General features: G+C 45.5%; 2 protein-coding genes and 1 long non-coding RNA gene across 5 annotated transcripts; 1 reads left to right on the forward strand and 2 right to left on the reverse strand.

Annotated features, from left to right (window-relative positions):
• Positions 1–16,196: 16,196 nt before the first annotated feature.
• On the forward strand, positions 16,197–17,330 carry LOC123094478 (uncharacterized). Of its 2 annotated transcripts, XR_006445848.1 has the most exons (3): positions 16,232–16,500; positions 16,616–16,846; positions 16,950–17,330. It is a non-coding gene; the product is annotated as an uncharacterized lncRNA (long non-coding RNA). The 2 variants fall into 2 exon arrangements; XR_006445847.1 differs by having other exon boundaries at positions 16,197–16,500; positions 16,616–17,330.
• Positions 16,912–17,873, reverse strand: LOC123094477 (uncharacterized). Of its 2 annotated transcripts, XM_044516473.1 has the most exons (3): positions 17,730–17,873; positions 17,420–17,621; positions 16,912–17,251 (listed from the first exon to the last, which is right to left on the reverse strand). In XM_044516473.1, exons 1-3 carry the CDS (start codon positions 17,801–17,803, stop codon positions 17,225–17,227), a joined length of 303 nt encoding a protein of 100 aa, XP_044372408.1. In that variant the 5' UTR covers positions 17,804–17,873; the 3' UTR covers positions 16,912–17,224. The 2 variants fall into 2 exon arrangements, with proteins under 2 accessions (XP_044372408.1, XP_044372407.1); XM_044516472.1 differs by having other exon boundaries at positions 16,912–17,621.
• A 13,450-nt stretch (positions 17,874–31,323) lies between these two features.
• Positions 31,324–32,962, reverse strand: LOC123094479 (vignain). The gene is made up of 4 exons (XM_044516474.1): positions 32,471–32,962; positions 32,130–32,362; positions 31,894–32,034; positions 31,324–31,785 (listed from the first exon to the last, which is right to left on the reverse strand). The coding sequence occupies exons 1-4, from the start codon at positions 32,925–32,927 to the stop codon at positions 31,522–31,524; spliced, it is 1,095 nt and encodes a 364-aa protein (XP_044372409.1). The 5' UTR covers positions 32,928–32,962; the 3' UTR covers positions 31,324–31,521.
• Between the last annotated feature and the right edge of the window lie 39,127 nt (positions 32,963–72,089).

Raw genomic sequence — 72,089 nt, forward strand, 5'->3', positions numbered from 1 at the left:
GTCGGACCGTGAAGACATACGACTACATCAACCGCGTTGTTATAACGCTTCCGCTATCGGTCTACGAGGGTACGTGGACAACACTCTCCCCTCTCGTTGCTATGCATCACCATGATCTTGCGTGTACGTAGGAATTTTTTTGAAATTACTACATTCTCCAAGAGTGGCATCCGAGCCTAGTTTTATGCGTAGATGTTATATGCACGAGCAGAACACAAGTGAGTTGTGGGCAATATAAGTCATACTGCTTACCAGCATGTCATACTTTGGTTCGGCGGTATTGCTGGATGAAGTGGCCCGGACCGACATTACGCGTACGCTTACGCGAGACTGGTTTTACCGCCGTGCTTTGCACACAGGTGACTAGCGGGTGTCTGTTTCTCCAACTTTAGTTGAACCGAGTGTGGCTACGCCCGGTCCTTGCGAAGGTTAAAACAGCACCAACTTGACAAACTATCTTTGTGGTTTTGATGCGTAGGTAAGAACGGTTCTTTCTCAGCCCGTAGCAGCCACGTAAAATTTGCAACAACAAAGTAGAGGACGTCTAACTTGTTTTTGCAGGGCATGTTGTGATGTGATATGGTCAAGACGTGATGCTATATTTTATTGTATGAGATGATCATGTTTTGTAACCGAAGTTATCGGCAACTGGCAGGAGCCATATGGTTGTCGCTTTATTGTATGAAATGCAAATGCCCTGTAATTGCTTTACTTTATCACTAAGCGGTAGCGATAGTCGTAGAAGCAATAGATGGCGTAACGACAACGATGCTACGATGGAGATCAAGGTGTCACGCCGGTGACGATGGTGATCACGACAGTGCTTCGGAGATGGAGATCACAAGCACAAGATGATGATGGCCATATCATATCACTTATATTGATTGCATGTGATGTTTATCCTTTATGCATCTTATCTTGCTTTGATTGACGGTAGCATTTTAAGATGATCTCTCACTAAATTATCAAGAAGTGTTCTCCCTGAGTATGCACCATTGCGAAAGTTCTTCGTGCTGAGACACCACGTGATGATCGGGTGTGATAGGCTCTACGTTCAAATACAACGGGTGCAAAACAGTTGCACACGCGGAATACTCAGGTTAAACTTGACGAGCCTAGCATATAACAGATATGGCCTCGGAACACCGAGACCGAAAGGTCAAACGTGAATCATATAGTAGATATGATCAACATAGTGATGTTCACCATTGAAACTACTCCATCTCACGTGATGATCGGACATGGTTTAGTTGATTTGGATCACGTGATCACTTAGATGACTAGAGAGATGTCTGTCTAAGTGGGAGTTCTTAAGTAATATGATTAATTGAACTTGAATTTATCATGAACTTAGTCTTAGTAGTATTTTGCAAATTATGTTGTAGATCAATAGCTTGCGTTGTTGCTTTCATATGTTTATTTTTGATATGTTCCTAGAGAAAATTGTGTTGAAAGATGTTAGTAGCAATGATGCGGATTGGATCCGTGATCTGAGGTTTATCCTCATTGCTGCACAGAAGAATTATGTCCTTAATGCACCGCTAGGTGACAGACCTATTGCAGGAGCAGATGCAGACGTTATGAATGTTTGGCTAGCTCAATATGATGACTACTTGATAGTTTAGTGCACCATGCTTAACGGCTTAGAATCGGGACTTCAAAGACGTTTTGAACGTCATGGACCATATGAGATGTTCCAGGAGTTGAAGTTAATATTTCAAGCAAATACCCGAGTTGAGAGATATGAAGTCTCCAACAAGTTCTATGGCTAAAAGATGGAGGAGAATCGCTCAACTAGTGAGCATGTGCTCAGATTGTCTGGGTACTACAATCGCTTGAATCAAGTGGGAGTTAATCTTCCAGATAAGATAGTGATTGACAGAATTCTCTAGTCACCATCACCAAGTTAGTAGAACTTTGTGATGAACTATAGTATGCAAGGGATAACGAAAATGATTCCCAAGCTCTTCATGATGTTAAAATTGACGAAGGTAGAAATCAAGCAAGAGCATCAAGTGTTGATGGTTGACAAGATCACTAGTTTCAAGAAAAAGGCAAAGGGAAAGAAAGGGAACTTCAACTAGAATGACAAGCAAGTTGTCACTCCCACGAAGAAGCCCAAAGCTGAACCAAAGCCTGAAACTGTGTGCTTACACTGCAAAGGAAATGGTCACTGGAAACGGAAATACCCTAAATATTTGGTGGAGAAGAAGGATGGCAAACTGAACAAGGGTATATTTGATATACAGGTTATTGATGTGTACCTTACTAGTGGTTATAGTAACCCTTGAGTATTTGATACTTGTTCGGTTGCTAAGATTAGTAACTCGAAACAGGAGTTACAGAATAAACAGAAACTAGTTGAGGATGAAGTGACGATATGTGTTGGAAGTGGTTCCAAGATTGATATGATCATCATCGCACACTCCCTATACTTTCGGGATTAGTGTTAAAACCTAAATAAATGGTATTTGGCATTTGCGTTGAACATGAATATGATTTGATCATGTTTATTGCGATACGGTTATTCATTTAAAGTCAAAGAATAATTATTGTTCTGTTTACATGAATAAAACCTTCGATGGTCATACGCCCAATGAAAATAGTTTGTTGGATCTCAATCGTAGTGATACACATATTCATAATATTGATGCCAAAAGATGCAAAGTTAATAATGATAGTGCAACTTATTTGTGGCACTGCCGTTCGGGTCATATCGGTGTAAAGCGCATGAAGAAACTCCATAAAGATGGATTTTTGGAATCACTTGGTTATGAATCATTTGATGCTTGCGAACCGTGCCTTTTGGGCAAGATGACTAAAACTCCGTTCTCCGGAACAATGGAACGAGCTACTGACTTGATGGAAATAATACATACCGATGTATACGGTCCAATGAATGTTGATGCTCGTGGTGGGTATCGTTATTTTCTGACCTTCACAAGATGAATTGAGCAGATATGAGTATATCTACTTAATGAAGCACAAGTCTGAAACATTTGGAAAGTTCAAAGAATTTCAGAGTGAAGTGGAGAATGATCGTAACAAGAAAATAAAGTTTCTGCAATTTGATCGCGGAGACAAATATTTGAGTTACAAGTTTGGTCTTCAATTAAAACAATGTGAAATAGTTTCGCAACTCACGCCATCTGGGACACCACAATGTAATGGTGTGTCCAAACGTCGTAATCATACTTTACTAGATATGGTGTGATCTATGATGTCTCTTATCGGTTTACCACTATCATTTTGGGGTTATGCATTAGAGACAGCTGCATTCACGTTTAATAGGGCAACATCTAAATCCGTTGAGACGACACCGTATGAACTATGGTTTAGCAGTAAACCTAAGCTGTCGTTTCTTAGAGCTTGGAGTTATGATGCTTATATGAAAAAGGTTTTCAACCTGATAAGCTCGAACCCAAATCGGATAAGTGCGTCTTCATAGAATACCCAAAGGAAACTATTGGGTACACCTTCTATCACAGATCCGAAGGCAAGTTATTCGTTGCTAAGATGGATCCTTTCTAGAGAAGAAGTTTCTCTCGAAATAAGTGAGTGGGAGGAAAGTAGACTTGATGAGGTAATTGTACCTTCTCCCTTATTGGAAAGTAGTTCATCACAGAAATCAGTTCCAGTGATTCCTACACCAATTAGTGAGGAAGTTAATGATGATGATCATGAAACTTCATATCAAGTTGCTACCAAACCTCATAGGTCTTCCAGAGTAAGATCCGCACCAGAGTGGTACGGTAATCATGTTTTGGAAGTCATGTTACTAGACCATGATGAACCTACGAACTATGAGGAAGCGATGATGAGCCCAGATTCCACGAAATGGCTTGAGGCCATAAAATCTGAGATATGATCCATGTATGAGAACAAAGTATGGACTTTGATTGACTTGCTCGATGATCAGCAAGCCATGTTAAATAAATGGATCTTCAAGAGGAAGACGGACACTGATAGTAGTGTTACTATCTACTAAGCTCGACTTTTTGCGAAAGGTTTTCGACAAGTTCAAGGTGTTGAATACGATGAGATTTTCTCACTCGTATCGATGCTTAAGTCTGTCTAAATCATGTTAGCAATTGCCACATTTTATGAAATCTGGCAAATGGATGTCAAAACTGTATTCCTCAATGGATTCTTTAAAGAAGAGTTGTATATGATGCAACCAGAAGGTTTTGTCAATCCTAAAGGTGCTAACAAAATGTGCAAGCTCCAGCGATCCATCAATGGACTGGTGCAAGCATCTCGGAGTTGGAATATACACTTTGATGAGTTGATCAAAGCATATGGTTTTATACAGACTTTTGGAAAGGCCTGTATTTACAATAAAGTGAGTGGGAGCTCTGTAGCATTTCTGATAAGTATATGTGAATGACATATTATTGATCGGAAATGATGTAGAATTTTCTGGAAAGCATAAAGGAATGTTTGAAAGGAGTTTTTCAAAGAAAGACCTCAATAAACTACTTACGTATTGAGCATCAAGATATATTGAGATAGATCAAGACGCTTAATAAGTTTTTCAATAAGTACATACCTTGTCAAGATTTTGAAATAGTTCAAAATGGAACAGTCAAAGAAAGAGTTCTTACCTGTGTTGCAAAGGTGTGAAATTGAGTAAGACTCAAGTCCCGACCACGGCAGAAAATAGAAAAGAGAATGAAAGTCATTCCCTATGCCTCAGTCATAGGTTCTATAAAGTATGCTATGTACCAGACCTATTGTATACCTTGCTCTGAATTTGGCAAGGGAATACAATAGTGATCTAGAAGTAGATCACTGGACATTGGTCAAAATTATCCTTAGAGAAATAAGGAGATGTTTCTCGATTATGGAGGTGATAAAAGAGCCCGTCGTAAAAAGTTACAATGATGCAAGCTTTTACACCACTCCAGATGACTCTAAGTCTCAATCTGGATACATATTGAAAGTGGGAGCAATTAACTAGAGTAGCTCCGTGCAGAGCATTGTAGACATAGAATATTTGCAAAATACATACGGCTCTTAATGTGACAGACCCGTTGACTAAGCTTCTCTCACGAGCAAAACATGATCACACCTTAGTACTCTTTGGGTGTTAATCACATAACGATGTGAACTAGATTATTGACTCTAGTAAACCCTTTGGGTGTTGGTCACATGACGATGTGAACTATGGGTGTTAATCACATATAGATGTGAATATTGGTATTGAATCACATGGCGATGTGAACTAGATTATTGACTCTAGTGCAAGTGGGAGACTGAAGGAAATATGCCCTAGAGGCAATAATAAAGTTATTATTTATTTCCTTATTTCATGATAAATGTTTATTATTCATGCTAGAATTGTATTAACCGGAAACATAATACATGTGTGAATATATAGACAAACATAGTGTCACTAGTATGCCTCTACTTGACTAGCTCGTTAATCAAAGATGGTTAAGTTTCCTGACATGAGTTGTCATTTGATTAACGAGATCACATCATTAGAAGAATGATGTGATTGACTTGACCCATTCCGTTAGCCTAGCACTTGATCATTTAGTATGTTGCTATTGCTTTCTTCATGACTTATACATGTTCCTGTAACTATGAGATTATGCAACTCCCGTTTACCGGAGGAACACTTTGGGTGCTACCAAACATCACAACGTAACTTAGTGATTATAAAGGAGCTCTACAGGTGTCTCCGAAGGTACATGTTGGGTTGGCGTATTTCGAGATTAGGTTTTGTCACTTCGATTGTCGGAGAGGTATCTCTAGGCCCTCTCGGTAATGCACATCACTATAAGCCTTGCAAGCAATGTAGCTAATGAGTTAGTTACGGAATGATGCATTACGTAACGAGTAAAGATACTTGCCAGTAACGAGATTGAACTAGGTATTGGATACCGACGATCGAATCTCGGGCAAGTAACATACCGATGACAAAGGGAACAACGTATGTTGTTATGTGGTTTGACCGATAAAGATCTTCGTAGAATATGTGGGAGCCAATATGAGCATCCAGGTTCCGCTATTGGTTATTGACCGGAGACGTGTCTCGGTCATGTCTACATAGTTCTCGAACCCGTAGGGTCCGCACGCTTAAGGTTTCGATGACAGTTATATTATGAGTTTATGAGTTTTGATGTAACTAAGCAGTTCGGAGTCCCGGATGAGATCAGGGACATGACGAGGAGTCTCGAAATGGTCGAGACGTGAAGATCGATATATTGGACGACTATATTCGGAGTTCGGAAAGGTTCCGAGTGATTCGGGTATTTTTCGGAGTACCGGATGGTTACGGGAATTCGCCGGGGAGTATATGGGTCTTATTGGGCTTTAGGGGAAAGAGAGAGGAGATGTTGGGCGCCCCCCCCCCCCAAGGCCTAGTCTGAATTGGACTAGGGGGAGGGGCTGTGCCCCCTCCTTCCTTCTCTTCTCTTCCCCCTTTCCTTGACTCCTACTCCTACTACTTGGAAGGGGGGGAATCCTACTCCCGGTGGGAGTAGGACTCCTCCTTGGCGCGCCCTCCTTGGCCGGCCGCCCCCTCCCCCTTGGCTCCTTTATATACGGGGGCAGGGGGCACCTCTAGACGCACAAGTTGACCTTCGTGATCGTTCCTTAGCCGTGTGCGGTGCCCCCCTCCACCATATTCCACCTCGGTCATATCATTGCGGTGCTTAGGCGAAGCCCTCCGTCGGTAGAATATCATCATCGTCACCATGCCATCGTGCTGACAGAACTCATCCCCGATACCCTGTTGGATCGGAGTCCGGGGATCGTCATTGAGCTGAACGTGTGCTGAACTCGGAGGTGCCGTATGTTCGGTACTTGGATCGGTCGGACCATGAAGACGTACGACTACATCAACCACGTTGTTATAACGCTTCCGCTATTGGTCTACGAGGGTACATGGACAACACTCTCCCCTCTCGTTGCTATGCATCACCATGATCTCGCGTGTGCGTAGGAATTTTTTTGAAATTACTATGTTCTCCAACAAATGGTAGAACACAGCTCACGGGAGAGGTGAGCCGGCGGCAGTAGCTACAACTCAGATAGGCAACCCACGGCAGCTCAATGGATGCAAACCAGAGGTGCAGGGCCGCTCTCTACGGTGAGGTGGAGCCAAGGCGGCTCAACGGCGATGGTCGAGGGGGCGGTTCATTGGCGGCGGCTTTAGGTGAGCTCGCGCTGCAGTAGTGGCCGGGCGGCTTGAGGCCGACCACACCGCGGCAACGATTCAGGCGATCAAAGCCTCTCAAGGCGAAGCCGTGGCTCTAGGCAAGGCAAAGACAAAAAACGGCACGTGAGGCGTCCGGGCGGCTCAACGGCGGCTCACGGAGGTTGTGCAATGCGGCCGAGGCAAGACCGCTCGGTCAGCGACGTAGCTCCGGCAAGGGGCGAAACGAGCTAACGCACTCGAACCGCGGCTTGTCAGGGGCAGAACGAGCTAACACACTCGGGTGGCCGCGGAGATATCTCAGGAAGGCTCAACGGCAGAGGGGCGCCGGGTGGAACTGTGTGGGGCCGCGCACGAGGCAGCCACGAGCAGTGATCTGGTCCGGGCGGTTTCACAGACAGCGGCTCAGGACGACGACTCAGCAGGGCCGCGGCTCAAAGCGGCCATGGCAGAAACAGGGCCGGCGACTCAGGAAGGCCGCAAGGGCAGCAAAGCGACCCGACGGAGGTGCGCTGTGGTAGCGAGGCAAACCGGGAGGAAAGGCAGATTCACTGACAAGGGCGGCTTGATGGAGGCAGCCAAACAGAGCCGTGCCGGTCACGGCGAGCCACAGCAGAGGCGCACCAGCGGCCACCACCGGCAGCTCGATGCGAGTTCTGCGCGCGGGCGGCTCGGAAACGAGGCCACGGCGGCGGAGACCGGATCCAACTCCCCTCCATGTCCTTGTCCTGGTCGTTCTTGGTTTGACCATCCACATTGTGTCTTCCACTCTCTTTTTTTGTCTTGATGTCATGAAGAGCCGGCAATAGCTTTCGATCCCCACATAGGTAGTACTAGTACTACTATGCAATCATATTGGCAACAACATCGTTTTGCTTTTGGGTTGTGGTCGATGTTTGACCAATCCATGTCCGGATCGTGGTTGATCTTACAACTTTGCGTTTGACTGCGTGCGGTGAGGTGAGCAGCGTAGAGGCCGGGCACGGTCTTGGGAGTAGTACTGACTGCAGGTGCATAGCGTTTTGGCAGATCACCTCGTCGACGCGCCGGAGTAGAAATCAGCGTCGACTGGCCTGACTTGATGCATTGTGTGAGGACACATGTGTAGATGCAGATTGAATCCGTTTCATGGTGGTGTGCGAGATTATCCACAAAAATCCTTCCAAGTTTGATCTTTAGACGAGACCAACACTGGTTTTGATAGAAAAGTAAATTCACCGGCAACTGACTAGATTAGTTCGGAATTGATCTGACCAACAAACTCGCCGATGATGTAAATCCTTTCGCAACAACTCTTTTTCATCCGGAGAATTGTGAACTCCTCGATCCCTGGAAGAGATCCCTCCAAGAACTCGTTACCACCATGCGCGAGCCCCACGGTGGGCGCCAACTGTCGTGAAATAGTCACGACAGATGTCCTAGTGTGAGGACTTAGTCGTGAGGCCAACGCATCTATGTGATAGCTTGAGAGGGGTTGATCGGGACGAGAGACGCGAAGCGTATCAACACACAAGACGAGGATTTAGACAACTTCCGGCCCCGGGAAACATCATCCCGTAATAGCCCTACATGATGTTTGTGGCTAGGTCTCATTATGCTCATGAGGGAGGCGTCGAATCTCCGGCTCTCCTCTAGTTGTGTCTAGCCTTAACGATTATTTTCCTCCCCTCTCTTGGGGTGCCCCATCCCTCCTTATATAAGTTGAAGGTGAGGGTTACATGTAGAGTCAAACTCGGATTAGGACTTAACCTATCTTGACGTCTTACCATGGGCTTCTCACCATGGGCTTCTTAATGTCTTGGGCTTCTTAACGTAAGCCGGCTTACAATCCGGCTTATAATTTGACTTACAATCTAGCTTAACTGTGTGGCTTAACTGTCTGGCTTAACCGTCTGGCTTAACTGTCTGGCTTAACTGTCTGCCAACTTAACCTATTTAACTATCTGCCGACTTAACTTGTTTAACTGTCTGCCGGCTTAACCGCCTGCCGACTTAACCTGTTTGACTTTCTGCCGGCTTAACTTGTTTAACTGTCTGCCGGCTTAACCTGTTTAACTGTTTGTCGGCTTAACCTGTTTAACTGTCCACCGGCTTACAATGCTTAACTGTCTGCCGGCTTATAATCTGCCGGGTCACCAATGAAACATCAAGTCCCAGCAGGGTCATATCTCCGGTCGAGTCATACCGCGGGGTATATCCCCGACACCATCCATAGGGCGTAGCTGTTGTAGTGATCCTTAGCAATTTGAAGGCTGTCAAACCTCATGCCAACATAGGGTTCCATAGGTTTAGAACCAGCATCATCCTCTCCTTCTTCTCCTTGCACAACACCGTCAACAGCCCGAGCTCCTAGTTCAGTCCTGGTTGGACCAGGAACATTTGTCGTGGTTCCTGTGTCATGAGAGTATGGCTCTCTGACTGCAAGGACACCACTACAGGGGAACCAAGGGTTGATGACTGTCCTACGCATTGTCATGTCCCATAGGATTAGGACCACGACTTGTCTGCGTGTAGTAAACAGATCGCCCATTTTCTATCTAATTTCCTTGTGGTATGTTGGGTTGCTGCTGATCCATATCATGAGAAAGCTCAATTAGATCAGGAGGCAACTCATTGAGATCAAGCATTTTTTTTCCTTTTTTTTATGTTGCCACACACTCCTTACACATAAAAAAAGAAGAAAGTGATGTCATCAGTTGTTAAACACAAAAGTGTGTTTCAAACAACCTAAAAACTTAGTAAATAGGCAGTTGCACAGCATTATGACAATCTTAGTTGCAGAAGTTACAAGACTACAGCAGAATCTTTATTATAACAGTTATGCATTTTTTTTGTTTGCACAGAGTTGTTATGTTAGTTGCACAGTTTGCAGTAAATAGCTGGCAAGAACATGACTTCATTTTACTACAGTGTTTTCTGACTTTTTTCCTATGTTTGTTGCAATGGTCCGCGGGTTTTTTGTTTGGCAATGAGTTGATTTAGATTTTTCTGCACATAACTTGGACATAATTTGATGCTACATTTGAGATGGAAAATCCATGTGAAAGAAGAAAGAAGAATTGGATGACAAATTATAGTTATATGTTTTCATCGCCGTTTCTGTTTTTACTTCTAGTATATTGAACATATTTTTACACTATAGCTTTTCAATAAGTGTGGGACTTGAATATATGTATGGGACAAGATTATATGCGTGACTTTTTTAATATGGTTTGTGGCTTCATTAGATATGGACAAAAGTTCTTGTGTTTTTGCTGTCGTACTACAGATTTCTGATTTGGCTAGCATAGATGTCTCAGTTGCCAGGATGCATTTTTTTCAGTTGGCCAGCATGCATGTTCAGTTGGACAGTCAATGTGTTCAGTTGGCTAGAATAGATGTCTCAGTTGGGCAGGATACATTTTTCAATTTGGCCAACATACATGTTCAGTTGGACAGTCAATGTGTTCAGTTGGCTAGAATAGATGTTTCAATTGGCCAGGATAATTTTTTTAGTTTGGCTAACATGCATGTTTAGTTGGCCAGAAAACATGTTTTCATTGCACATATACTTCAGGTTTTCTAAAGTGTTCACTCACAAACATCCAGTACATGTGGGGTACAATGCATGTTTTAGTTTGACTAGCATGCATGCTGAGTTGCCAGAATACAGGTTCAGTTGGCTGGGATGCATATTCAGTTGCACATTTATGCATTTTTCATTGCACATATCTTTTGGATAGTCAATAACTACAAGTTGGTAAAATGCATGTTTAGTTTTTGCTACAATGCTTGTTGAGTTGGCTTTAATTATGTTTTAATTGGCCGGAGAACTTGTTTTAGTTGGCTTGTTTAACACATCCAGGCGTCGGAAACTTGGTTGGCATGCATGTTGTAAAACATATTCAGTAAAGTTGGTCTCAACTCATGAGGGGAGGATGGTGTGATGTGTCAGATCTACCTCTTTTTGAAGCAGGTTCTCCATGGATTTGTGCTAGATCCATGGAGAAGGGGGTTTATATATGCCTACATATGCAGTAGAAGAGGGGGGGTGAAGAGGGGTAGAGGGGGATTACCTATTTGATGTTGTTGACTAGTATGGCTCTGACCACCCTGCCCTTAGATCTTCTTTCTTTTTTGAAGCAGCTTCTTCTTCTACTTTGGGGCTCCCATGACGGTTGTGTGGGAGGAGGAAGGAAGGCCTTGGATCCTCTTCTTTTGTGGAGAAGAAGAAGGCAGCGTGGGGCGTGGGAGGCGCTGGGTAGGTACGTGGGGCGAGGGGGCGCTGCGTACGTATGTTGGGGCGTGGGGACGAGTGGGCGTGGGAGGCGCTGGGAGCGTGAGGTGCGGGCCTATTGGGACTGGCCGCTCGATCGGGTTTGATGGCAGCCTATCCCCTTCCTTTTCTATACCGCGAGGACAGGGCTTACCTTTTTTGACCGGCCGCTCGATCGCACTAGTGGGCAATCGGCCACCCACTAGACGCGTCCAAGATTATAACGATTTATATTATAAACGAACATGCTCACGTGGTTGAAATGGGTCGCTGTTTGTGCGGGCCATGTTGCACTTGTTAGCTTTTTATTATCTTTATAGTTTTTGTAAAAAGTACATAAATTATGATGATAGTAATAAAAATAATGTTTAAACATTGGTGTGTTATAAATATTATTCATACAAAAATAACTTATTTAGCAAATTTTTCAAGTACTTTTAAAAGTATTGGCGCCTCATTTTAGAAAAATATCTTATAAATAAAATAGTATTTCTGATTATAAAAATGTTTGTATAATATATAATAATACAAAAAAATTCCAAATTACACTTAATAATTATTATTTTAATTCCACAAAGATTTGTATAACTATATACACATTTTTATATTTCATAAATTTGTCTTTAAAGAATTTTTCTAAGTTATATAGAAATTAAAAATATATGACACGAGTGAAAGTTATCACAAGTGAATATTAACAAAAAAGTTTGTATCCATAATTTTGTACAATTTAAATATAAGCCATGAGGTATAATAATTATACATTTACTAAATAATTAATAGTTTTGTACTCCCTCCGTTCCTTAATAGAAGACTTTTTAGCTATTTCAAAATATTAAGTACATACTGTATATACTAAAATGAGTGAACATCTTTCCCTAATAATAAGGTACGGATTGACTCCGTGGGTTCACCATCATAATACGCTTCTTCCCGTGAATTTACGCTTTTAGTTTTTTTCTTCAACACGTCTATATTTATTTTCTATATCTACTAATCTATCTATATTTCAAATCTCGCTAAATTATAACGTAAACTTCCCGCCTGGGCCATCGTCTCATTGGGCCTCTGCGTGCCGCCAATGTTCGTCTAACTCACCCGGGTTTTATATGTATTCACAATAATTCCACCTTGATTGCTTGCACAGAATCATACCAATTTATATATGTACGCAAATTGTCTTAATATCAACAACTAGCCTCCCGATTCAACAAACACTGAACGGGAACGAAAGAGAATTTGACAACGAGAATAGAAGGACGGAGCGAGGCAGGGTGAGTGCATGTGCTCCATGCGTCGGGAAGAGGTGGAGCGTGTTAGGAGGGCCCGAGATTGCCCGAGGAGCCAGGCAAGTCTGGCGCGGATGACAAAGGGCGCGGCTGCTCGCCGTCGAGATGACAGAGGAGTGGGAATCGGGGGTAGATTTATAGGGTGGCGGCAGACATGGTGGAGGAAATAGGCAGGTCGAATGGCAAAGGGCGGCGATGGCCATGGCGCTATTCGCTGGCAGGATGAAATAGAGGAGTGGGGATCGGGGGTAGGTTCAGAGGTCGGCGGGGGAGGACATGGACGGAGGAGGTAGGCGGGGTCGAATAATAAAGGGCGACGACGGCCATGGTGTCGGTCGCCGGCAGGATGAAACATAGGAGTGGGGATCGGGGGTTGGTTTAGAGGGCGGCGGCGGCGAAGATGGCCAGAGGAGGGAGGCGGGTCGAACGGCACAGGGCAGCGCCGGCCATGGCCCTACTGGTCGCCGGTGGGAGGAACAGGAGACAGAAGGAACAGGAGGAACAGGAGGCACGGCGCCCGGGGCTCCCGCTCCCCTGTGTGGTGGTGCCGGGGGTAGGGATGATGGGATCGAGGGAGTGGAGAGGAGTGGGGATCCGGGGTAGGTTTAGGTGTCGGCTGGGCCTTAGTGGGATGCTTGGCCCAGCTGATTGTCTCTCTCTTTCCCATTTTCTCTCTTTTACCATTTACAGGAATTAGGAAAAGAGACAATGACCCTAAAAAAAGGAAAAGAGACAATGATTACATAAAAAAAGACAATGATGGAGGCTAGGGCGCATGTACAAATATGAAAATGATCTATACTTAGCCCCACAGAACAAGTTTCAGCAAATTGGATAAGTTAAATTCAAACTCATTTGAATTTATGTCATATGTGTTTGAATTAGGTCTAGGCTTTAGGAGTGTTTTTGGTGGAGCTTGAGAAAGTGATAAAAAATGGACAAATTTTTGGGAGCAAACTTGAAGTAGAAAAGGCAAGGGTTTTCGGACAAGGTTGGAATGGAAATCGGAAAAGTAATTAAATAAAATATAATAAGGCTCAAATTATTTTATGAAATGTTCATAGATTTAATTTGGTGCGAAATATTTAATGGCATGATGAAATGCAAATGCACAAATGCAATAAACACATTATAATTGTGATTATGGAGAGATAAGAAGAAAAATTTCACACGAATTGAATAAGTTAAATTCAAACTCATACATGTCAATCTTAAACCCAACTCTGCATGTAGATCTTAAAAAGAAAACTTTGCATGTACATGTCACATGAAAGCCTACATGGTGGACTCAATTTTTGCACGATGATTACTTTCACACGGACCTAGCCGAACAAGTCAAGAGTGTAGGTGTGCATAGAGGAAAAAAATAAATCTTTCATGTGTATGCATATATACATACATAACCAAAACATATATACTCATACATCGTCTATGTATGTCGTAAAGCTTGTAAACTAACAAAGTCAAAACTAATACCCCACTGTTTGATAAATACCTTGTCTTTTACTGAATATCAGATACGCCAAAAATCCGTTGTTGTAAGCTAAAAATATCTACGTGGTTGTTGCCACATGTCGAGGTTGTGATAAATCAGACATTTCGCTCCACTACAGAAACAAATTTAATATGCCACTAAATAATTTTGAAAGAAAACTACTATCCATAAGAAATCATTTCCTGGCAGCTAAATTTGACATAAAATTTTATTTAACATATACAATTTAGAATAATATTTTCTCTCACTTTCTATTTTCACTTATGAAAGAAAGTCATAGATAAAGATCTTGTAGGGGAAGGGATGGGGAAGGGTGTTTGATATTTTGTTTTCTCCCGTTGCAACGCACGGGTCTATGTCCTAGTACATCATAAATTGTGACTAAATACATAGGAATGAAGAAAAAACTAAAAGGTCTTACATTGGAGAACAGAGAGAATATTAACTAAATGTTTTCAATATAATCCGCATGTAGATAAGTGAATATTTTTTAAACTTACATGAACATCTTTTAAAATAGTTATTTTATTTGTACATATAATATTTCTAACATGTTAATACTTGAAATTTATTTACTGTAATATTTTCGAAACGGAGGCAAAAGATTTGCCTCATCTATTAAATGAGAAGGATAGAGTGTTTTGGAGTGTTACAAGACCTGACCCAACACACATCACGGCCTGGCAATTACTCGCTTATTACAATGTTCCCTAAATTCTTAGCGTCGGTGGATACCCAAAGCTTTGCCTCATCGGTTACAAGTTGGAGAAGGCTTGTAGGCGGCGCACTTTTGTGGCGAAATACTCTAGTGTTTCTCTCATTCCAAATTGTCCACGAGACAAGCATAGTGAGGGAGGCCATAGCTCGCCTGTGGGGGTTCGTCATGTCGGTCCTCTTGTCCCACCATTCGAAGAGGGATGCGTGGAGATGCCAAGTGGTGGTGTCCATGTGCGCTAGCCCAAATTTTTGGATGACCATGTTCCAAAGCCATGTAGAGTAGCGGCACCGAACAAAGAGGTGAACGGCCGTCTCTTGTTCTCTCTTGCAAAGGGGGCAAAGGCCACAGTTTGCCCAGCCACGACGCTCCAAGCGGTCAGCAGTCCAAATCCGCCCTTGCAAGGCAAGCCATGCAAAAAACTTAACTTTTGGGGGGGCCAGGCTTTCCACACCATGAAGTCCATATGGGATAGCGTCAGACCTAGGAACTGCGCCTTGTAAGCAGTGGACACTGAGTAGATCCCGTCCATGGAGTGCTTCCACACTATGTCGTCCTCGACGTCGTCATCTATGTGAAAGTCATGCGTGAGCATCCAAAGGGTGAAGAACTCCCGTACGTGGTCGCCGGTGATGACGGTGTCCCTCTTGATCTGAAGCATCCAAGCATTCGCCCTGAGGGCGTCGCGCACCTTCCAAGTTTTCCTCCTTGAGGCTTTAAAGATCAGAGGAGCAATGTCCTTGGGCTTGCGGCCAAGAAGCCAAGGGGAGTCCCAAAAAAGTGTTTTTGCACCATTGCCCATGACTATCTTGGTGGATGCATAGAAGAAATCATGGTCTTCAACAGTACATGGGTTACCCAAACCCACCCAAAGTTTGCTCGGCTCCTTCCATTATTACCACAGCCATTTACTGTGATATTAGTTTACAAATTCTTTACCCATTTCTAAAAAAATATAACATGTGCAAAATGGGCTGCACTGACTACAACCCATTTAAAAGCCATGAACATACGGAAATTCACTGGCGTGCTCGTCCGCGCCTGCTCACGGTATCGGCGAGCATTGATTTGCGATGGGATTTGGACTGGGAGTCGTAGTCGGCGCGTACAGATGGGATAGTTAATGTGTACGCGTGGGACGTGTGCGTGACGATCGTTAGGGTAGGACGGACGGATAAACAGGACAGACGGATGGCCGTCGGGGTACTGTGTTGACGTGGGCCGTAGGTGCAAGCGTCAAGAGAAAACGGTGGCATCTGTTTTTTTATGGTGAAGCGTCGGCCCACCTAACACATTAAATGCGGGTGGCCAGAGAGGGTGCTCGGTCGATATTAATCTCATTCTCATCCGATCCCCATTTCGACGCAGGAGGGAAGGAAATCTAGCGTACTGTTCACCAGATCCACAAATCCGGACAGAGGGAGAGTTAGTCGTCGATGATGGCGAGCCAGAACCTAGGAGACATTCCGCCGGTGCTGCCAATCGTGGGTTGCCCGGACTGCGGCAGGAAGGTAGTCACGTACGGTAGCTCGCCGCGGGCAGCATGTGGGCGAGCGCTTCTACAAGTGCCGCTACCACAATGTGAGGGGGGGTTTCTGTGTTTATGGGAGAGTTTTCGGTTCGGGATCCTTTTTTGTGATTTGATTTGTTTGTCATCTCACCGTCGTTGCATCTTTCCGTTGTTGATCTTCCGCAGCCATCAGCAGGGGGATGTGATTTCTACAGGTGGCAAGAAGCGTACGCCGAGCACCTCGCATCAAATCCACAGGCGCAGATCCAGGCGGCGCAAGTTGGTCAAGGTGCGCAGGCGCCGGTCGGGGCGGAGGGGCACCAGAACGTGGCGCCGGGGGGATCTCAGTTTGGCTCGTCGGCAAGCGAAGAGCTGTTTTTTGCTACTTGTAAATGCCATATATGTGGTAGATAGGAGGTACCAGATACATTCAACACTTGTCAGACAACAATTCTTGAACTAAATTTTATACTGCTTAAATATGAAATATATGGACCAACTGATTTGCTGAATATTGTAGATGGATGGTCCAGGAGAAAATGTGATTAGACTCTAAAAGGTGCGGTGATTTCTTCTTTTTCTAGGAGATGGACCAAATGTGGTGGTTGGGACCTTGCATGATTCTCAAGGCTCTGTCCGAAACCAATTTCCCAGGAATACAGATTGTAGTAGTCATATGCTTCTCCGAGAGAATCAAAGCTGTCGCCGACAGCAGGAACTACAATTCTCTTCTTCTCTGCGTAGCATCTCAACGTTTTTTCAAGTGCGCTTATTCTGTCCGCGCATGGAGGACGCTCAAGAGGGGCTCGGCCAATACGTACTCTGCAACACCCACACATGGAGCATCAGTATGCTACCACCCTGTTTTGTGAACTTTTGAAATTGCAAGCGTAATTCGGTTTTTTCCGCCAGCAGCGTGATACATGCGCAGTCCTTTTTTTGCAAAATGATGTGAATATTGCTTTCCATAATAAGTCCCAATATCAATACCATTTTGCCCAGCCAGAGGCTTGGCTTTCGTCTTTGCCGGCCGACTGCTCCGAGCTTGGTGCTGACAAGCTGACCCCTTCGCAGCTGGCGCCCCCATCTAGCTGTACCGTCGACGCTCGACTGCGCGGCTGCGCACACGAGTGTTTGGGTGGTTGCGGCATCAAGCACAGCCTCGCCGCTGCCGAGATCCCGCAACGGAAACCTTCAGCAGGACAGGCGGCAGCAGTGCAGTCAGATCTCAGACGATTGTGCTCATGAGATCAAAATCGGACTGTAGGAACAATTGTAAATCGTAAAATAACATAGGTACCTGTCAACGGGATCTGCCAAGAACTCGAGGCCGCCGGATGCGGCATCCTCCGTCGCCATTCCTATGGTTTCCATTGTGGCGGAGGGTGAGGACGGTCAAGCGGGGGAGAAGAGCAAGGCGTGATCCAGTCGATAAATGTTTTTTCTGTTCACCCGGATATCGTGGCGCCAGAGCGGTGCGATTGGTGGAGGAGTAATGCGAGGTGCGACGCGTGCATCTCGGTCAAACACACCACCGTTTAGTTGCCGTTAAGCGAACCCCGTATTAACGGTACGTACCGTTATGAGCGTCCTGTTCGAACGGAACATGTAGTACTATGCCGTCACGGAGTCGTTATCTGTACCTCCGACGTTACCGTATTCTACCATCTCGCTGTACGTATCCGTGTCTTGGCCCACAAGTGGCATTGAATGCGTCGTTCCATTAGGCCGTGTTCGATTGGCCCATATACCATGAGCAAGCGCGCTCGTGAGCACCGTCGCCGTTCTCCATGAACGTATTCCTACACACCACATTAATCAAGTTATTGTAATAGGTCATGAAAACGGTACATAGTGGAGTGGCTTTGGCAGGCCTTTGCTAGCCCCACATTGCAAGTTCAAGTCACGGTGGTTCCAATTTTTGACGTTGATTTTTGCCTTTGTGCTTACATGTGGGGCCCACTAGTCAAAGAGACATATATATAGCAAGTCATCTGTTGAAAGTGAGTCCCATGGCTTACATGTGGGGCCCACTAGTCAAAGAGACATATATATAGCAAGTCATCTGTTGAAAGTGAGTCCCATGGCACGCGTGCATGCTAACAAAAAAATGCTGCCATGTCAGCGCATTATACGTCTGTGAATTAGATTAGCATTGTATTTGCACGCGCGTGCCACGTTGTAGAATCAGTTTGGCATATTTTTCAAGTTCATGCACTAGTTAACATTGGTGGCAAGTTTAAGCACCGCTGATATTACCTCTAATATATTGCTCAAAGATGCAGAAATTTGTTTCTGATTCTACGCTCAGATGCACCCTATATCACAGCCATTGAACCACATGGAGATAAGCGTCTTCCAGTGTATTGCAGGTCGTATCCGGCACCGTATTGATGATACAAAATAGAGGACCCATGTCAATCATTATGACGAGTCGGTGGCCCAACGGCAACACTGGACCAGATTTGCTCACGGCACGGGCCAATTTCTGAGCCGAACTGAGCCGTCCTCCGGTTTGTAGCTTACTCGTACATAGCGCGGGTATTTCCTATTCGCCACTCGTTGCGTCGAAATGTCGACGCAACGCACAAGCCAACGACTTGACCGGTGGATCTGGGCCGGCCCACTTAGACCGTGACCACAGTGCGAGCAACCAATTTTGGGTACCTTCTAAATGGTTCCCAGAACCGGGTTTTTCTGTTTATTATCTTCTATTGGCTTTTCAGGGTTTTTTCTGTGTCTTTTTCTCTTCCTTTTTTTCTTATTTTCTTTTCTTTTCTTTTTCTTTTTGTTTATTATTTTCTTTTTCTTTTCTTATCTTTTTTTAAAACGAAAATATCAAATTTTGCTCGTGTTTCCAAAATATGTTCTCAAAATTCAAAAATTGTTCTCATTACACAAAAAAGTTCAAGACTTTTGAAATTCAAAAAATGTACCGGATTTTAATTTTTTGTTCACATATTCAAAAAATGTCCGCGCTTCCAAATTTGTTTGGGATTTTTTTGAAATTGTTCTCTGTTTCAAAATTTGTTCTCAAAATTCAAAGAATGTCCGTGCTTTAAAAAATTGTCCACACTTCCAAATTTGTTAGGGATTTTTCAAAATTGTTCTCCATTTCAAAATCTGTTCTAAAGATTCAAAAAATATACGTGTTTCCAAATTTGTTCTCAAGATTCAAAAATTGTTTGTGCTTTAAAAAATTGTTTGCGCTTCCAAATTTGTTCGGGATTTTTCAAAAGTGTTCTCCGTTTAAAATTTGTTCTCAGACTCAAAAAATGTTCGTTCTTTAAGAAATAGTTCGCGCTTCCAAATTTGTCCTCAAGATTGAAAAATCGTTCATGCTTCAAAAAATTATTCATAAATTCCAAAAATGTTCATGTTTTCGAAAATTGTTTGGGAAATTCAAAATTTGTTCGTTTTCATAGAATTTGTTTGCATTTTTGAAAAAAACGTACGTTCAAAAATTTAATCCAATTTTGGAAAAAATAGGGATTTTGTCGAATTATGTTCGCAATTTAATATAATGTTAAAATGTTCATGTTTTCGAAAAATGTTTGGGAAATTCAAAATTTGTTGTTTTCATAGAATTTGTTTGCATTTTTGAAAAAAATGTACGTTCAAAAAATTAATCCAATTTCGGAAACAATAGGGATTTTGTCGAATTATGTTCGCAATTTAATATAATGTTAAGAATTTTCGCTGCTTCAATTTAATAAATATTTGTATTTTTTAAAACATTGAGTAATGGTTATTTACGTTGCTTCGGTTTTGTTCTTTAGACTTGGTGCTACAGATTTTCACATCTGTGTATACAGTTCGGCTGGCTAGCGCGGTACCGACCACAACAGAAGGTCTAGAGATCAAATTCCAGGTTTCGCATTCTTTCTATTTCAGATTTTTTGCGCGCAACCAATCACTAACAGTTTTACTCCAATGGGCCGGCCCAGTTGCGTTTGCTCTGTGCGAATAGTTTACCGCATAATGCGGTAAATAGGAGGTCCCCATAGCGCGTACCCCTTGTCTTTTCATAGATTATTACATATGGGCCGACCCACATAAGGAGTTACGCCAGCGAGAAGCTCCAGCTGCGAAGCATGCATCGGGTTTTGGATCTTCTAGTGTCCACTCAGGTGTCACGTGTCGCCACAAGAGCTGCCGCCGGCCACGTCGTGCTCTGCATGGAGCGAACCTCCATGGATGCCCCTGCGCGAGCCATGAAGACTAAGAAAAACGCCAGAACCAACATGCGGACCTCCATAGATTCCAGCGATACAACCGCAGGCTCTGGTTTCAGGAGAGAGAGGGGGAAGGGGATTGGGATAGAAGATGGATATGACATATGTGGGGCAGGGATGTCAGTGAAAGTAGCCTGTGATCCCGGGCGGGATGAATCTTTTCCAGGTGCGCCAAACTGGTCCAGGGTTGATATTGACCGGGATTATAAAGGTCGGGGTATCAATTTCAGGAATTCGGACGTCAGGGTTCGACTTCGACGAGCTCTATGAATTTGAGGTTTAAAACAGACTTTACTCTACTTCAACGGACTCGTGACAAGCAGGCCATTATGTTGGGATTTGTGATAAACCACGTAGACAAACGCTATTCAACACGTTACTAAGAAGTGAACCAATCTGTGTGACTGGATGATTAATTAAGAGGACAATGGTATCCTCAGCGCTCCAGTGATTTTGTAAATCTCAAGATTATATGCCGGCTCAGTCGCTTGGAGGTGTTTATAGAGGTAGGGTGTGTGCGTGTGTTCACAGGGGTGAGTGTATCCGCGTAAATACAAGCGCTTTGTTCGTGCTGTGTTTAAATAAACACATTACTACCAAGCGTAACAGGAACGACACTGTTAAAGTTAGCCGCCTGTCCGCTACATGACCTTGACACTTGTCACCTGACGGTCGGGGGGCTCGCCGACCATCGACCATCCTAAACACTTGTAAGCGAACAAAAAAAACGCCATAGAAGAATGAAATGGTCGACGTCAATATATTAACCGTCACCAACAACCAAGCATAATGAGCTTGAGACATGGTGGCCACAGGCGAAACGAGGATAGTGAGGTTGGGTCATTGTCTCCTCGGGCAAGATAATTAGGACATGGTCGTCACGGGGAATTAACCATGCTTCGTTCGGCTCGAGGGAATATACAGTCTAGCCCTCTCTTTTTGTACTTCTATAGCAATAAAAATACTGGAATTCCTTTTACGCACATCTTCGAGTTCATCATCTCCTGTCTTGCTTTGCTCAACCAATAGTACATTCACACACAAAAAAGATGGGACACACTCCTAGAAGAATACCATGTTCAGATGCAGCTTCACCAATTTTGAAAGAATATCACGTCACAGTTTTCATGATGGACTGCAAGGGGGGCAGACCAATGTGAGGGGAGGGCTTCTGGATTTCCTCAACGCAATGCTAAAGGACAACAACGTTTGCACCATATGTACTGACGTTGAAAATTTCAGCTAGTTCCTTCCTACCTCCATGTCCACTTCATCAGAACATCACCATATGTAAGAATCACCTCAAGCATCAACCACCTGAGCCAACTGTGCATGTACGTCTTGGCTTCCAGCTCCTGTTCCCATCATCCACTATCTCGTCGACCCCATCGACCTCTACCTGGCTACCCGCTGCCACTGTCATCCTTCACTGGTGCTTCGCGCGGCTCACCTCATCTTACGCCTCCTGCAGCCTCTTGAGGAGGCTTCGCCAGGGCCAGGCCTGTTGCGCAATCTCATCAGCCACGTTCTTCTAAGCCTTCTTGGCGTCTCGCTCGACGAGCTCAGAAAAGTGGATGAGCCGGATTGGGCCAGCCGCTACTCCTAGCCGGTGGTGTCCCTGCGGTTGGCAAATTGTACTGTCGCACCAAAAGTTCACGACGAATTGCATGGACAAGATTGAATGTACGACAACCCATCTGATTGTCACGTGTATCTCCATAGGAAGAAAAAAATATTGGACTCAACTTCGCTAAGTTGAGGAGACGAAAGCAATTAAGAGCCTAAAGCTTTCTCTGCGTCGCCGCGTCTTCACCATGGCAGCTTGGCATCTCCCCTCGACGTGGTGGCGACGGTGGTGGTCATGCTCCTTTTTCTTTTGCCACTCTTACACAACAGCCCCAACGTGATCCTCTCCGGCATCAATATCACCGCCGTGGCCAGGCTAATCGACGTATATGGCCCTGCCAAGCTGTGGAAGGTGGACAAGCTGATTTCCCGGCGTGCGTCGCCGCATTATTCGGCGTGCTCCTCGTTTCCGTCAAGATCGGTCTGCCGTGGCCGTCGGGATCTCGCTGTTGAAGATCATGTGCACGTGAGACGGGAGAGAACAAACGGGGAAAACAACTTGGACATTATATATAGTATGTAGGGAAAGAAGACTCCTGTGGCGATTGGCTTGGCTTCAACGGTTTCTAGATCGTTTCATGGGAATTCCTTTTCGTGACCTAGTGGGTTTCTGATTTGGGGTTTCCTGTTCGTGCACCAGCTTTTTTTAAGACAATGTTCCTGCGCTAGCTATTGCCAAAAGATTGAAGCGGAAACAACATAGGCTAAAGCCCAAGTGCTAATAGGCCCAATCAGCGGTGAAAGAGCCCATGCGTGCGACATAAGGCACGATCGAGCGAACGGGATGAAATTAGTACCACCACGTTTATATTACGATTTTATCTACACAAATCGTAAAAGCATAATATGACATGAGAAGAAAGCGTATTGTGACGTTGAACCCACGGAGTCAATCCGTGCTTTATTATTAGGGAAAGATTCTGGTTTTAGTAAGCTTCTTATAGCTACTAGTTGTTTTATTTATTTTGGTTGGTCCGTTTTTCTCTTATTTTATGGGTTTGCTTGGAAGGGTTTTCTTCTGGTTTTTTCGTTTTTTTTTAGTTTTTTTTCTAGTTTTAAATTTTTTATCTATTTTCTTTTTTACAAATCATGAAATTTTTAAAATCTTATTTTTTTCATACTTGTGAACATTTTGAAAATCCATTAATATTTTTTCAGATGCTTGGATTTCTTTTCAAATTCATGAACTTTTTTCAAATGCATGATTTTTTTTCATTTTCATGAACATTTTCAAAAATCTCAGCTGGTCAATAGTCAATGATCCGAACAAATGGTCAACTAATCAACGGGTTCAACAGTCAAATGAAAAGAAAACTCGGCAGGGCACGTGGGCGAGCGTTCCAGTGCGTGACCAGCTAGCACTGACACCACCTAGTTAGCAGGTCACAACCTAGTTAGTGTTCGCTTTCCTCGCCTAGCTCACCCTCGCCCAACATGGTCACCTTGCTCAATCGATCTATTTAGAGGAAAAATCAGCAGCTGCTGGTTCAGGAAAATATTTATGCCCTGTTTTTTAAATAAAATTCAAAAATTCTAAGGTAAAAAAAGTTGAAGATTTTTTTAAAATAATAAAATTTAAAAATGTTCGTGAATTAGAAAACATTCTCCAATTTGGAAAAATGTTCTGTACTTTGAAAAACATTCATGGGTTTATTTTTTTAGTGCGTTAATTCAAGAATTGTTCATGTATTTGAAAACATTCGTGAAATCGTAAAAGTTTAAAATTTTAGGAAAGAGTTTACGAATTTAAAATAAAATCACATATTTGAAAATGTTCATGATTTTAAAAGAAATCATTACATTTTTGATGAATTTTAAAAGTTCATAAATTTAGAAAACGTTCACAAATTTGAAAAGCATTCACATTTGGAAAAATAATTACAAATTTGGAAATATGTTCACGAATACTAAAAAAAGTGTTGAGTTTGAAAAATAGTTCATGTTTGAAACAAAGAAAAGGAGAAAAAAAGAGTTCATGTCTTTTTCTTTTCCCGGATTTGTTTTGTTGTACATTGAATCATTTTTTTCATTTCATGTGTTATTTTTGCAGAGGTTTAACCCAGTATGGTGACATGTGCAATATGTTGTCAACCATATAAAAATCTGCACGAGCTGCTCAGTTGCTTTCCGATTTGACAAAAAAATCAACTATAAGTGCCGGTATTTGTTAGACTGTATTTACATGTGTATATTGTAACGTTGTATACCACCTCATTATATATATATGTGATAGGCCATCCCTAGAGGGTTGTGCCGGTTCCCCCCAAAGCCTATTGTCTTACATGGTATCACGCTAGGTTACGTCCGCTTCCGCCTAAAAACCCTAAACCGCCGCCGCCGCCGCCGCCGCCACCGCCGCCGCCGCCGCGCCCGCCGTCGCCGTCGCCCGACTGCTATGACGTCCGCCGCTGCGTCCGGCTCCACCGCCACCGATTTTCTGCCGGCCTCCCTCGCGGCACTTCTCTCGAGGCCGCTGGATGCCGCCTCCCTTCAGGCGCCGATCGGGACACGGAGCGTCGGCTCCCTCTTCGCGCTCCCGCCGGCTGCTACTTCGCCCGGGCAGGCGCTTGTGGCCCACACCGCCGCCGCCCCGTCAACCGCGGCTGTCGCGCCCTCGGCCACTGCGCCGCTGGTGGCGGAGGACGTCGCGCTGGCAGGCTTCGCGGCGTCAACCGCGGCCATCGCGCCCTCTGTCACCGCGCCGGCTGCCCCTCTGACTGTCTCCACGGTGGTCTCACCTCAGCCAGTCTCCTCGATGGGATCGCAGCCGCCGCCGCCGTTTCACTTCGGCCATCTCATCACCATCAAGTTGTCGTCGGACAATTACATCTTCTGGCGCGCGCAGGTTCTTCCGCTTCTTGGGAGTCACTATCTGCTTGGCTATGTCGACGGCTCTCTCCCTTGCCCTCCTGCGCTGGTTGACAGCGTGCACGGTCCGGTCTATAATCCGGCTCACCGTGTCTGGACAGGGCAGGATCAGGCGAACCTCTCCTCCATCCAGGGGTCGCTCTCTCCGGCCGTTGCTGGGCTTGTTGTCTTCGCCAAGACGTCCCACGAGGCATGGACTATTCTTGAGCGCTCGTTTGCGGCACAGTCGCAGGCTCGTGTATCTGGGCTCCGTCGCCAACTTGGGGAGTGTCAGAAGCTTGACTCCACCGCCACTGAGTTCTACAACAAAGTCAAGAGTCTCGCCGACACGCTGGCCTCCATTGGACAGCCCCTCACCGACTCCGAGTTCAACTCGTTTATTGTCAATGGTCTTGATGAGGAGTATGACGCCCTAGTCGAGATCATCAATGAGAGGGGCAACTCCACGCCCATGCCAGCACACGAGGTCTTTTCACGCCTCCTGCTTACTGAGCAACGAGTCGAGACGCGCCGATCCAGGGGCAACGGCGCCCTCTCGGCAAACGCCGCCACCAAGGGTGGTCGCTCCTCTGCTTCATCCAGGGCTCCTTCGGGGCAGTCACCACCACCCGCCTCGGCCCCTCCTCCTACTGCGACGCTACCAGGGGCTGGCGGTCCACGTGTGTGCCAGCTTTGTGGTCGCGATGGGCACTGGGCCTCGAAGTGTCACAAGCGCTTCCAGCGGGGTTTTCTTGGTCTCGGCAATGACGGGAAGGATACACGCAACTTTGCTCGTCAGGTCGCCATGGCTGATCGTCCGCCGCCGCAGAAGCCACAGGGACACACTCAGTCCTACTCCATTGATCCCCACTGGTACATGGACTCTGGGGCGACAGAGCACCTGACCAGTGAGATGGGGAAGCTTCACACTCGTGAACCCTACCATGGCTCCGACAAGATCCACACCGCCAATGGAGCAGGTATGCACATCTCTCATATTGGTCAAGCATCACTTCTCACTAGACATGCCAATAGGAGTCTTCAACTTCGCAATGTTCTTCGAGTTCCATCTGTGACACGTAATCTTCTTTCAGTTCCTAAACTCACTCGTGATAATAATGTGCTTTGTGAATTTCATCCTTTTGATCTTTTTATTAAGGATCGGGGCACGAGGGACATTCTTCTTAGTGGGCGGCTCTGCCAAGGTCTCTATCGTCTGGAGCATCCTGGCGTCGCTCGCGTCTTCAGTGGAGTTCGGGTATCTCCGTCACAGTGGCATGCTCGTCTTGGTCACCCGGCCACACCTATTGTCCGGCATGTTTTGCGTCGTCATGAGCTTCCTAGTGTGTCTAGTAATAAAGATGTAGCAGTGTGTGATGCTTGTCAGCAGGGGAAGAGTCATCAACTTCCTTTTTCGGAGTCCAGTCGTGAGGTGAAACATCCTTTAGAACTTGTGTTTTCAGATGTATGGGGTCCTGCTCAGACTTCTGTTAGTGGTCATAATTACTATATCAGTTTTGTTGATGCTTACAGCCGCTTTACCTGGCTTTATCTTATCAAACGTAAATCTGATGTGTTTGACATTTTTGTTCAGTTCCAAAAACATGTTGAACGCCTTCTCAAGCACAAAATTGTTCATGTTCAGTCGGACTGGGGTGGCGAGTATCGCAACCTCAACTCCTTCTTTCAGTCGCTTGGGATCACTCACCGTTTAGCATGTCCACATACACATCAGCAGAATGGTTCAGTAGAACGTAAGCATCGTCACATTGTTGAAGCTGGTCTGACTCTTTTGGCCCATGCATCTGTTCCGTTTCGTTTTTGGAGTGATGCTTTCACCACTGCATGTTTTCTCATCAATCGTACTCCCACTCGTGTTTTGAATATGAAGACTCCCATTGAAGTTCTCCTTAATGAACAACCGGACTACACCTTTCTCAAGGTGTTTGGGTGTGCTTGCTGGCCCCATCTCCGTCCATATAACAAGCGTAAGCTCGAGTTTCGTTCCAAGAAGTGTGTTTTTCTTGGTTATAGCTCTCTTCATAAAGGATACAAATGTCTTCATGTGCCCACTAATCGTGTCTACATCTCTCGGGATGTTGTGTTTGATGAGCATGTTTTTCCCTTTGCCAAACTCCCTGTGTCCACTACCGAGCCACCTGTCATGCATTCATCCTCTGTTGCTTCTGACCAATTTGATGATGTTGCATATTCTCCTCTATTGTTGCCTAACCATGGTGCAGGCACTGGTCGTGGGGCTCGTTTGGAGATTCTGGAAGTGCCATCTTCCTCTTCGTCGCCATCGCCTTCATCCTCGGCACCTTCTGTTGTGCATGAGGAGCACATGGCGCCCCTGCATGGCCTCGGTTTCCGTGCTCATGCACGGCCGATCGACGTCCTGGCCCGGTCGCCTCTGGCTTCTGGGCTGCCTTCGCCATCGTCGCGCCCTGCAACCCCGCCGACTGGGCCGGCCTCCTCGGTCCCCGTCTCGCCCAGGGCGTCGGGGCAGTCATCACCAGGCCTGGCCTCGCCCGCCCCTGCCTCGCCCAGGGTGTCTGGGCCCTTCTCACCAGGGCCGGCCTCGCCTGCTCTCGCCTCGCCAAGGCCGTCTGGGCCGGTGTCACCGGAGCTGGCCTCGCCCACTCTCGGTTCGCCCATGGCCTCTGAGCCCCTGTCGTCGGGCCAGTCTTCGCCATGCAGCCCGGAGTCGTCTGTCCCGAGCTCGCCTGAGGTGATTCCTGCATCTCCGGCGACCGTCACGTCTCCGTCACCTTCGCCTCCGCCGGCTCCTGCTGCTGCTCTACGTCCACATACGCGCAGTCGGAGTGGCATTTTTCAGCCTAAGCAACGTCACGATGGCACAGTTGCTTGGTTAGCGGCGTGCATGTCTGCTGCTCTCGCAGATCCATCCTCTGAGCCACGCACGTATCAAGCTGCTATGCGCATTCCTCATTGGAGAGAGGCCATGGAGCAGGAGTATCAAGCGCTTCTTCGCAATCAGACATGGACTCTTGTTCCTCCACAATCACGGGTAAATGTCATTGATTCCAAATGGGTTTTCAAAGTGAAGAGGCATTCTGATGGGTCCATTGAGCGCTATAAGGCTCGTCTGGTTGCTCGTGGTTTTCGACAGCGTTTTGGACTTGACTATGAAGACACCTTCAGTCCAGTGGTCAAGCCTACTACCATCAGACTTCTTCTCTCTCTGGCTGTTACTCGAGGTTGGTTTCTTCGTCAGCTTGATGTTCAAAATGCTTTTCTTCATGGTGTCTTGGCGGAGGAGGTTTACATGCGCCAGCCTCCGGGTTTCTCTGATCCGGATCGCCCTGATCATCTCTGTCGTCTGTCCAAGGCAATTTATGGTCTGAAGCAGGCTCCTCGTGCTTGGCATGCTCGTCTTGCAATGGCTCTTCGTGCTCATGGTTTTGCATCATCAACTGCTGACTCCTCATTGTTTCTTCTTCAAAGGCCTGAGGTTACTATGTACTTGTTGGTCTATGTAGATGATATCATTTTGGTCAGCTCCTCTCAGTCGGCTGCTACTGCGCTTGTTCGCTCACTTGGTGCTGATTTTGCGGTCAAGGACCTTGGGAAGCTTCATTACTTTCTTGGTGTGGAGGTTACTTCTCGTGCTGCTGGCCTTGTTATGACGCAGAAGAAGTACTCTCTGGATTTGTTGCAGCGAGCTGGGATGCTTAAGTGCAAACCGACGACTACACCCATGTCTACCACTGATAAGCTCAATGCTGTTGATGGTGTGCTTCTTTCTTCTTCTGATGCGACAGAGTACAGGAGTATTGTTGGTGGGCTCCAGTACTTGACGATCACGCGACCAGACATTTCCTATGCTGTTAACCGAGTCTGCCAGTATCTGCAGTCACCCCGTGACACTCATTGGTCTGCTGTTAAGCGGATTTTGCGCTATATTCGTTTCACGGTGGCTCATGGTTTGCATATTCGGCCGTCTGACTCTGGTTGTCTTTCAGCATATTCTGATGCAGACTGGGCTGGCAATCCGGATGACAGGCGATCCACGGGGGGTTATGCTGTCTTCTTTGGCTCTAACCTGATTGCCTGGAGTGCTCGGAAACAGGCTACTGTCTCGCGTAGCAGTACTGAGGCTGAGTATAAGGCTGTGGCCAATGCCACATCAGAGATCATCTGGGTACAGTCCTTGCTTCAGGAGTTAAGTATACCCCAATCACAGCCTCCTGTTCTTTGGTGTGATAACATCGGTGCTACATACCTTTCTGCAAATCCGGTATTCCATGCCCGAACGAAACACATTGAAGTTGACTATCACTTTGTGCGTGAACGTGTCTCTCAGAAGCAACTACAGATCAAGTTTATTTCTTCCAAGGATCAACTTGCTGACATCTTCACCAAGCCATTGCCTTTGCCACAGTTTGAGACTTGCAGGCGCAATCTTACCCTTCTAGATTCATTAGAAAGTGGCTAAGATTGAGGGAGGGTGTTAGACTGTATTTACATGTGTATATTGTAACGTTGTATACCACCTCATTATATATATATGTGATAGGCCATCCCTAGAGGGTTGTGCCGGTTCCCCCCAAAGCCTATTGTCTTACAGTATTATCTTTCATTTTGAACCTTGTCCAATAAAAGTTGTAGTAGTAAGTTTTGCCTTAAGTGAGATCTCCTTTTCAATTAAGCACGTTCGAGGCTACACACTCGTGTTTCATATCTTGTCTGACATGCACATCACTTTTGATTTGAGAGTATACATGATGCTCTCTCCTAATTTTGTTAATTTGGGCGTGGTGCTTTGGTTCATGAACCGCCCTAGAAAGATATTTTCATCACTTTTGAGCTAACCATTTGTGCTATCTTTTTTATTTTGAAAAACTTCAAAAGGCATAAAGTATTTTGCTTTTTTTTAGTTTTGTTTCCAGCAGGTTCTACTGGAAGACAGCCACCGGGGCACATAAAGGAAAATTCATCGATGCAATGATCCATGTCCATTAAAGGAGAAGCTATTTGCACCTCAACGGTAAAAGTGTATTGCCCTTACTTAATTTAAGCACAACCACTTTTCATACTCTCATTTAATAAACTGCACTTCCTCTTTTCATTTCATAATTTTCTTGAGTTTATATCTTGCAAAGTTCTAAGCTTGGGGAGGTTATTTTTGCATGTGTAGAGTCTTGTGCAATGATCTTCATCTTATACTCCCTCCATTCCAAAATATAGTGCGCCCGCGCTTCCCGAGGTTCAACTTTGACCGTAAATTTAACCAACAAGACCAACTGCGGCGGAAGAAAAAATTATATAATTGAAAACTTCTTTCGAATACGAATTCACTGATATAATTTTTGCTCCCGCCGCAATCGGTCTTGGTAGTTAAATTTACGGTCAAAGTTGAAGCACGTAGATAGAGGAAGCACTACATTGTGGAATGGAGGGAGTAGTTATTATGCAGTCATGTGTGCCGCTGTTTGGCATGCTTGCTTAGTCATGATGGCTCTGTATTTGTATAGGGAAAACACTTTCTCAAGTTATTCTCCATAGTGCCAAGTTAATGTTTTTATGCATTTTGTTCAAATTTTCACCTAGCTTGAGATAAATCTTGTGATCCTCTAAAAGACATAGCCATGATATTTACAATAGATATGAGAAACAGTAGAAGAGACTTATTAGATGAATGAATTATGGTGGGCTCTACCATACTTGTTACTGTCCGGTAATTGTAGGTCTTCCACACCTTAAATATCAACTTTTAAGGGAAGGCTCGTAATTCTGTGGGCTAAAATATTTTGGTTTGGTTGCCTCACAGAAATAAATTACAGTTTTGCTACAACTCATCTAGATGAGATATAATTTGGTCTCATTCATCTTTTATAGCCATTGGATGTGATGCTATAAGATGCGTGTGTGCTGACGTGGACTGTATTTATTTTTGTTTTCAAAGTGAATGAGACCAAATTATATCCCATCTAGATAAGTTCTAGGTACTCCCAATAAATTAACTCTGAAACCACGCAAAATTGATTATAGCACTCACTCTGACCGTTTTGGGGTCACAAGTGAAACAGTAAACGATTGTGTCATAAGGAGGGAGTACTATGCAAAAGAACCGTAGTGTCGAGGGCGATTAGACCAGGCACAACCAGACAGGTCATAGTGAAGTCAACAACACGCTAATACGAGATGAAAAGACGAGAACCAATCCGAATACAGCCCAATCTTGAATTTCACATAATTCATTTGATTTGACAAATTAGTTGCAATTCTTTTGCTATAATGTCCTTTGCCTACGTTTATTACATTCATAGTAACATCTTGCATAAAGTAAATAACACAACAGTGGGAGATTCAGTTCTCCTCAACGCAGAGGTTGCACTCCGAATGATCGTATGTGTGCCATCAGAGCTCATCAGTATGAGACCCTTCCCTGACTGCCCTAGCACGTGGTGCCGACTTAGTTGGGTACGACGCCTGCATGGCGATGCCACACTGCCCCTCTGCCTGCGACACCCCGCGCTGCATCCTGATGTAGCCCTTCTCACCCCAGTCCTCTCCCCACGAGTTCTTCACGATCCAGTATTTGGTGCCATCCCGAGTAGTGCCGTACCCGACGGCGGCGACACCGTGGTCGAGATCCGTGCTGCATTCTCCAGTGAAGACGCCCTGCGTTCGTTGAGGGTGATCAGAGTTGTCACTTAACACCGAACATAGCACCGACAAGAGCAAGCAAACATGTGTATCAATTGCACGGAGTTGGATGGGATCACGTACCTCTGAGTAGAACTGGAAGTCGTTGCCGCTGGCATCTATTGCAACGGACACGGGCTGGCCTGCGACGGCTTTCTGTAGGGCAGACTCATCGTTGGCGGGGACATCCTCGTAGCCGTCGATTGTCACGGCATGAGCCTTTTCCTGCAACATTTGGCATGTGATTTTTAAAATTTTGAGACAAGTTTCTCAGCCTGGCAAGTCTAGGGCAGCCGGAAGCCGGGGATTATTATTGTCACCTTTGCCAGGTCGCAGCTGCCCTGCTCGCCTTGATACGGGTAGTTGGACTCGGTGGTGATCCCGTTCTTGTGGATGAACTGGAAGGCGTAGTCCATGAGGCCGCCGTCGCAGCCCTGGTTGTTGACGTTGTCGCAGTCCATGAGCTCCTGCTCCGACAGCGACACCAGCTTCCCCGTCCTGATCTTGTTGATGCCCTCCACAGCCACGATCGTCGAGAACGCCCAGCAGCTCCCTTAGAACAGTTTTTGGCCTCCCACAGTCGAATGAATCACACAGCTTTTGACACAACCAATGGCCGAAAAGGAAAGAAAGAAACTCAGGAGTGTATGCATGCACGTACCGCACTGCCCTTGGTCCTTGATGGCGGTGACCGCGCCCTTCTGCCGCCAGTCCACCGCCGGCGGCAGGTTGTCGGCGTCGCCGTACCTGAAGCTGCCGTCGCCCCGGCGGCCGCCGCTCAGGGAAAGGTGGTGCCGCACCCTGGACCCGGCGTACGTGCGCCGGAACTCGTCCGTGGTCATGTCGGCGAACTTGTTGAGCGCCAGCCTGAAGGGCCTGTCCTTCTTGTTGCCCTCGTGGATGTACCGCGCGTTCTCCTTGAACACGTTGAACCGGCGCTCCTCCGCGTCGGCGCCGAGGCCCCTCCGCGACACCGTGTAGTGGCTCCTCCACCTCTCGTAGAGCCCCCGCAGGTTCTCCTCCGAGGCGAGGTCCTTCTCGGTGAACGGGATCCCCAGCGCCGGCGCCGGCGCCAGCGCCAGCGCGACCACCACCACGAGCAAGATGGACCTCCACATTTTGACCCTTGCTTGCTGGCTTACTTGTATGTGTGAGACTGAGACCGGTGTAAGAAACAGAGAGCGAAGGGCGGCTTATATAGACGTTACAAGGGTGATCGAGAGGCTTCAGTTGGTTACGGTTTTGCATGATGGATGGCGGCGAGATGATGGGATGGGAGGTGAGCTGTGGCGGGAAGGAAGGCATGAACTTTTGGAGGATATGGATAAGCCGCGGAATAAATGGAAAGGAAGGCCGGATTCGGGCACGAGCTCGCTTTCAGATTGGTGGATGCAGTGCAGGAGTGTTGGAGTGGAACGCGAACTGGCCTAGCAGAGCACTCTGTTGTTGGCGTGGATCTAGTTGATCAGTTTCTGCATGCCACATTTGAGATAATCATATCATATGTCGAGGCTCTTATATTTTTTTCTGTTCATGGAAGGAAAAGGATTGGTATGTGTGATGCGTAAGGCCGTTGGCGTAAAGGGGCTTTTCTAGTTCCGGTTCAAAGTGTTTGCTCTGGAGATGAGACGTTAGGGTCATATGTGACGTCGTCTTTTTTTTTAGAAAAGGGGGAGAAACCCCGGCCTCTGCATCAGCACGATGCATACGGCCCTCTTATTAATAAAAGAAGTAGTGCCAACATGGTTCCAATCATATCATATGTGACGTCGTCTGGAAAGAGCATATGCATTCGTTTCCTCCCCAGCTCGCCTTCTTCCTCTATCACCAATGGTACCGCCGCATCGTCGCACAGTTGCTTCTCCCGCAGAGGGCAACTCCCGCCGGGAAGAGGCACCGCGGTGGTGCGATGTGGACCTGTTCGGGCCTTGCTTACAATGCTTTTTTTTTTGCAAGGGTGCTTACAGTGCATTTCCTCATGCTGTTCGTATAATCTCCTCGGTCGCATCCTCACGAAGACCTAAGAGATAACCACATATTGTTTAGTGATTACGTGACCTTCAGGTGATAGGTATTGGTTTCAACGAGGATCGAAGATATTATCAGGATAATGAGAAGTCGTGATGCTTAAGAACATCATTGTTTGAACTTCAAGAACACTAAGAAAGAATGATCTGAAGACCTGGCATGGACCCCAAGGTTGTGAGGTAGTCTCTGAAGTATTTGTCGCTAGATACAACCGACTTATGTGTAACCCTAGGCATCCCAGGTATCTACATAAACCGAGGTGCCAGGGCCATAGAGGACATATTCATTCACATACGATCTCACGGTAGATCACTTGTACTTTGTACCCCATCTGCAATAACACAAGCAAAACATGACGTAGAGTTTAACCTCTTCGAGAGGGCCTGAACCTAGGTAATCAACTGTGTCCCTTGTGTCTTTGTTACAATCTAGCCAAGGATACTAGACCGGGACCCCCTACACGAGATCCACCGGATTTAACTCCGACATTGGTGGCCCATGCAGGTCCCTCTGCATAGTTGAAGCGGCTCGATGGTTCGCCTCCGGATCGGTGACAACATCAGATGTAGCTTGACCTTCTTTCAGGGGCAACTTTTTGCCTTTAGAAGCATCACCCTTCATGCATATTCGACCGGTTACCTCAGCCAAATCAAAATTTTAGCTCCAGGCCGGGCCATTAGATTCAGGAAGCTTGAATAGACCATGTATTCTCACAGTGATCTTGCATTTTTGAGATGGGTGTCCGACCAAGTCGAAGAGCACAGTAATGCACTCGTCCAGGCCGTGGAATCAAATCCAGCCTAGGATGATGGCGTGATACCTACCTCGGATCCGGTCTTGAGTCCAGAACCGATCACCGTCGTTGCGGATCAGGCATCTAACCTGATCGAGGAAAAGCCCGAGGCCATGTCAGATCCGATCTCGGACAAACTCCCACTAGACCTGACCTTTGATCAGGTCATGGAAATCGAAAAGACTATTCTGAATGAGATATTGGATCGAATTTAGAAGCTCGCAATCTCGAACGATGGGGAACCCTGTTTACGATCAGATCTGAGAGTAACTGGGAAAGGCTGGAATCTTCAGCCCACCCACCACCCATCTAGTCGCCAATGTCGAGGACTAACCGGCGTATTAGCTAATGCATCTGAGGGAGCAACTGACGTAGATGAAGACGTCAGAATATCTTCACATAACACCCCACCACTGGCTATCAAACATAGAGTAATTGGGCCACAACCTCCACCTATGACGTCTACATGGTAGACACACCCAAGAATGGTGGAGGAGGACGAAATCCAAAGCACAGGCGCAAAGGCCGTCGGAACAATGGCTGCTACGGCTTTGATGTATCTATAATTTTTTTATTGTTTCATACTATTATCATACCACTTTTATATGTTTTTTGGTAAAAAAATATTATTTTTATTTGGACTAACCTATTAATACAGTGCCAAAGGCATACATGAAGTGGTGTAAATCTAGGAGAGAAGTGACGACCGGGATAAGCAACGCATTTGAGCTTTGTCATGACCTCCGCGCTCCTGCATACTCCACCTTTTAGCCCATGGGCGCTTGAGACTCCATGCTACTCTTGAACAGATCAAGCACCTCAAGATATCACCCAATAAACAAATGTGTGAAAAGTGAACTTTGATACCCCTCTTGGTGGATAGCTTGCTGGCGGGCCCACCATATAGCCCACAATGTCACTAGAACTTCCACAAACTATGCACTACTGAAAGTTTTGTTCAAATGAAAAGAAACATATCCAGAGTTTCTTCTCCAAAGAGAGGATGCGCCGGATCGTCATTGCAAAGAGACCAGACACTTTCGGCCATATTATAGTCCAGCAACGAGTGTCACCACAAATCATTAGCCATTTTGTAGATAGGGAAACTATCAAGTCAGCCATTTGGCGTCGAACTCACTCTTCACTTGTAGGTAGTGATGATCGTGCTAGTCACCATGCAAAAAACCTGTAATTTGCCTGGAACTTTAACGTTCCAAAGACGATTCCAACTTTGTTCTTCTACTTCCTCTTCTATGGTTCGGTAGCTCCTTCGAGCCACCCCTCAAGCTATAATTTGGTCTCAATGAGTATCCGATATGCAGACCTGAAACACCCTATTTTTCTCATAGCACCAAGCCCAAAAGTCTCCATGAGATGCATAGCTAATGGTAATACGCTTTATCACCTCAACATCCATCGATAGCATGTGAGACTCAGCTACATGAACGTCCCGTTCCCTAAAGAAGAGCAAACAAAATTAGAGGCCAGAGTAGGAGGATCATTGAGATAGCACACATTTATACAGAAATCTCTTGGTATCCGTTTGTCATTCCAAGCACTTATCGTTCATCCAACCGCAATTCCGATGATGAGATCCACTTGAAGGACACCCCCCCCCCCCCTCACAAATGTACCTCCAAATATGTGAAGGGTGTGAACCAAGTACCTCTGAAAGAATATCAACACTAGGAAAATGCGTTGCCTTCAAAATCCTCTAGCTCAAAGGGATGCATCTTGCAAGAGTCGCCACGCCTGATGGGCGAGGAGTGCCATATTTAATAATTTCAAGTCTCTACAACTAAGTCCGCCTTTATACTTTGGCATTGTCATTGTCTCCCATGAACACGCACCATTTTCCGCTCGCCAACTTCACTTCCCCACCAAAACATTCAGATCAGTGATGTTATATGTTGTCATAGGTTTCTTGATAGTTTAAAAACAACCATAGAATATGTGGGTGTTGCTTGAGTGACTGATTTAATAAGAGTATCTTTCTCACTACATATGAATTAGAAATGGCAAATTGTACGATAAGGAAATAACATTTTACATTCAGCAAGTTAATCTATGATTTCTATGAGAACATGTCGTTAGTGCTTCAAGTTTAATTACCGGGTTGAAAATGATTTGTTACTTACATCGGTTGGCCTTGGTAGTTTTGAAGTAAATTGAAATAGAAAACACACTTTAGGAAAAATGATTGAAAGCCAAATGGACTCTTCTTATTTTGGTAAGATCAGATTAAGGCATGATGGTCATAAGCACGGACTTTGGCAATTGGAAGGAAAATTTTAAACATGAATCATATATGGCGTTGCTCCATAGAGTTAGGAAACAAACTGTAGTGCTAAAGAATGGCCCGATTTATCTGATGTAAATGTTTTCCTTATTTTCATCTTGTGCGAACCTTGATAACAATTAATTTATTTTTATAATATCCCGTACTATTTCAATCAACAAATTGTGGAAGTCCAACCCTCGATGTATTGTAATCATCTATGCTTTGTTGTTCTAATATAAGAAATCAGATTGCAAAACTGACCACAGTCCAGAAAAGAAACTAATAAACATGCATCCTGGGGGTGACAGATAGTGTGATCTTTTATCCATCTATGAACAAAACTACATAAGGCATGTCAAATATAATGACAAAAACATGTAGGGTTACCTCACGCTAAAGTAGCAAGATAGTAGAGGAGGATTAGGAAAGGAACAACATTCATAACCTGCTACATTTCCCTTAAAGCAAAAAAGGGAATATCCTATGCCATGAGGGGCAGGACCAGCAGGTATTGGAGACTCCAAGGTTTCCCATTAATCTGTATGAGCAGAAACTGAGGTCCATGAAGAAAATTGGCGGGCAGTGACAGATTAATTTAGGAGATATAGTAGAGCATTAACAACAGGGGTTAATTACCTATTCATGGGTGAGATCTTCGGTACAATCAAAGGCAAGATAGAAATATGGGACTTGTTTGTGATGCAACGGTCATGAGAGAAAGGGTGGGGGCGCTGGAGATCACACCACAACATGACTGCATGGAGTAGTCATGGGGGCAACAACATGTGGCATGCAGTCAATCGTGGATGTCTTGAGATTCATCACCTTCAGTGGTTACAACAGCGGCAAAACGGCTTGGGTATAGAGATTGGGAGCTGAAGATGGGAGCAATGCCCTAGCCCAATGGCCGCTCCGCCCAGATGCCTCAAACTGCAGGCAGGTGATCTAGCTGGAGCTGAGGTTTAGGGTGCCACAATGGGGGCTTTTAATTCAATATTCGCATGATGTTGGGTGGCATTAGGGAGTTGAAGGGGAAGTCTGTAATGGCACTGCAGGCCAGGGGAGATGAAGCAGATGGTGCTGGTGGAACTTAAAGTGGAGAAGGAATGAGGGCTTGAATGGGAATCGCTGGTCTAGTTGCAAGGCAATCAATACATGGTTAAAATATTAATTATTGGCCTTAGAGGATGCATGAAGTGGACCATAATCAACTGGTGAGAGAGAGAGAGAGAGAGAGAGAGAGAAATATCCCAAGAGAGATAGTTGACATGGCAATGCTAAGGTGGGCAATCTGCATGTTGAGAGAACGCCTTTTAGTGGGGATGAACTTCTTAAGAATGTAGGATTACTTAAACATGTAAGGGATTAACATAGAGGGGAGAGAGAAGTTACAAGCCAACATATTGTTGGGGAGGAAGAGAGGCATGGTGGTATTGATGGAGATGGTACCGGCTCTCTAGCCAGTGCGAGGAGTTGGCGGAGCCTCACTTCTTGCTTCCTTCTTGTCTTGTCCATTCTTCTATGGTGGACATGATATGTATACTTCCATGGAGGTGTGACAACACATGGGGATATGATCAAGATTGATGGCATACAAGGGCGGAGCTACATTGGGGCTAAACCGGGCCTTGGCCCACCCATCCCAATAGAAAATAGGGAAGAGTGACATGAAAATTGGGCCTCCAAAACAATTTTTGTGTGTAGTTTCTTAGCCTAGCCCGCCCAACAACCAGTCTGAAGCTTCGCCACTGATGGCGGTGCCTATGGTTGGAGGTGCATATACGGGTGGTCTACACGAGTGTCCTTCATGGATCCTCGACCTATCCTTTCATCCAAGGGCCTAGAGGAGCATAATCATCTCCAAGTACATCCCTTGGTTGGGAAGTAACTCACATGAACAAAACTGGGACAAGATCGATGAATAATTGCAGAAGTCATGACTGATTTCGTAGCCCTAGATAACTGGTATGAGCTGCGGTGGAATTCGTGTGTGTTGTCTACTATTTTTGTCACCATTTCTTCATACGAACTCCGATTTGGGAGTTATTGGGCCCGTTGGAATCGTGGAAACGAGACTGATAGTCTCCAGATATTGGATATTCAGTATGTCCTCATTGGAAAAGTTATTTTTATCAAACTCTCCAACAACACGAATGTGGTGCTTGGAACTTACCGGTTTGGCCCCAACTTGATCCCTTTTTATATGCTAAGTCCATTTGAATTACATTACACTTACAAAGACAAAAAAACCAAGGAAACTAATAAAACTAAAAGTTTGCAATGAATTCATGAAATGCATAGAGATAAGAAATCATACATTATGGAGATGAAAAATTGCTAGATGGATATGATACGAGTGATTTTTAATACTAGAATAGGCTCTAAAAAGTGATGCGAAAATCCACTCATCGACTTCCCAACTTTTAACCTTGCTCGCCCTTAGGCAAAGGGTTGATAAACTTGCTGTAAGTGCATCTAATGCCACCCCTAGTTTGTTTTGGAGTATTGACGACAAACCTGGTTGAGGGACTAATGTGTTTGTGAGAATTGCAGGATAAACAGGTAGTAGTCCCTCATTGATTTGGTTTACCTACCGGAGATGACCCCTAAAAATGTGTGAAGACATTGAAGGCAATGGTGGTCTGTGAAGCTAATCACGTTGAAAAATATGACATGAGAAGACATCGTATGAAGACTATGGAGCGCGAAGACTTAGTTGTTTTGTCGTTTCCTTTCTTCTTTGTTGAGTCATAGGAACCACCGCACTGTTAAGTGGGGTCCAAGTGAACAAAGTCAGTTTGACTGAAGTGATGCTCAACCAAATCCTATGTCTTCGAGCGAAGACAATCAGAGCAAATCTTATCCAGAGTCGGATGAGTCAGCTTTACTTGTAGCCCAAGTCAAGCTGTCGCGTGTGTTTGAAATCTGACCATTGGAACACGTGTCAGTTCCTTAGTGACCCAGGGTCATTTCGGACAAATCAGGTCGGGTTGCCCTGTGGCTATAAATAGCCCACCCCCTACACCATAAATTGGTGGCTGCTCAGAGTTAGTACATGGCTTTTGTCATTTGAGAGCAACCCACCTCCGAAGCCATTGAGAGAGAATCCTTGCGAGGACAAAGCCCAAACCACCCAAAGCCCAAAGAGTGTTTGGCATCACTGAAGTCTTTCTGTCTACGTGATCTGAAGACTTATTTCACTTGAGGAATGTGAATCCTCCAGCCGGTTAGGCGTCACGTTCTGAGCATCCAAGAGTCATTGTGGATTGCCGGTGAACAAAGTCTGTGAAGGTTTGGGAGTCTACCTTGAAGACTTACCAGAGTGATTGGGCGGGGACTGAGAGTCCTTAACTCAAGGGGAATAAGGTGAAGACGCAGTCTTCTGAGTTAAATCCCAGCCTCCCTAACCAGACGTACAGTTGTCATAGCAACTGGAACTGGTCGAACAAACCCCTGTCCTCCTGAAGCTACTGGTTCTATCTCTCACTTCTCTTACTTACAGTTTGTCTTCATGAAGTCATTGCCTGCTTGCAATATCTGTTTGACTTCACTGTGTGACTACTTGTCCTGATTGGCTTCATACTATCTTTCATCCTGATCTTTACTACCTAGGTACTAATAGTCTCCGTGCTTTCACTTCATTGAATACTTGACTATGGCTTGTCTAGTGTAGTCTACCTTCCGCTGCATATGAACAGTGTCATTCCTATTATTTGTCTTCGAAACTCTCATGTGTTGAAGACTTTCATAAAAATCGCCTATTCACCCCCCTCTAGTCGATAACTAGCCCTTTCAATTGGTATCAGAGCAAGGTACTCCCTTGTTCTGTGTGATTCGGTTTAACCACCTGGAGTTTTAGCTATGCCGACTGCAGGGATAATCAAAGTCTCCGCTGCGTGACCCATCTTCGATGACACTGAGTATCCCTACTGGAAGAATAGGATGCGCATGCATCTTGAAGCGATGTCGATTTGTGGTATGTCGTCAAGAATGGCGTTCCCAAGACTAGTGAAGGTGTCACCCCTGCTGATGTCAAGAAGTTCATTCAACTGGACTCTACAGCCAAGAACATCATCTGTGGTAATCTGACCAAGGACAGTATGGCCGTGTGAGCGATGTGGAAACGTCGAAGCTAGTATGGGACTGGCTCTCCAAGGTCAATGAAGGCGTCTCAACTCAGTGAGATCAACGGATCAATACTCTCCGCAACCTCTTCAACTGCTTCAAGAGGCACGACAATGAGAATGTCCAGCTCACATTTGATCGCCTCACTGATATCCTACAAATGAGCTCCAAGCACTCGGCGCCACTGAGATTACGAAGCATGAAATAGTGAAGACATTACTGAGATCTCTTGACAGCTCATTTGACACCTTAGCCCTGATGATACAAGAATGCCCTGACTTCAAGACACTCGATCCGTCAGACATACTTGAGAGGCTCAACACACATGAGTACCAGCTATTTGAGAAAAGAGATATCTATGGCCCTAACTATGGCCGAACTCGCGCTTTGAAGGCAAAGGTTGTTTCCTCATCTGAAGAAGAATCTGACTGCAGTTTTGGTGATCCTGAAGATATTGGAAAGGAGCTTTCTATGCTTGTGAAGAAGTTTCAGAAGTTCACCAAGAAGAAAGGCTTCAGAAAGTCTTCACGATCCAGCTCAAGAAATGATGAAGCTTCCACCCATGCCAGCAAGAAAAGAACATGTCACAAGTGCAATAAACCTGGTCACTACATCTCTGAGTGTCCACAGTGGGACAATGAGAAGAAGAAGAAGAAGAGCAAAGAATATGATTCTGATGATAACAAGAAGAAGAAATACTCAAAGTCTTCTTCCAAGTCTTCATCACACAAGAAGAGCTCATCTGGCAAGGCTCATGCTTTTGTTGGCAAGGAGATGGATTCAGAGGAGGAGTCTGCTTTTGAGGAGGCGGTGGTGGAGTCTGAGGAGGAGTCCGACTCTGGTGTTGCGAGTCTAGCTCTAGCTACAGGTTACGTCGCCAAGTCCATCTTCAACACTGAAGACAATGGCTCCGTCACCAACGCTGATGACAAGAACGACTTGACTCCCACCTACTGCTTCATGGCACATGGTGCCAAGGTAAACTCACGCGATGCTTACTTTCAAACATCAAGTGAAGATGACTCTGATGGTGAATCCAAACCTAGTTATAAAAAACTTGCTAAAATTGCAACTGAACAACAAAAAGCTATGGAACATATTCAAACATTGTTAGACAAAAGCGATGACATGTTGGACACGGAAATGACTAAGACTCAGTCCTTAATTGAAGACATAAAAAATCTTCATGTTAAGTACCAGGAAGTTGGAGGTCGACATGAGACGCTCTCAACCTCTCATGAAAAGCTTTCCTATGATTATCTTCAAAGGAAGCAAGAGCTTGAGAAATTGAGATCGGATCATGAAGATCTTCAAAAAGAAAACGAGTCACTCCGCGCTCAACAGATCGGTCCCGTTCAGGAAGGATTTGAACCACCATGTTTAAAATGCATTGAGCGTGATAACGCTGCCTCTGTCGCTGAATGTTCTACTACTACCTCTATTGCAATACCTTCAACTGCTAATGTGGTAACTAACCCCTCTGCTGAGGACACCACTACTATTGTTGAGGACACCACCCTATCTGGTTTCACTTGTGCTAATCCTATTATCATTGATGAATCCTTTGATGCAAACTATAAACTATTCAAAAGTCAGAATGACGAAGTGTTTGCCAGATATATTGGTACTAATTGCAGGAATGGGCCCCTATGAAGAAGATATGGGTACGCAAAAGTTGTCTTGAGAATCTTCCGGTGAATGTCATCATGACACCATCTGTGAAGAAGACAAACACCATACCAAAGGCTTCATATGGTCCAAAAGCTTCATACAGACCAAGGACTCACCCGAGTCACCTGTTTTGTAGGGAAATCATACTCAGACCCATGAATATGAGTGTGTTTCATCAAACCGCTATGTTCATATAACTAAGAACTTTTCTGCTTATTCATATGAGTATTATTCACCCCTTGCAAGGCTATTTACTAGAGCTCCGAAGCTGAAGTTCTCAGATGCTGCACTTAGACTCATTGCTTCTAAGCCACCCCTGAAGATGTGGGTGGTTAAGAAAACTTAACTCTCCTTTTTGCAGGGAAAGGTCTCCTGCCGGAAATCAAAGGCGTCCAAAGCTAATGCTGGAGACCTTAAAAATCTTGTTGGGCGCAAGATAAAATGCCCAAATGGTCTTACTATGTATTTCGTTCCAGGATTCCTTGACACTCATCCTATCTATCCTAACCAAGACCTGAATTTCCATGTTCCACTTGTTCGTCAAATGTTTCTGCTTCACAACTCGCTTGGTGAAGCCTATCCCCCAAACTGCACTGTAGGCTACGACACCTCGTGCTTCAGAATGGATTATGGATAGTGGATGCACTAATCACATGACTAGCGATCGAAGTCTTCTGATGGATTCAACGCTACGTCCATCAGATAAGAGCCACATCACATTTGCTGACACTGGTAAAAGCAAGGTATCGGGTCTAGGTAGAGTTGCAATATCAAGGGATAGGCACATGGATAAAGTGATGCTTGTTGAATCCCTCGGTTTCAACTTAATGTCTGTCTCAATGCTTTGTGACTTAAACATGATTGTGCTATTTGGAAAATACCATTGCCTTGTATTGATGGAATCTGACAAGTCTCTAGTCTTTAAAGGGTATCGAAAAGATGATCTGTATATGGTAGATTTCTCAGCAGGACCGCAGATGGCCGTATGTCTTCTAGCAAAAGCTTTAGAATGCTGGCTTTGGCATCGAAGGCTAGGCATGCTGGCATGAGGAACTTGCACACTCTCGCGAAGAAGAAGCATGTTGTGGGCATCGAAGGCGTCAAGTTCAAGATGGATCATCTATGTGGTGCCTGCGAAGCTAGAAAGATGACAAGAGCCAAGCATCCCTCAAAGACAATCATGACTACATCTCAACCCTTTGAGCTGCTGCACATGGACTTATTTGGCCCTACTCACTACTCTACTCTCAATGCTACTGCTTGCCTCTATGGCGTTGTCATTGTTGATGATTACTCTCGATATACATGGGTGCATATAATCCTCTACAAGACTGAAGTGCAGGATGTCTTCAGACGGTTTGCCAATCGTGCCATGACGAACTATGGCATCAAGATCAAGCATATTAGAAGCAACAACGGCACTGAGTTCAAGAACACCGGCCTCGACCTTTACTTGGATACCATGGGTATCACTCATGAGTTCTCTGCTCCTTACACACCTCAGCAGAATGGCATCGCGGAGCGCAAGAACAGAAACCTTATTGAGATGGCCCGAACGATGCTTGATGAGTACAAGACTCCACGAAAGTTCTGGCCTGAAGCCATTGATACTGTGTGCCACGTCATCAACCGCGTTTATCTTCACAAGCTTCTGAAGAAAACATCCTACAAACTCCTAACTGGTAAGAAGCCAAATGTCAGTTACTTCATAGTATTTGGTGCTAAGTGTTGGATCAAGGATCCACATCACACCTCAAAATTTGCACCGAAAGCACATGAAGGCTTTATGCTTGGTTACGGAAAGGATTCGCACTCCTACAGAGTCTTAAACCTCTTTCACTATAAAGTGGTTGAAACTGTGGATGTGCGGTTCGATGAGACTAATGGCTCGCAAAGAGAGCACCTGCCAAATGTGCTAGACGAAGCTTCTCCTCGTGAATCTATCAAGCTCATGGGTACTGGAGAAATCATACCGTCCAAACCTCAGGCTGGCGATGAACTCATCATTACACCAAGTCAACCAGAAGACAATGATCAGCCTGAAGTCAATAATGAAGCTGAAGATAATGATCCACAAGGGCAAAATCTTCATCCAGTGCATCCATGTGTTGCTAATGAAGTTCAGATTGAGAAAATGATTGATAGCATCAATGCACCTGGTCCACTCACTTGTTGAAGGGCAACGCAAAGAGAAACTCAGCTAACAAACTTCTGTGGGCATTTTGCATTTGTGTCAATCTCTGAACCCAAGAAAGTTGTTGAAGCCTTCATGGAATCAGAATGGATTCAAGCCATGCAAGAAGAGCTTCCACAGTTCGAGCTGAACAATGTGTGGGAACTTGTCAAGCGTCCTAATCCTCGTAAACACAATATCATTGGCACAAAATGGATATATCACAACAAGCAAGATGAGCATGGTCAAGTTGTCATAAACAAGGCTCGTCTTGTTGCACAAGGATACACTCAAGTGGAAGGGATTGACTTCGATGAAACATTTGCTCCGGTGGCTAGGCTTGAAGCCATTTGCATACTTATAGCATACGCAAATCATCATAACATCCTTCTGTATCAAATGGATGTAAAGAGTGCTTTTCTCAATGGAAAGATTGAAGAAGAAGTGTATGTTGCACAACCTCCTGGCTTTGAAGATCCAAAACATCCTGATATGGTATACAAGCTCAACAAGGCACTGTATGGCCTCAAACAAGCCCCTCGTGCTTGGTATGACACGCTGAAAGACTTCCTGAAGAGCAAAGGATTCAAACCTGGTTCACTAGATCCTACACTCTTCACGAAGACATACGATGGTGAACTTTTTGTGTGCCAAATCTATGTGGATGACATTATCTTCGGCTGCACCAACAAGAAATACAGTGATGAGTTTGGTCATATGATGCAAGAGCAATATCAGATGTCCATGATGGGCGAGCTGAAGTTCTTCCTAGGTCTCCAAATCCTTCAGCAACGCAACAACATCTTCATCTCTCAAGAAAAATATCTCAAAGATTGCCTGAAGAAGTTTGGAATGCAAGACTGTAAAGGATACACGATGCCAATGCCAACCAAAAGTCATCTGGATCCCGATGCCAATGGTAAAGAGTTTGATCAAAAGGTATATCGCTCCATGATTGGTTATCTGCTTTACTTATGTGCATCTAGGCCAGATATAATGCTTAGTGTTTGCATGTGTGCCTGATTCCAAGCGGCAACAAAGGAATCACATCACTTAGCTGTGAAGCGAATTCTTCGATATTTGGCTTACACCCAAACACTAGGATTATGGTATCCAAAGGGCTCAGAGTATGATCTAGTTGGATTCTCAGATGTTGATTATGCTGGTGACAAGGTTGATCGCAAGTCCACATCAGGCACATGTCACTTTCTGGGACGATCACTTGTCTGTTGGTCTTCAAAGAAGCAGAACTGTGTATCTCTCTCCACTGCTGAATCCGAATACATTGCTGCTGGATCTTGCTGTGCTCAGCTTCTCTGGATGAAGCAAACTCTCAAGGACTATGGTATTTACCTGAAGAATGTGCCACTCTACTGCGACAATGAGAGTGCCATTAAGATTGCCAACAACCCAGTTCAGCACTCGAAGACAAAGCACATTGAGATTCGTCATCACTTTCTCAGAGATCATGTAATGAAGGAAGATATTGATATTATTCATGTCAACACTGAAGAGCAATTGGCTGATACCTTCACAAAGCCCTTGGATGAGAAAAGGTTTTGCAAGTTGCGGTGTGAGCTAAATATCTTGGAATCCTCAAATGTCCTGTGAATTGGACACACATCCTAACACTTATGCATTTTGATGACTTAGATGTGCAACACACGAAGTAACGTATATCTTCAATCAATGAAGACATACACTCTAAGTGTGAATACATTAATGCGGAATTTGACTTCGGAGCGCCACGATAATTGTGCGTCGTGTCTGGGTCTAATACTTCCTATACGGTGGGTAATGCCACCACCAAACTTTTGTTTGAAGTGTTTCCCTTGGCGTTATGTTTGCAAAGTCTTCGAAATTGATTTATCTTCATCCTTGACTTAAGCACATATTTATCTTCATTTGGTAGTATACTAGTTACATACGTACTTATGTTCTGTCCTCTACAACATTCACTTATAGCTATGGTTTTGTGCTGAATCTTTTGATCTAAGTGAATGTGATTGGACCCTAACCTATCTATGCTTCTACCTCAACTCTATTTGTCCAAATCATATGCATTCTATTGAAAACTGTCGATTGTCTTCACTGAGACCTTGTCAGCTGAAGTCAATCTGACAAACATTATATTTGTTTTTAATGCTCTATCTTTATTGCCTAAAATCCGAAGAATTCGGAACGACCACCCCGACAATCTAGGTGTGCGTGGGAACATGGAACAACTTCCAAGGTGTTGCATGTTTGCCATGTGTCCTTCAGATGTGAATCGCCAGGGGCACCAGCGTAATTGTGATGTGATGTCCCTTTCCTTATAAATACACATCCCATCACGGTCAAAATACTTCTTCCACCTCGTCACCTCTCGCAAACCCTATCGCCACCGCTAGCTCTCGACGACGTCGGCGACGAAGCGCTTAGCTGCCGCGACCTCACCGACGCCGTCCTCACGCCGGCCGCGGACCTCATCTTCTCCGTCGCTGCCGTAGGCATCTTCTGTCGCCAAGTTAGGGCACGGGAGATCGAACTGATCGGCCTCAAACTTCGCTTCATCTTGCAGTTCCTCGTGTGGTAATTAAAACTCACTTTTTACCGTCTTTTTGATCTGATAGATTCATCCTTCCTTACCAAAAGTGGTTTCTATACTTCAAAATTGAATCTGTCCAGTTCTGCATCTCATTTTATGCCTAGTCTGTTCACTTATGCTTCACTACAAGTCTAATTCCTCACTTGTACCTATTCTTGGATTCGTACAAATCTGCAACCGACTCACAACAAATAAGTGAATGTCTTCGCGTTATGAGGTCAATGTCTTCAAACTGATTTATCTTCAAAAATCCTCTGAGAATGCATATGACCTCTTCCCCTTCCCTCGCACCTCTAATACTGTCACAGGTACATGTCCGTGGGAGAATCCCTTGGTTCTCATAATCTGCATTCATTTGCAGAATTCTTAGAGAGTCACATAAATTCTCCTGAAGCCAGTTCTTGTCTGACCAGCCGTAGGAAGCCTTTGCAAGTTCTGAAGCCTTTCAGGTTAAGCTTCATGGCTACTAAAAAAACGGCTAGAAAGGGTGGCAAACAACACCGTGGGAATACCTCCAAGGATTTGCCACCTGATCTGGATGAGTTGTACAAGACTGACCCTCAAGAAACCTATGGTGAACGCAAGAATCGAATCCAATGGATTCGAAGATATTGGGCTGAAGAATGGTTCAAATACAGATTTGTCACGGCTGAGTATGCCGAGAAGAATGCTATCAAACCGTCCTCGGGAGATATCTTGTACAAAAACCTTCAACCCTAGTCCCGTTCTGAAGCCATTCAACAAGAATTCTATCCTTGTATGGTACGTGGCCCAGAACCAGAGAATGCTGACCCCTCTTCTCTGATGTGATGTCGTGATGAAAATATGTTCAAACGCAACTTTAAGTTTGCTAAAGATTCTTCCGTGAAGAACAAGAAGGCCTTTGGACTTGACTTCAACCTTGGTCCTTCTGCTCCTCGGAAAGATGGCACATGTGAAGCCAATGAAAATAGGACTGGCCCCTTCTACAACTTCAAAGGCCTCCTCTCGCACATTGCCGTCCAAGGTGCAAATGTGGATCACTCTGTTGATGATGCTCCAGCTCCTCCTAAGTCGCAGAAGCAAAAGAAATCTAAGGCTTCAAAACCTACTGTTGCACCAAAGGCTTCATGAGTGAAGCCACTTGCAACTGCTCCTCCTGCACCGAGTTACTCTGAAGATCAATCTCGGGTCTCCAAACAGAAAGAGAAGCCTCAAAAGAAAACTGCTCAGAGGTCAAGTCAAGCACTGACACCAATTGTCTTTCTAAGGAACGAATCTGAAGCTATTGATCTGTCGTCAGATGACGAGTTTGGTGATGATGCTCTGGAGCAGCTGATAAAGAGCAAGCAATAGGTGGAGATCTTCAATGATCTGCCCCTCTTCGATGTAAACATCCTGGACAACTTCATTGATGAGTGGTTTGACAACCCTGATCTCAGTTTTGATGACCTTCAGCTCCCAATTGGCATCAGTGTCGCCTTTCAAGGTGCCATTGCTCCTGAGTTGGCTCTGGCTCAGAAGACTGTTGAACTGAAAACTAAAATTGACTATGAGAAAGAACAGTTCAAGAAGCACATGGCCAAGATTAGTGTGGCTGATGTTCAGAAATTCAAGCTGATGCTGAATGACCTCAAAGAGGCATTCCGCAAGATACGTGAAGAAGCCAAAGGCTCTCGGGAACGGATGAAGAACCTTGCTGCCAAGTGTGTTCAAGCTTACAATGAAGTTGAGAAGCGCAAGGCACTTGGGCGTCCTGGCATCGACCCCAAGCTTGCTACCAAAAAGAAGAAGTCTACTGTGGCCCCAACTGAAGCATCAAGGCAGGAAGAACCTCGCATTATCTTCCCTGCCAGCATGACAGGCTCGAAGCCTAAGGTCCCCACAGTGGCTTCAGAACTGAAGAATACCAGGTCAGCTAAAGTCGAAGCCAGAAAGCGCAAGTTCAAGAACACCACTGATGACACTCCCTTGCCCAAGAAGAGGAAGATCAAGAAGAAAGATTGAGCTGCTCCCAAAGAGCCCCTCATTGTCGAGCCCCTGTCTTATGCTCGTCCTGCATCATAAAACCAAGAGCGTCAACTGATAGTTCATGAGCCTGCTTCCACAGAGGCTCCTGAAGCTCAAGAAGTTCCAGTCGTTGACCCCATCATGACTGAAGACATTGGTCCCCAAGACAATGTTGTTGATGATGAAGTCCTTCCTCAGATCGAGCGCCAAACAGTATCATCGCCTGTTCTCACGAACAACGAACCCATCAGTATTGGTCGTCCTTTGACGCCAATCTCATAGGATGCCTCATGGGCTGATTGCCCCCAACCAGCAACCCCAATTCAAGACTCACCAAGTACACCCCGTCCTCCACCAACGCAAGTCACCAGCCCAACTGTGAATGACAACAATTACATGGAGACCACACCATCACCGAAAGTGTCGCGCGTGTTTCAACGGCTTCGCAAAGGCCAGAGGCCATCGGTCTCCATGACAACTATCACAGAAGAGGATTCTCACCAGTCCAGCTTAGTGGCACGTCAAGTGTTCCCTGAAGACAATCCTTCTGTGATGATTCCCGTGTCAGAAGCTAATGCTACTGAAGAGATTCCGGTTGCATCAGCCGATGAAAGATAACAAGAAGAACGTGTTGCTACACCCCCTACCAACCAAGAAGAAGTTGTTCTCGAGGAGAACGTGTCTGTGCCAAACCCTCCAGCTACTCAAGTGGAGGTTGAAAATCCTGAGGCGGCCACCAACAACACTACTGACGCCAATGACGTTCTCATGGCTGAAGATAATGTGGCGCCTACAGTCAACAATGTGCATGAAGCCAATGATGCACCTACCACCAATGTGCAGCCTGACGCCATTGCAAATGCCTCTGCTCCTGTACCACCACCAAGGCCACACACTATTGAGCACGCATTCTATCAAGGCAAGCTGGTCCCTGTCAGATGGCCTATTCTGGTTCCTCCGCCTGCTCCCAGACCTCAGTTTGATTATCATGTGGAGCACAGGCCTCAGGTTCAGAAGCCAAAGCCAAGGTTGCCACGGTTCCCAGGTACTGCATCTACACCAGGATCATTTAATGTCAATGGCTTCATTGCACACAACACTTTCTTTGATAGTGCCAAGAACCCATATTCCAAGCCAAGAATATCATCTGATCGGTTCTGGAGTTATCAGCAACGCAACTACTACTCATGTGTTCTATACAACCAAGGGCGCATATTTCATCATATGCGTCTGGATTCCAAAGCCCTTACAGGCTTGCCCTGCTTAGAAGAAGCACTTGACTGTTTCAGAGATGCAGGCCTTCTCTGTTTTGTCACTGATAAGGAGAATTGGAATGAAGAGCTTCTGCTACAATTCTATGCAACACTCCACATTCGCGGCTACAACAGGGATCCGAAGACATGGGTCCTTGAGTGGATGATAGGAAATGTACATCATGAAGCCAAAGCCTTTGATCTCATTGAGCTTACTGGCCTGTCCCCTCCCGGTGAACTCTATGAACCAGGTTTTCAGCTTCACCGCGATGCATTGGAGAGCATCTTTCAGAAGCCTGAGCCCAACATGAGCCAAATTTTGAGCATGATGAAGCCACTGCCACAGGATGCTGAATATCCCAAGGAATTCTTTGTTGAAGACCTAGAGTATCTGCCCCGCACCATCTACCACATCATCAGGCGAACTCTATGGCCCATCAAAGGACACTCTTCCTCAGCAAAGCTTGAAGGTGCAATGAAGACATTGGTTGTCACATCCCTAGCTTCTGGTTTGCTCTGAGCTAGCTAGTCATGTGTTGCATCATGTTTAAATTTTGCCTAAAATTGAAATGGGGATGTTCAAACCCTAGCATTAAATCAACTCAACTAGGGTGAATTAAAATCTTTTCAATAAATCCAAAAGGTTCCTAAGAAAAGTTCATGATTTCTGGTTAAGGTGGAAACCTCTGCCAAAAATGATGAATATATTCTTAGGTCATTTTTGGATTTTTGAATTAAATCATATTGTATTTGACTTTGGGCATTTAAATACTATAAATAATTTAAATGTTCAAATAAATGTTGGAAATTGTTAAGGGTCACTGAAATAATTCAGAAAGCACCCATATTTGTTTCCAGGATTTTATTAAATGATTTGGTATTTTAAATCAAATCAAAAACAAAATAATAGAAATAGAAAAGAAATAAAAGAGAGAGAGAGAAGGAAGTTACCTGGCGCCCACTTACCTGGCCCAGCACGGCCCAGCCCATCTCCACTCCCCCCCTGCCGTCTTCCTCTGCCAGTAGGCAGAGGCGAGGCGTGGCGCGCGCCCGAGAGGCCTCGGCCACCTCCTGCTTCCCCCTGGCCACCTCCTGCTTCCTCCTCGACGCCCGGAGACGCCACGCACCTTCCTGCCTCTCTCCCTCACTCTCCCGCGTCCTCATCCTCTCCCCGGAACACTCTCCCCCTCCTCTGTTCTCCTCACCCGAACGGAGCCGCCGCCACCGACGAGAGCCACCGTGGCTACCGGCCACCCCACGGCTCACCGACGCCCCAGGAAGCTCCGCCGGTCCTCCCTCTTCCTCCTCACCAAGACGGAAGGCGCCGGAAGCCCTGGATGGGGCCAGCTTCGCCGTTCCCCTCCTCGGCCACCGCGGATCGCCGCCGTCAAATCCGTCCCCGTCCGGCCTCCCTCAAGCTCGCCGTCCACCTCTACAGGGTCTACGTGAGCTCTCCGTCCGTTTCCCCCTCTCTGTTTTGTCGTTCGCGCGCCGTAGCTAGGTTATCCACCAAGGCCGAAACCCCATCGCCGCCGGCCATGGCGCCGCCGTGGCCAGGGCCACCGCAGCCCGCGCCTGAGCACGTCACCGTGCTCGGTGAACCCCCAGGAGCACGTAGCCCTCCTCGTTTTCTCCTCTAGTGCGCCGTAGCTTCGCCACCGCTCGCGCCCGAACTCCGGCCACCGCGGAAGTGCTCGCCGCCGTCGTCTCCGGCCACCCCACGGCCCCTCGTGCAGCCAGCTAGGTGCGGCCGTGTACGGGCTACCTTCTGGTGGCCTTCGCGCGTCCAGCCGCCGCCCGTAGCGCAACCCCGGTGAACATCCGCCGCGTTTCGTGTCGCCGCCGGCCGAACTCCGGTGGCCAGTGACGTGGCGCTGTCATTAGCCACTAATGACGCACTAACCAACCCCCTAGGCCATTGACAGTGGGCCCTACCCCTGGTCAAACCCCAGTCAGCGCTGGGTTTGACCGGGATTAGCTCCTGTGTCACTGACGTGTGGCCCCCACACGTCAGGTTTGACCTGGGGCGCCCAGTTGACCCTGCTGACGTCACCATGACGTGGTGCTGACGCCATAATTCATTTCTGGATTTATTATTATTCAGGAAATTTCAGAAAATGCCCTAAACTTCAATAAATCATAGAAAATTAACCGTAACTCCAAATTAAATAATTTATATATGAAAAATTATCAGAAAAATTCAAGGAATCCATCTGTACCATTTTCATGCATGTTAGAACAACTTATAGCTGCTGTTTAGCACAAATCAATTAAATGGCATTTGAATAATCACATATGGAGTTTGAATTTGAATCTTGTATTCAAACCAACTTCATTTAATCTGTTGCTAGTTGCATTAGCCCAAAACACATTCATTTTGCCATGTCATGATCATGCATCATATTGTGCATTGCATTGATTGTGTTCCCTTCTGTGTTGCCGGTATTTGTCCCCTCTCGATAGACGTGATACCGATGATGTGATCGTTGACACTGATGAAGACTCAATGTTATCTTCAGAAGTGCCAGGCAAGCAAAACCCCCTTGTTCATTCCGATAAAATCCCACTCTCTCGCTCCTGCTCTCTATTACTGCATTAGGACAACAACGATTCAACTGTTACTTGCTGCGATAGCTGAACCCCTTTATCCTTTGCATGACCTGTCATTCCACAGTAAATAGATGAAACCCACTAGCATGAGTAGGAGTTGTTTGAGCCCTGTTGTGCCTACTCATTCATGTTTGTTTGTCATGCCTGCTATTTCTTAGAGTTGAGTCAGGTCTGATTCATCGGGGATGTATCAGAGGCATGTGAACATGTCCTACTGTGTGTGAGCTAAGTGTGTGAACACGATTTGGTAAAGGTAGCGGTGAGAGGCCATGTAGGAGTACATGGTGGGTTGTCTCATTGCAGCCGACCTCAGGAACTGAGTTCTGTGTTTGTGATCCATGACCAGTTACTACCACACATTGGGTTCCGGTAACTCGACCCCTCTCGACTTATTAATCAACATGATCTCTGTCCAGGAGTTGCAACTAGTTTCTCGCGTTTGTAGGTAGTGTTAGTAGTCTACCAAGTGGCACCCGGTACAGGTGGGCTTGGGACAGACTAGGCACAGTGGCCCGGTGTACCAAGCAGCACCCGGATGGTGGGCTTGGGAACCCTGCTCACATCGTTTGGGGCCGTAAGCGACACCCCGGCCGGATCTCCTTGCGGATGGAACCCGAATAGGCGATAAACCTGGACTAGAGACTTGTTCGGTTAGTCAGGTCGTGGCCGACTCCCTCGCCCGGCTTCCGCTTGAAGGTTGCCGAGGTACAAGACGTGTACAGGGCGGTAAGTGGCGAAAGCGTGTGTGAAGAAGTACACCCCTGCAGGGTTAACATCATCTATTCGAATAGCCGGATTCCTCGGATATGGAAACTTGGACCCCTTGCATAGTTCATAGACAAGTGAAAGTGGATACTCTAAAATACGCAAGATAAGCGTGAGTGCTATGGATGGCGTTCTCGTAGGGAGACGGGAGCGGATCCATAGTGGTGTATTGATATGGTGAATATGTGGACTCGTGTGCGCCACCTCAAAAGAGTTACTTGCAGTCGTAGTTCAGGATAGCCACCGAGTCAAAGCTGGCTTGCTGCAGTTAAACCCCACCATCCCCTTTGTTGATAATGATGCATATGTAGATAGTTCTGATGTAAGTCTTGCTGGGTACATTTGTACTCACGTTTGCCTATTTATATTTTTGCAGAGAGACTTCGGTCTCGCTAGTAGTTCCGCGTGGACTTCGACGTTTAGCTTGTTACCTCAGCTACGATCTTGTGCCCTCGGCAGGATCTGATAGATAGTCAGGCTTTTCAGCCTTTTTCATTTATAGACGTATGTACTCAGACATGATAGCTTCCGCTTGTGCTTTGATTTGTATGCTCTGAGTGTTGGGTTATGAGACCCATGTTTGTAATATCTCGCTCCTCGGAGCCTATTGAATAAACTACTTGAGTCGTAGAGTCATTTTGTGATGCCATGTTGTATTTGCACATATCGAGCATATTGTGTGTATGTTATTGTAATGCTTGGTATGTGTGGGATCTGACTATCTAGTTGTTTATCCTTAGTTGCCTCTCTTACCGGGAAATGTCTCCTAGTGTTTCCACTGAGCCATGGTAGCTTGCTACTGCTCCGGAACACTTAGGCTGGCCGGCATGTGTCCTTCTTCGTTCCTGTGTCTGTCCCTTCGGGGAAATGTCACGCGATGAATACCGGAGTCCTGTTAGCCCGCTACAGCCCGGTTCACCGGAGTCCTGCTAGCCCAGTGCTACAGCCTGGATTCACTCGCTGATGACCGACACGTTCGATGCTGGGTCATGGATGCATGTCCCTGTAAGTCTGTGCCACTTTGGGTTTACGACTAGCCATGTCAGCCCGGGCTCCTTATCATATGGATGCTAGCGACACTGTCATATACGTGTGCCAAAAGGCGCAAACGGTCCCGGGCTAAGGTAAGGCGACACCCGTGGGAATACCGTGCGTGAGGCCGCAAAGTGATATGAGGTGTTACATGCTAGATCGATGTGGCATTGAGTCGGGGTCCTGACATTGGTCTTCTATATTCTAAATGGCAAAAGCTTCAATGCTTAGGATTTCTTCATTTGTCAACTTGCTGCATCTGGCTCAGACATCTTTGGACTAAAATTCTATGCTTTGTGGGTTATGCGTCTGATCAAGCTTCACTCCGCTGTTAACTATCAGCCCTCTGCACGCAACCATCTTGTATTCCTGCCAGAGGTTGATATGTCAGTCGAAGCCATATATCCAGAGCCTGCCAAGGAGGCAATATATCTTCACAATGCCGATCATCAAAGTTTCTCTTAGCATGTTGAAGGCATTCAAGCTACTGCTCGTGTTTATCCGCTTGCTGGCAATACTCATCGTACTCATACTGAAGCCATAGAGAGCACTATTGCTCAAAGGCCCAGAAAGCGATCTCGTGTGCTTAATGACCGAGAGCTTCTCGTGGCCTTGCATCAAAAACACGACAAGCATCATTTCTGGCTAAAGCGTCAGATGCAAAGCCTCTTGGTGGATGTCAATCGCATTCGCAACCTTGCCACCAAGAATGCCTTTGTCACTCATGAAACCAGTCGGAGGGCATGGAAGAGTTTGACATTGCTCAGTGTTGAAGCTGATCTTCAAGACGATGGCTTCACAGAAAGATTCAAGTTCAACACCACTCCACCCAGGAATGTTGTCCTATGTCGAACCCCGTCCCTTGAAGATTCAGAGTACTCCTCCTCCGCAGCAACTATAAATGCTAGAGTTATTGATGAAGCTGATGATGCTGCTTCACCACCTCCACCTTCGGCACATGTCAACACTGCACCAAGTTCGTCTGCACCACCAAACCTCGACGACGACCCTTCTACCTCTTCTACTCCTCATGGGAACGAGTAGAGACTATGTCTTCAAACCTTTTTGGTCCTTACCGACAAAAGGGGGGAAGCATATGTTGATAGTCTTCAAGCAGGTCCTTATGGGTGGTTGCTATATTTTTGCCAAGTGTTTACAACTCTCGTTTTGATACATTCGGTTCCTTGGGTTGTAACACTTAAACTCGATGGCCGTCTGCTACTTTGTCTGCTATTCTGTCGATGCGATGATAAATCCCGCATGAAGCCATTCCGCAGACGTCCATTTTTCATTTTGCTTGTCATTATTTTTGTATATCTGTTCATGCATGATGTATTGTCTTCATATGGTGAAGAGGATCTCCATAAGTACAACCTGCCATGTGCATTTGCATTCCAACACAAAACATCTATATGCACATCTTCAGGGGGAGCCTGTTTACCATCTACGAAGACAATATCTTAATCCTTTACAATTTCACATACTTTTATCCCCGTTGAAAACTTTAACCAGTTTGTCATCAATCACCAAAAAGGGGGAGATTGTACGTGCATCTAGTGCCACCCCTAGTTGGTTTTGGAGTATTGACGACAAACCTGGTTGAGGGACTAATGTGTTTGTGAGAATTGCAGGATAACACAGGTAGTATTCCCTCATTGATTCGGTTTACCTACCGGAGATGACCCAAGATAACACGTGTCAGTTCCTTAGTGACCCAGGGTCATTTCTAACAAATCAGGCCGGGTAGCCCTGTGGCTATAAATAGCCCACCCCCTACACGACAAATTGGTGGCTGCTTAGAGTTAGTACACGGCTTTTGTCGTTTGAGAGCAACCCACCTCCGAAGCCTTTGAGAGAGAATCTTTGCGAGGACAAAGCCCAAACCACCCAGAGAACAAAGTGTGTTTGGCATCGCTGAAGTCTTTCTGTCTGCATGATCTGAAGACTTGTTTCACTTGAGGATTGTGAATCCTCCAGCCGGTTAGACGTCATGTTCTGAGCATCCAAGAGTCATTGTGGATTGCCGGTGAACAAAGTCTGTGAAGGTTTGGGAGTCTACCTTGAAGACTTACCAGAGTGATTGGGCGGGGACTGAGAGTCCTTAGCTCAAGGGGAATAAGGTGAAGACGCAGTCTTCTGAGTTAAATCTCAGCCTCCCGAACCAGACGTACAGTTGTCACAGCAACTGGAACTGGTCGAACAAACCCCTGTCCTCTTGAAGCTACTGGTTCTATCTCTCACTTCTCTTACTTACAGTTTATCTTCGTGAAGTCATTGCCTGCTTGCAATATCTGTTTGACTTCACTATGTGACTACTTGTCCTGATTGGCTTCATACTATCTTCCATCTTGATCTTTACTACCTAGCTGCTAATAGTCTTCGTGCTTTCACTTCATTGAATACTTGACTATGGCTTGTCTAGTGTAGTCTACCTTCCACTGCATATGAATAGTGTCATTCCTATTGTTTGTCTTCGAAACTCTCATGTGTTGAAGACTTTCATAAAAATCGCCTATTCACCCCCCCTCTAGTCAATAACTAGCCCTTTCACTTGCTCATGTATCCATCTAACTTACCAATGAAGATTGCTACCCAAAGGTGTATCCTTATTTTATTTGCATGCTATAAGCAACATTGACATACTTATACAAGGAAACACGAGCTCAGCTATGTAATATATCTTTCCGCAAAAAGTTTCTATGAACCTTTTAAAATATTAATCTAGCATGAAAATAAATACTTGGATCCTCCTACTTAATTACTTGTTCATTTTTTTTCCTTTCTTCCTCTTCAAAGATAAGTACTCACATGTGTTTACCAAAAAGATAACTAGAGAGGCTTCCATACTTTTAGGGATTGATTGTTTAGCGATTAGAAAGTAATGGTATTCGATAAATTATCCGGGATCCAATCGAACAAGTAACGAGGGGCTCTCAACATTTTTAGAGCACCACACATTCATTTTGATTTTAATACTCAAGTTGTCCTTTTACGCTTCTTCGCGCAACCTTGGACATGCTTACTTCCTTATGAAAATATCATTTATTATTTCACTTGTGTCATGAAAGCTAAGCATGTTAAGTAATTGCAAGAAAACCCCAAACGGACGGAGTGAGTGCTAAGTGCTAACTCCAAAACAAAGTACAGAACAATCTAGTTTGCATGGTTTGAGAGTTTCACCTTCCTCACCACTCGTTCTAGTTAAATTATTTCTTGCTGAACTTTGGGTCCTTAATTTCTTTCTTTGAGACAACCAAACAAAAATATTTTAGCCCATATAATTATGACCCTTAACTTAAAAATCGATACTCGCGATGTGGAAGACCTATAATTACCGGAAGGTAACTAGTATCGTAGAACCCACCATAATCCATTCATCTAATAAGTCTCTAAAAGATCGTGGATGTCGCCTAGAGGGGGGTGAATAGGCGCTTTAAAATAATTACGGTTTAGGCTTGAACAAATGCGGAATAAACCTAGTGGTTAATTTGTCAAGCACAAAACCTACAACAACTATGCTCACCTATGTGCACCAACAACTTAATGCTAAGCAAGATAAACAACTAAGTGATAGCAAGATATATGACAAGAAACAATATGACTATCACAGAGAAAAGTGCATAAGTAAAGGGCTCAGGTAAGAGATAACCGAGGCACATGGAGACGACAATGTATCCCGAAGTTCACACCCTTGCGGATGCTAATCTTCGTTTGGAGCGGTGTGGAGGCACAATGCTCCCCAAGAAACCACTAGGGCCACCGTAATCTCCTCACACCCTCGCACAATGCAAGATGTCGTGATTCCACTAAGGGACCCTCGAGGGCGGTCACCGAACCCATACAAATGGCAACCCTTGGGGGCGGTCACCGAACCCGTACACTTTGGCAACCCTTGGGGGCGGTCACCGGTACCCGTCAAATTACTCGGGGTGATCTCCACAACCTAATTGGAGACCCCGACGCTTGCCCGAAGCTTTACACCACAATGATTGAGCTCTGAACAACACCAACCGTCTAGGGAGCCAAGGCACCCAAGAGGAACAAGCTCTAGGGTGCCCAAACACCCAAGAGTAACAAGCTCAAGGGTACCAAGCACCCAAGAGTAATAAGCTTCTCAACTTGTAACTTCCACGTATCATGTGGAGAACTCAAACCGATGCACCAAATGCAATGACAAGGGCACACGGGGTGCCCAAGTCCTTCTCTCTCAAATCCCACTGAAGCAACTAATGCTAGGGGGGAAGATGAGAGGAAGAACAAGAAGGAGAACACCAAGAACTCCAAGATCTAGATCCAAGGGGTTCCCCTCACATAGAGGAGAAAGTAATTGTTGGAAATGTGGATCTAGATCTCCTCTCTATTTTCCCTCAAAAACTAGCAAGAATCCATGGAGGGATTGAGAGTTAGCAAGCTCGAAGAAGGTCAACAATGGGGGAAGAACACGAGCTCAAGAGATAAGGACCATTGGGGAAGAAGACCCCCTTTTATTGTTGAGGAAAAAATCCAATCGTTATCCTCACAGCCCGCACAGAGCGGTACTACCGCCGGAACGGTACTACCGCTCATCCTCACGGTACTACCGCTAGGGATCGCGGTACTACCGCAAAGGGGAGCGGTACTAAAACAATACATCTGTGCCTACCACCGCATGACTTGGGACGAGTTTTTGGACCAGAGCGGTACTACCGTTGTAGGAGCCATGGTAGTACCACTCTGAAGCGGTAGTAAATAATTACATCCGCTCCAATTCGCGGTAGTACCGCTGCAGCCTTTTCAGAACACCGAAACTGCCACAACTTCTGCAAATGGACTCCGAATTCAATGAAACCAAGTTTGTTGGAAAGCTAGCGACAAGGACTAACACAATCTTGATAGAAATAACAATAAGAAGCAAATTAGAAAAGTCCCAAAATAAAATGGTGAGAACCCTTCCTCGAATAGGACCGGTAAAACCTCCAACACCAAAAACGCAAAAAAAGAAGCATGTGAACTCCGTTTTTTATGAACTCGAGCTTGTCAAGAAGATGACCACAAGCTCTAAAACCTCAAAAGAAAAAACAAATAAGAATCAAGAAAGATGATGCAAGGATGCAATGGTTTGAGCTCTCGACGAATGATACAATCAAGCTAGTCACTTGAGAGCCCCCCTTGATAGTACGACTATCGATCCTATAACCCGGTCGCCAAACTATCACCATGAGACCGCTAAAATATAAAACCTATCAAGGGAAAACCTTTGCCTTGCACGAAGTCCACTTGAGCTAGATGATGATGATCTTGACTTCCTCAAGTTTGACCACCTTTCTTGATTGTGCTCGCTCGACGAAGACTAGTTGATTGCTCCCCCATACTCCACTATGGGTGAGCCACTCTTTGGCACATCTTCACAAGTCGATTGACACCAAAAAGGAAGGCAAGCTTCAAGCACTTGATCTCTTCGTGATGCTCCACCTGAACTTGCACACGGCAATCTTGATGACGATCACCACTTGATGTCATCCTCTCCATGGGTTGAGTGATATCTTCCTCTTGACGCAAGCCCATGAACATGTACCTAACCCCACATAGAACTCTCACATAGACCATGGGTTAGTACACAAAGCACAATGGATAATGCTTACCATAACATGTGATCACTTGATCTCTCTCAGTACATCTTCTACGCTTTGTGAGTTGATCAACTTGATTCACTCTTGACTTAGTCTTGATCAACCTTGAAACTTTCCAACTCTCTTCATTTGTATGATTCTTGAAGGTAAACATGAATGATCACACAATCTTCTTCTTCAAGACATGCTTGCAATAAGCTCAACACTCGCATGACCAATCTTTGGATAATTCCTTAATAGCACCTTGGTCAACACATAAACTCCTTCAAACCAACACATGGACTTCAAGAAAAGCCTATGGACAAATCCTTCCAATATAACTCAATGCAACCATTAGTCCATAGAGAATGTCATTAATTACCAAAATCACACATGGGGGCACTGCATGTCCTTTCAATCTCCCCCATTTTGGTAATTGATGACAATCATTTTCAAGAGAGTTTATAAAAGGAATTATGCATCACCATGCAATGCAACAACCAATAGTGCATGCGTATGAGATGCAAATGCGAAGGAACAAAACCAAAGCAAGAAGAGATATCTCTCTGAACTTCTCCACAAAACTCTCTCAAACTTCTCCCCCATTGGCATCGATTGCCAAAATGGGCGAAAAGCTTAGAAGGCCAATATATTGTGTTCCTCCATAAATTGTGTATGTCTCAACAAGAGAGTGGAATGCCATACACATATCCAAAGGTAAATACCTGAAGGAAGACAAACTATATTGAGGCACAAAGATTATTAAAGAAAGATATGCCACAAAGACAAATCAAAGAGAGTCACACGCAATCAAGCAATCAAAAGATACCAATTCAAGCAAGCAAACAAAAGATATCAATTGAACCAACTAGACCAAGGATCCTATGAGCCACAAGAATAAATGATATTATGATATGAGCATAGGAGTGTTCTAAAGAAACTAGAGAAGCTCCCCATGATTTGTGCACAAATAAGAATATTTGTATTGGATACAAAGTGCACAAAATAGGATCATAGCTCCCCCAAAATCAATAGAAACTTACAAGTGCAAGTTAGCATATAGGAGACAAAGCCTAGCACTTGTAACAAACACATGGTTGAGCAACCTGTAAAAGAGGCAACTTAAGAATAGGCTCAACCAAAATTATGTGTGTGAGTCATGGCAAAGCACTTGAGAAGACTAAAATAAGGATGAGCATTAAGCATCAACATAGTCTTGGATAAGTGAGATACATGGTGCATGACATGTCCTCTCCACACACACACCAAGCAAAAGGGTTCACAAGCACACTAAAAATGTAAAAAGAATAACCAACACTTGTGACAACCCATGGTGAAGATAGAAGATGAAAGCCTCATCAAGACGAGGGATACGAAGATGGCAAAAGCCTCATAGAGATAAGCATGAGGAAAATAATCTTCACCACACAAGAGTGCAACAAGATGCAAGGAGAAATGGCCTGCACTCAAGATAGATCCTTTCATGAAACCACCAAAGAAAAAGGTGGACGTGAAAGAATAAGGATAACAACTAGAGATGTAACTTCTCTTAAGTGTATAAGATTCTCAGTAGATCAAATCATGATGATATCAATCCACAAATAAGGGTGTACACATGAAATAGTTACAGCAAGGAAAGAATAAGATATCCAGAAGGAAGTCATACATATACCAATAAGATATTTGCTTGGAAGCATAACACATGGATAGATATGGTCTGATTGTATATAAATGAATTCCTATCACACAACTATCAAAGACATCACAACTAGCAACAAGAGATCATTGTTGGGATGCTTTGAGAAAGGAAACAAGTATCACAAGAAAGAATGAATAACATGCCATGATACAACCTACACACGGTTGATGCAATAAATGTGTGCATGTAGTAGATGATGATACTTGTTACTGAGATAGCATTGGAAGGATGTAGTAGATACCAATTGAAGGTAGAAAGTAGTTCATTGATCATCCTAGCTTGACTCCAATAAGCACATGGTGACAACACCTTCCTTGTGAGTGAGCCGAGCATCCAATGCATCTCCAAATGTTCCTAGAAGAACAACACAAACTAAACGGTACCCAAACACATTGGGACCAAATAGTTATAAGCACCAATACATAGGACAAACTCCACATAAATATGTGCATATAGATATGAAAATGAATTTCATGCACATCTCATCCAAATTAAGACTAGGTGGAGTTTCCCCCATATATTGGGTCAAAGAAAGAGAGCATGCCAAATAAAATACATGAAGTAAATATGCATGCTCAAGACTTTCAAGAACCGATACCAAATGAAAATAAAAAAACAAGTGAAAAAGGATACCAAATGGAGAAATCATCACTTGGAAGATATCATTAAAGATACATCAAGGAATGAGATATCCATTAAAACACGTAAAAAGAGGATATCAAACTCCCTAAAGAGAGGATGGTTCCAAACAAACCATGCCCTCTACAAATTTTCATGATGGCACAAAGTACCAAAAAGAAATGGCTTGCCTTCCACAAAAACACACTTGAAAAAGATCACAAGAAGAGTGTTCTAAAGAAAATGGGATAGCTCCCCCACGAGTTGTGCATTATATAGAATTTGCATTTGAATACAAAATGCACAAGGTGGGATCACCACTTTCACTATATCTAGAAAACACTAGACAAGAACAAGAAATAAACAAGATCCACAAGTGGTATGGAAGACAACGGGAGTTGACACAATCTGTGGCAAGAGAAAAGGCAAATAAAAACAAAAGCCAATGTAAAGATGATCAATAAATTCTACCACACATAAGTGACTACCAATTGTCAAAAGACAAGAAGTATTTGGAAATAATTCCCGGTGGTAGATAACAAGGATATCCAACACCATCTTCACAACAAACACAAGCAAATTGCAACTTGTAGAGCTAACATGTCACCTAGGAACAAGATAATTAAAAGTATCAACTCTAAGTGACAATATCTCAATTGTACACATTTTCTAGGCTTGTAATATGCACATGGCATATTACTCCTCCATAATGTGATACCAAAGAAAACTTAACAAGAGACAATAAGAGGATCCAGCGAGAGATAATCAATGGACTTTTTAGAATTTGAATTTCTCATGAGAGATATACCACCTAGCGACTAGATAATCTTGTAATATCAATACTAGATGGTATTCCTCATGTAGACACATTTATAGGATTGTGAGGTGCACAAAGCACATCACTCCCCCAAAATGGGATGTTCCATTAATCTCTCACACGAGCCAACTAGGATACAAACAAGTAGCATAAAGCCTCAAGCACGACACACACGTACATGATGTGCGAACCAACACACACATACTTGATTGCTCAAGATAAGCAAGTTGGAAGCACAACATATACAAACACATGCAAGGAACAAAACCAAAACATGCAAGGGGGCAAGTAACTTTCAATGTAAACAATTTAAGTACAAGTTACCACAAGGAGGCACATTGGATATAAGATAGAAACTTGATAATCCAATTGACTTGGCTTGAGACAATAAGAATGATAAAGTCCCCTTAATTCTTCATAATGTAGCCAAGTCTCCAATGCCCTCTAACAACACCTATTGATCAAATTTGAGCTTGGTGGTCCCCAACCAAGTTGGGTCCTAAGAGGTTAGTCACAATAGGCTTGGCTACCCAAATGGTTCTTTTCTTGACACCACTTTGAGTACCAACAAACTTGGCAAACACATTGCCAACCTTATCCTTCCCAAGAGAATAGATATCATCAATAATAATTGGGTTGGATAAGTTACCACTAGTGCATGAAGAAGTGACATCACCTTTCTCACGACATAATTAGCAACGTCTACTCTTCACTTTCTTCTCACTTGATTTCTCAACAAGAGAAGCATTAACTTGAGTCTTCTTGGGAAGTGGCCTTTCTTCAACTTGAGGTTGAGCATGAGATTGAACTTGTGGCCTCTTCCCTTGTTTCTTGACACTAATGGCCGCCTTCTTCAATGGGCAAGATCTAACATGATGCCCTTCAATTTTGCACTTGAAGCAAATAATCTTGGCTGAATTCTTGACTTGTTCTTGGGCCTTCTTCTTGATTCTCTTGGACTTCTTCTTATTATTGGAGTTGAATCCAAGTCCACCTTTGTCATTGGGGGATTTTTTCACACTCAATATATTGTTGAGTGCGGATTTCCCTTCATGACTCTTTTCCAAGTCTTTCTTCAAAGAAGTGACTTGGGCCTTGAGCTCTTTAATTTCCTCTACATGGTTAGTCTCAACACAAGTACTAGAGGAAGTATAAGCTTCATTGTTAGAGCAACAAGGCAAGGAAAGCAAATCAAGATGTACCAACATTGTGAGTAGATGAATTACAAGGACTAGCACATGGCAATATACTATTTTGATTAGAAGTAGTGCTAGTATCCACATGAGGCTCACTAGATGTTACCTTAGGAATCATGGCCTCATGAGCTATCTTTAGCACATTATGGGATACTAGAAGATCATCATGAGAGCTTGAGAGCTTTTCATGACTTTCTTCCAATTTCCCATAATTGCTAGATAACACCTCAAGTTGAGCCCGTAGCTCAACATTCTCCTTCAAAATGGATGCTTCACAAGTAATAGAGTTAGTAGCACAAGCATCATCATTTACAACAACAGGAGAGGACTGAGGGAGTCCTGGATAAGGGGGTGTTTGGATAGCCAGACTCTATGCTTTGGCCGGACTGTTGGACTATGAAGATACAAGATTGAAGACCTCGTCCCGTGTCCGGATGGGACTCTCCTTTGCATGGAAGGCAAGCTTGGCGATTCGGATGTTAGATCTCCTTCTCTGTAACCGACTCTGTGTAACCCTAGCCCCCTCCGATGTCTATATAAACCGGAGGGTTTAGTCCGTAGGACAAGAACAATCATAATCATAGGCTAGCTTCTAGGGTTTAGCCTCTACGATCTCATGGTAGATCAACTCTTGTAATACTCATATCATCAAGATCAATCAAGTAGGAAGTAGGGTATTACCTCCATCGAGAGGGCCCAAACCTGGGTAAACATCGTGTCCCCGGTCTCCTGTTACCATTAGCCTTAGACACATAGTTCGGGACCCCCTACCCGAGATCCGTCGGTTTTGACACCAACATTGGTGCTTTCATTGAGAGTTCCTCTGTGTCGTTGCTATAAGGCTCGATGACTCCTACAATCTTCAACAACAATGCGGTCCAGGGTGAGGCTTTTCTCACTGGACAGATCTTCATGTTCGGCGGCTTCGCACTGCAGGCCAATTCGCTTGGCCATCTGGAGTAGATCGACAGCTATGCCCCTGGCCATCAGGTCAGGTTCGGAAACTTGAATTACATGGTCGACATCCGCGGGGACTTGATCTTCGACGGATTCGGGCCTACGTCGGGAGCACTAAACGGTCGCGACGAGCACGACTTAGATCTGCTGTCGGACAGTATTCGGGATATCGCACATGCAGCAGCTCCGGACCTAAATCCGGGGCAGATTGCGTCATCCGAGGATAGTTGGATGGACCCCGCCACGGAGGCCGCACACCCATCGGCGTTGGAGCCGGACACAGACTCCACCTCTAAGGAAATCTGTGTCACCGGACCCCCGGACTCGTTTCCGGCCGTGGGTCCTGGACCGCGCGCATCCATAGCCATTGAAGCTGATTGGGCGCCAATTATGGAGTTCACTGCCGCGGATATTTTTCAGCGCTCGCCCTTCGGCGACGTGCTAAACTCTTTAAGGTCTCTCTCTTTGTCAGAAGACTCTTGGTCGAACTATGTCCGGCCCGAGTGGGATACGGACGACGAAAAAAACATGGCCCACCCACCACCCACTTCATAGCCACTGTCGATGACCTAACAGACATGCTTGATTTCGACTCCGACGACATCGACAGTATGGACGTCGATGCAGGGGACGATCTGGAACCACCGCCTACGGGACACTGGACCACCACTTCATCATATGACATCTACATGGTGGACACGCCTAAGGAGGAGAACGGTGACAAAAAGGACACAACGGAGGATAAATCCCCCGGACAAAAGCCAAAACGACGGTGCAAGCGCCGCTCTAAGTCCAGTCACAGTAATAATAGCGATAATAGCGCAAGGAAAATTGACACTCCGGTCAAGTCCAAAGGCAACAATGACCATACGGACCCGGCAATGGAGCAGGATGAGCCAGGCCACGCTGAACACAGCCCGGAGCAGATGCCCGATCACAGCGATCCCAAGGGCCGAACCCATCAACCTGCATCCAGAGAGGAGGACTGTTCGGTTGACAACGCATTCATCATCCCGGAAAAGCGTTTGGAACAAGATAACCTCCGTAGAAGGCTTATGGCCACTGCGAGGAGCCTAAAAAAGCAGAAGCAAAGGCTTAAGGCCGCGTAGGATACGCTCAACCGCAGATGGAATAAGGTGCTAGACACTGAAGGAAAATATGGCGATGATCGCCACACAAAGAGCTACCCAAAACGCAAGTTGTTGCCCGAATTCGACGATGAGGCTGTAGAGCCCATTCCGCCGAAGAACAATACGGCCAATCGGCCGGACCAACCACTTCATGGCCACGATAGAGCAGCCACTGACGCCGCACACAATTTATGTGAGCTCCTGGACAAAAAGGCCGGCGCGACCATGTCCATTTATGGATCCAGAGGACATGCTCTGACGCGGGATTATGGTCACCAAAACGGTCAAACTGATCGGGTAACAGTTCAGAATCAACACCGGACACAACAACAGTCGATAGCATGCCACGAGATGTCCAGATACAGAGGGGTTGCGCACCCTCTGTGCTTCACCGATGAGGTGCTAGATCACGAATTTCCACAGGGATTCAAACCTGTGAACATAGAGGCATACGACGGAACGACAGACCCTGGGGTCTGGATTGAGGATTTTATCCTTCATATTCACATGGCTCGTGGGGATGACCTCCACGCCATCAAATACCTTCCCCTCAAATTGAAAGGGCTAGCTCGGCACTGTTTGAAAAGCCTCCCCGAAAATTCAATAGGAAGTCGGGAGGAACTTGAGGACGCTTTTAGGGCCAATTTTCAAGGGACCTATGTCCGACCTCCGGACGTAGACGATTTAAGTCACATAATACAACAGCCCGGAGAGTCAGCCCGCAAGCTTTGGAACATATTTCTCACTAAGAAGAATCAAATTGTTGACTGTCCGGATGCCGAAGCCCTAGTGGCCTTCAAGCATAGTATCCAGGACGAGTGGCTGGCCAGACACCTCGGCCAAGAAAAGCCGAGGACAATGGCGGCCTTAACAAGCCTTATGACCCACTTTTGTTCAGGTGAGGACAGCTGGTTGGCCCGTAGAGGCACCAGTGACCCAGGCACATCCGAAATTAGGGATGGAAATGAAAAGCCACGACGCAATAAGAACAAGCGTCGAAACAATGAAGACAGTCCGGACAACACGGCGGTCAACGCCGGATTCAGGGGCTCGCGACCTGGTCAAAGAAAAAAACCATTTAAAGGCAGAAAAGAGGGACCATCTGCCCTGAATAAAGTCCTGGACAGATTGTGCCAAATCCATGGCACCACCGAAAAACCTGCAAATCATACTCACAGAGAATGTTGGGTCTTCAAGCAGGACGGCAAGTTAAACGCCAAACACAAGGGAAGGAAACGCCAAGCGAAGACGAGGGTGAGCCTCGCCAGCCGAACACTGGGGGACAGAAAAAATTCCCACCAGAAGTCAAAACAGTAAACATGATCTACGCGACTCACATACCAAAGAGAAGGCGCAAACGCGCGCTCAGAGACGTATACTCTGTAGAGCCCGTTGCCCCCAAATTCAACCCCTGGTCGGCCTGCCCGATCACCTTTGATCACAGGGACCACCCGACCAGTATCCGTCATGGAGGATCGGCTGCCTTGGTACTCGACCTAATAATTGATGGATGCCATCTCACTCAAGTCCTAATGGACGGAGGCAGTAGTCTCAATCTGATATATCAGGACACCATCCTCAAGATGGGGATAGACCCATCCAGAATCAGCCAAAGTAACACCACCTTTAAAGGAGTGATACCAGGCATTGAGGCCTGCTGCAGGGGCTCCCTCATATTAGAGGTGACATTCGGTTCCCCCGACAACTCCAGAAGTGAAGAATTACTCTTCGACATCGCTCCCTTCAGCAGCGGTTATCATGCATTGCTCGGAAGAACGGCCTTCGCTCTCTTTAACACAGTACCGAACTACGCCTACCTTAAACTTAAGATGCCTGGTCCACGTGGCGTCATCACTGTTAGCGGAAACACAGAGCGCTCCTCACGTGCGGAAGAGTATGCAATGGCTCTTGCAGCCATACACTAAGCTGCCTCTCCCACCAGAGGCATGATCGGTCGTTAAGACCACGGACACGGCTAGACGAGTCCGGCGCACCACCGTTAGTAACAGCACGGATAAACTTGAGCTGGGTTCTATACATGATGGTACCAGGGGATGCAAACATGTAATAAAGCCCACAATTCATCTTGACCTTATTAATATGCCAATATCTCACATTTTTAACATTCATTGAGAATAAAAAACCTTTCGCACGCTTACTCTTTTACATGAGTTTTCGTTTTTTACAGACACTATTCGTGCGACACCCTTCCAGGATACGGCACAACAGAGATAAACGCGCAGACGTGCAGCAGGGCTCCACTCAAAGGTTTCTCTTTAGATTAAGCCCCTGTGTAGACCTTCTTTACTGTCTCTTGTTGCTTGACTTCCCATGGGTATTCAATACACCCACAGGGGATACTGGCGTTATAGGCATTTCGCCACGATAGATCAATGCACATACCTGGAAATACAGGGTTCATAATCGAGGGCGTTGCTCAGCCCAGTATATGTTATAAAGTCCGAATACCTTCTGGAGTGTTCGGCGTCGTGAGTTTAGCCTTATATGCATCAGCTTCGAATCATGTCTTTGGTCAAATGTTGGGTTTGCCAGGCTCCTGGGTTTGCTGCCTTACGTTCCATTCTATCAGCTAAGGCAGCCAAAGGAGAACTACTGCGATTGTGCCCTGGTTATTCCGAATGAGCACCTCAGTAGAGAAAGCCGAAAACTGATTGTCATGATACAGTGAGAGATTGGTCAACCACTCGAGGACTCATCGGAATCTTTAGGATTCCTCCACATTAACGAAGGACCATTTCCCGGTCATGTACATACGCGCCCCTATCCGGATGCTCGCGGAGGTACTAGGGGCTACATAGTAGCCCCACCGTCAAACTCCTATGGCTAAGTGAAAGTGTTACAGCTATATAGTCCGGTTGCCTAGTTCGACGTGCGATCACCTCCTTAATGGACCAAGACGTTGGATCAAGTGTGATTACACACATTTTCTCGAACATCCCCGCATTATATGCGTGGGGGTGAAGCCAACGACTGCTAACTTTCAGGTTATATACATACATAAACGGTCGCACAGGAGGCACTATAAAACTTTCAGGTGAAAGTATAAACACAGCCTTTATAATTAACACAGAATTGTTTTTACAATTAAACGACTTGTCACTCGAACATGACACTCTTCGAGCACTGAGCCTCTATCATACGGGCACCTTCTATGACCTGCTCAACATTGTGCTCGCCTGGGTCCTGGCTTCCTGCCGGACTCTGGGTTGCAATGCTGGTGGCCTCCATATCCACCCAATATGTCTTAACATGGGCAAGAGCCATCCATGCACCCTCTATGCATGCTGACCTCCTCATGGCATCGATTCTTGATACAGTGCCAAGGAATTGTTGCACTAAACCAAAATAACTGCCCGGTCTTGGTCCCTTTGGCCATAGATGGTCTATTACAGACCTCATGGCAAGACCGGACAACCTATGGAGCTCGGCCATAGCGGCCATCCTCTCACTCAATGGCAGCGGGCGCCTCGGAGCATTGAATTGCGACCAGCACAGCCTTTCTATGTCATTATCTTTTTGATCCTTGAAGAACTTGGTCGCATCAGCCACACTTTTCGCCAGATCCGCATACACGTCCGCAACACTCATAGGCTGATCATGAGGAGCATACTTGGGGTCTCCAAACTTCATCCGCAACAAATAGGGGCTTCCAGACGCGATGTCTCCGGCCTGTCGAAGCCCCTCCCGCGCAGCTCTAATTTCAGAGCGCGTCTCCTTAGCCGCATTCAGGGCCTTCTTCGGGTCAGCCAACTTTGCCTGATTCTCCTTCTCGAGAAGCTCATACCGGCCGGTGACATCCCTCAGCTCCACAGCCATCTCGGCTATCTTTTCTTCGCTTCGGCGATGAGCAGCTTGTTCGGCTCTCAAATCTTCGGCCGCCTTTAGGGCAGCCGCATTGCTAGCCCGGGCTTGTTCCTTTGCTAGGGCAAGTTCCGCCCTTAGGGCCTCAATGGCAGCAGCTCCGCCTGCAGCCAAATCATACCATATTAACATTACAATCCTCTTAATATTTCCTAAACAAATAAGGAAAAAACAAGCACATACTCTGTGACTCGTCAAGCCGCTTGTTTACAAGCGTGATGTCGGCATCCACCACATCAATCTGTCGCCTCAGTTTGGCGAATTCAGCGGTCCGGTCTACCGCCGGACCCTTAACCACCTACGCATGAATGCAGTGTGATCATTACCTGAGAGTGTGATCCTCCGTTTGCCGCCTAGGGCTGGCAACCAGAGTCTCAGGGGCTACTATCTATACGAAGCACACCTAGCGCGCGCGGTACAACCAAAAATTACATATTTCGTTGCGTACCTCAAAGCCTTTGAGCAGGCTTCCAAAAGCTTCATTTAACCAGCTTGTGGCGGATGAAATCTTCTCCAACACCGTACCCATTAACGTACGGTGATCCTTTGAGAGAGCAGCTTGCTCCAGGAGGCCCGTCAGCATGTTCGGCCGGGCACCGGACTGTCCCGGACCCTTCTCACTGCCCTCCATGGGAGCCAAACATGCCGGGCTCGGAGTGGCCAAAGTGTTAGCTTCCGGCCTCGGCGGATCTGGACTCCTCCGTGACCACACCTCGGGGTCGCCCGCCCCATGGGGCGGAGAGGCAGGTGGGGTTTCACTCTCCATCATCTCCGGAAGAAGATCCCCCGAAGACGAACTCTGTTGACACGAGCTACTAGCTGGACTGGAAAAGATAGATCCTAGTTACTTTCTCAGAGGAAAAAGCAATAGCTTTTTATTTACGATTAACTTACAGCTCGGTGGAGGGCTGGCCCGTTTGCAGGCATGGAGCGGTGAGGACGCCCTTCGGGGCAGGGCCCCCTGGTGAAGCTTTTTTCCCTTGTTTAGGCACCTCCGTTTCCAAGTCTTCGGAGGCAGCCCTTTTCTTCCCGCGGGGGGAGGAGACCTTGGATTCACCTTCCCGATTATCCTCCTTCGTGGAGACA

The sequence above is a fragment of the Triticum aestivum genome, chromosome 4B (assembly GCF_018294505.1).
Source record: "Triticum aestivum cultivar Chinese Spring chromosome 4B, IWGSC CS RefSeq v2.1, whole genome shotgun sequence".
Classification (NCBI taxonomy): Eukaryota; Viridiplantae; Streptophyta; class Magnoliopsida; order Poales; family Poaceae; genus Triticum; species Triticum aestivum.

Bases quoted from the DNA above. Each gene is read 5' to 3' on its own strand.
- LOC123094477 (XM_044516472.1), bottom strand. From the start codon at position 17,803: ATGGAAACCATAGGAATGGCGACGGAGGATGCCGCATCCGGCGGCCTC. The intron at 17,622-17,729 runs GTACCTATGTTA...GTCCTGCTGAAG, and splicing joins TTGGCAGATCCCGTTGACAG to GTTTCCGTTGCGGGATCTCG.
- LOC123094479 (XM_044516474.1), bottom strand. From the start codon at position 32,927: ATGTGGAGGTCCATCTTGCTCGTGGTGGTGGTCGCGCTGGCGCTGGCG. The intron at 32,363-32,470 runs GTACGTGCATGC...AACTGTTCTAAG, and splicing joins CAAGGACCAAGGGCAGTGCG to GGAGCTGCTGGGCGTTCTCG. The intron at 32,035-32,129 runs GTGACAATAATA...CAAATGTTGCAG, and splicing joins GCAGCTGCGACCTGGCAAAG to GAAAAGGCTCATGCCGTGAC.